We start from the raw sequence: 71,766 nt of genomic DNA, 5'->3' as shown, positions 1-71,766 counted from the left end.
TCCTTGCTGGGGATCCCTCACAGTTTTAATGCACAAGTTTAATCATGCTGGGCGTAAGCACGAGAGAAACAAAAAGTGATCGTAGGTATGTGTGGAAAACTGTGGCGACTCGAATTCTAGAATTTGTACTTCAAGGCTCACAACAGGGAGAAGCAGCTAAGGAAAGCATGGTAGAAACCAGCAGAACTTTCAGTGCTAAGAAGCACTGACCAAAATGAAACACAAAACTACGCATAATGAAGAATGCTTAAGTACTACAGAGTGGGTTGCATAATTCCTTGGGGTCACGGAGAAACGTGAAAAGAAACTTCTAGTCGCTACATTACCGGCCCCTGAACTAAATTGAGTTCACTAAGTAAATGTACTTAGTGTAAGTCCACTAGTATTCAAAGTTGCCCGCTGCCAGATGGCTGGCGCTGAAGCCACACCATAAGGAAGACGCTGGTACTGGTACAAACCGCGGGTTGTGTTAATGGTGAGGAATGGCCTGGAGTGCTCCTCAACCGTAACGTAAGCGTTACGCAGGTCAAGGACGCTGAACAATGTACCCCCACCAAGGCTGGCGTAAATATTATCAATGCGGGGAAGAGGGTACTCGTCTACTTTCAACTGTGGATTGATGGTCACCTTGAAATCACCACACACTCTTGCACTGCCCTCCTTCTTCACAGGAGTCACGATTGGAGCAGCCCACTCACTAGTAGCTACCTTCTTAATAACTCCTTCAGCTTCTAGCTCTCTCAATGCTTCATCCACTGCTGGTTTACGAGCTAACGCTAATGGGCGGTCTTTCCAGAATCGGGGCCGGGCACTCTCTTTAATTTGGATCCGTGCTTGGACCTTCAGAGAAAACTCTTGTTTGTTTACTCAAAACATCTTCCAAGGCTTGAATGGTGTCTGATGTTTCCAACTGAAGTAAGGTCGAGTCCAGATGGATAGACTCCAACCATTCTCTGCCAAAAAGGGTGGGCCCCTCATTCTTCACTACATATATTGGAAGTTCCTTAGATTGTCAGCAGCTCCATAGTCACTGGTCGACCTTCAAGGTAGATCTTAAACGAAATGGGCTTTCTGCTTTTACTGTCAGAAACATGGTACAGGTCCCCATATTCCCCATTGCTTTCTTCTGAGTCATCACCCTCCATGACATTTACCTCAGTCACCCCCTGGGTGGCCTGTATCTTCCTACATGCTCGCTGTGTGTGTCCAATTATGCCACAGTGAAAACAGCCTTCCTTCATGAAGGGACACTTTTGTGAGTTATGTGATCCCGAAGAGCGGTAATAAGGTTTAGACTTCTTAGTGTTCTTTCCTCGGGAACCCCCTGCCTTTGGTGGCGACTTGGATGAGGCTTGTTCTCCCCCAAGTTTGGCAGTGTCAAGTTTATTGACTGGGTTACCTGACCCTTGTTCTCCCTGAAGCACTTCAACATCTGTATTAGCTTCCTCTATAGCCAAACACTTTTCAAACCCAAGATCAAAAGAAAGGTCGGCGAAGTTTACTTTCAACAACTCAGTAATCATCTTCGAGTCACGGATACCTGAAACTAATCGGTCACGAAGGCGCTCGGTTTCCATGGCCTCTCCAAACTTGCATTCTGTGGCCAAGTGCTTCAGAGTTAGCATATATACGTCATTCGGCGATGGTCCGTAATTAATTGCAAATTTGTTACAGAGAAGACGTTTTTGTTTTGTGTTTTCCTGGGTAAGATATTTGAAATATTCTATCAACTGTACATAGGCTTCTACCAGCTGTCTTTATATTTAAATTCAGCTAATCTTTTTTTTGCTGTATAAATAACGTATTTATTATTGTTACTATTAATATTGTTATTATTATTATTGTTATTATTGTTGTTATTGTTATTGTTATTGTTATTGTCATTGTTATTATATTAAAGACGAACAGCGTAGCTTAGCCTTTGCTCCTGAATATAAATCATTCCTACTGAGCTTAATTGTCAAGCACCGTTCGGACCTCGCATTTTGATTCTCTCTGAGGACGATCAGCATATATACGTCATTCTTCGATGGTCTGAATTTGCAATAATTTTTTTTTTGAAAATTTAAGGTGGCTCTGAACCCCATGTGCAGAATTTTTTTAAACTTTGCCAAAAGTTGCGTCTTATCATGCTTATGAAAAGTTGATAATATAAAAAATTTCACCGTGCCGTTTTTGAATTAGAAGCCCCTAAAGCTGTAATTAAGGGTGTTTTTAGGAGGTCATACTGATGCTATGATAACCTATTGTGTCACGAAAATGATACCAACATGTTCACCAATGATTGAACAGTTTTTTGATACCATGATTGTAGCATCAACTGATAAAGAGTGGTTATAACGACCCATCCAAATCTAAGTGTTGGAAACTGTTTTGAGCCACCTTAAAAGAACGAAGTGTGGCATATAGGCGTTCTAATGGAACAAAAACGAGATTTACAAAGGAGGTAAAGGAAAATAAATGAAGTAATGCAAATTTAACATAAATGGACCAAATGTTATTCGAAGCACGGAAGTTCCGTAGTTCACAGAAAGTGAGGCTTCTATCAATCTGCAGAGGCCCTGAGACCGCCCCAACTAAGAGATCAATTATTGTCAGATGTATGATCAAGTATGTACTCCGGCGCTGTAGCTGACGCTGCTTCACAAATACAATAATGGTGATGATATTCAGGACAACTATGGCCAGACATTCAAGGATGATCACAGCGAGCCATGGAATGCAGTCTGAGTCAGGAAGCAGAGGGGGCATTCTATCGCTGTTGTTTAAAGAACCGTATTGATGGAGTCAGACAGAAATCACCTAGATATGAAGAGAGACTGTTAATATTTAGATAGAAAAACTGTAAAAGACATCACTGGATTACCTAACCAATATTCTATACACGTTATGCAAGATCCATTTGCTTTCGTCAAAACTTGAAAAAACCTCTGCCGTGTTTTGCAGGGTTTTAATAGGAAAGAGAAGTTCTTGAAAATCAACTTTTTCGGTTATTTAACTTTCTGAACACGAAAGAGACATTTTGAACGTATTGACTGTGTTTCTCAAAAGTAGTGCAGATTTATTGTTTTAGCTAGTTTTCCGGCATTTTCATATAGATCTGTTTGAAACCTTTTATTTAACAAATCTTGGATCTTCCATGAGCCTTTCGATTTTTTTGTTCGTTTGCAAATTGTAGGCTGATATTTTTCATGTCGTCAAAGAAGAAAACAAAAGGTCGTGTCTTTTTTCAAGTGCGAAGAAAACACCACGATGGAAAAAGTAGTCGAGATTAGAACGATGCGTCAGACGCGAGCGCCAAAGGGTCGCATTTTGAACAGGAGAAGATCTTTGCACCGATCCAAGTGAAAGTGAAGAGGAAAACAAAACCGCTAGTGCCAGCCGATCAAGGCTAAAGAAGGCTTGAAGTGAGTCTTGACGTGGTAACAACTCGATCAGTTCAGCTTTTTGATTCAGAGGTTGCTTGCGACAACACATTTTCTTTGTTTTAGATTTGGATTTCGGAACCCTAAACCTATTCAATACGAGATAGAACTGAAACCCAAAAGATACTTTCCGCCAGGAGCAACATTTACATTTTGCGAAGTGTTATCGGAGAGGAAAATGGCATCCATAAAAGTTGAAAATTTAATTTCTGTACGGCCTTTTTGGCTATGTTCTTCTGGAACACTTTCTTCTTCCATTTCTTTCAGAATGTCTTAAGTACAGTCACAAAAATCCCTGATCATTGACAAGTTTTTTTTGTAGCAGTCCAACTTTTTCAGTGGTGAAACGAAACCTCCCCCACAAGATCATTTTGAGGATCTGGATGATCTAAAAGTTTCTGTTTCAAGTATTCCTTAGCATTGACGATTCATTACGGTTGTAAAATTTGTTAAACAAGCCCTTTTTTTTCGTGAAATCTAACGCCCTTTTATTAATTTTTCTTCTTGAAATCACGATATCAAACACTCGGAAGATATGGCCCAGCAGAAACCGCGCCGAAATTAAGTGCCAATAGGTAATTTCAGAATCTCTTCTCAACATACCTCGTATAAACAAGAACATGTAATCGCGGTGCTCACTGTATTGATGTACCAGGTTTTCTAACGGTCATTTTTTAATGAACACGACAAAAAAATCAACAGATTTTGCTCTTTTTATAACGTACTGAACTACAAATGCCAGTATCAAAAAGTGACCATCTCCCAGTTGGCTTGATAGCTCAGTTGATAGAGTACTGCACTGGTACCGCAGAGGTCATGGGTTCGAATCCCGTTCAAGACTGAATTTTTTCCGGTTTTAATTGCACAAGTTGTCAAAAGTTGTGTGTATAAATGGGAAAACCAATCACGTCTTCATATCTTTCTCCGCAGTTCAAATATATGAGCTTTCATATATTCACTTGTATCAAAAGAACAGTTGAAACAACTCTCGATCTTACTTTAGTAGAAGCCCTCCCCTTGAATTTCTTGTTGGAGGATAAATAGACACTGTAACGAAAACAATATAATAAGGTAATTGATATAAAAGAGGAAGCAAATACTCAAGAAGTGATCCGTAATTTTATGTTGCAAATTTTGATTAACCTTCGATGCCCTCCAAAAGCTCTAAATTGGCGTAGAATCGATAAAATAATGTGGATAACTTATCCTCTAGTTATATTGCATCTATTTCTCATCTAAATATTTCTGTAGTGGTAAGATTGTAACTATGCATACAAAGAGAAATCACCCATGTATTGTTACGCTAAATGAAAGGTTATCCCTTTACAGTTCCATACTACTTTGCGCATGAAAAAAATTGTGAAACAAAAAAGAGCATTGATGTGTGCTTTCAGAAAATGCTGTCTTGTTTGTCAAATATTTCTTTCAACAAAATTAAAATGTTCAGTTCCCTGTTTACGTACCACCCAGCGAAAAGTAGACAAACTTAAATTTGCATACATGCCGAACACCACATGCCCGTTAGCATGATAATGTCCACAATGAAATTCTGACCTTGTTTCCGAGATAAGTGTAAATTTTGTGTTTGTCTTCCTTGAGGAAGACAGAAACTAGTTCAGCCAATTTCATTTTGTTGACTAGCCAAAGTGGCTGGTGGAAATTGAAAACCTACGAGCCAAAACTAAATTTCTACTAGTCTGTGGCTAGATGGATACCGTTAAAGTCAAGCCCTGCATCCAAAATGCACTATAGGGCCTGCTCAAATGAACAATTTATAAAGCAACATATGAAAAATAAAACAATTTTCTTTGAAAAGTGGCCATCCACAGGACAGCTGGCAGCCATCTGGCCAAAAGACTGCATGTCTTGCACCCCTTGTGCTTATACCACTCTCCCTGCGCATTATTTATCCAACGAATGCTCTTCTACCACTCCTGTCCATACTTTTCTCCCACATCTCTAGATCTTCTCATACATACATAACTGTATGTTGATTTGTTTGCCAGGTTGTTGCTTAATGTGTTTTTTTAAATCAGGTATCCTTACAAAGGGAACCGTTAGTACCGATCAGTTGATATCAAGTCACTCAAGGCAGTTAATATACAGTGTACCCCCGGGGGGGGGTACTTTGGGAATTTCTGGGTGGGGATGTGCCGCTGGGACCCTGGAACCCTTAGCCTATACCAGAGCTAGTTCAGCTGAATTTTGCTACCCTATACTAGAGTAATTTCCCCAAATCCCCCAATCTATCGACACTGTTGAGGCTGATTTGCATAAATTTAAACTTGCCGATTTGATTTTTTTATATTGTTGAGTGGCAATCCCTGGTTTCCTTAGTCTAGATAAAATCTTCAATCAACTAATCAGTTTTGTGAAAAATGATACCTTATTCTAGACCCAAATGCTCTGATTTACACACCCTATCCTAGAGTAAACTGCTTGAAAACCATACCCTTCACAGCGGCACATACCTATATAGCCCATATATGGCAGTGCCCCCCCCCCCCCCAGGAGTGTACCTAGTATTTTCTTTTAACATGCATCTATATTTGTACATGCTTTGATTAAAAGAAGAAAGCTTATTATAGTATTTAGGACAAATTCCCATTCTATTTGACAGAGCTGTATTCATTATTATACAATAATTACACATAGTTCATTACCTGAGTCAGAGCAAACTAAAAACTTGGTGAGGTTTTTTGCTGCAGTCACAGTATTGTACATGAAGCCAAGATTATCATCCCTTGAATTCAAGGGATGATAATCTTGGCGAAGCTGTCAAATAGTTATCACAATTAGAACTAGATTGGCAGCTAAATAGTGGGTCGCGTTGATAGCAGGTATCTGTCAGTAGTATAGACTTGATGTTGGCATCCCAAAAACTGTTGCAAGAAATTAAAGTTCCTTTTAAATTCATTGAAATAAATCAACTTTCAAGCCCACAAAATTGAACAAACATGAGTTTCAATATTTACAAAAACTCATTATTACAAGTCATGTTTAATTTAATAAATAAAAATAATATTTAACAGACCCATGGTAATTTACTACAAAAGAAAGAAGTGAAAATTTCAAAACTTGTTGCCAGTTGATCCACATCAAAATAGCAATGCTGAACAGTACAGTTTCCGGAACCTCTCTCAGATTTCAATGTTGAATTGAGCAACGTGATCAGTAACAAATCAAGGGTTTTACTCTATCAAGAATGAACATATGTTGGGACTTGAAAAAAGTGTTGTACAGTCGTCTTGGACAAGTAGATTTTCCTGCTGCGCAAGTAACTTTTCATTCCCACTTGCCTATAGGGAAGGGTCCAGGTATGTTGTCTGCCAATTAAACTTAAAAAAGTAAACTAAAACTTGTGCAAGGCAACCAAATTTTGCAAGCTGCTTGTCTGAAAGGCAAGCTGGAATTCATGCTTTTTTTGAAGCCCTGGTGAGAAGTGTGACCCAAGCAATATAATGATGTTGACTGGAAAGATATCAACCCTTCTCTAAGCAGAGATGATCTCTGTCTCAAGAGTGAAGGTCTGAGTTTGTGCTTGAATAGCTCTGTACATGCATATATATGCGTATTATGTATACCATATACTGATTATGTATATGCGGATTATGTAAACGGTAACCATGTTAATGTACAATGTAAAAGTCCTAAGCAACTTCAACAGTTAATACATGTATGAGCTGTCCTTCATATTGTTAGTGATGCTCACCTTAATGTATCAGACTTTTCAAATGCAGTTTCTACATTTGTCAAATTTATGCCAGTTGGTTTCCCCTTGAAGTTCCACGTGAAATCAAACACACGGTATTGATCATATGTTGTCTTCTTCACTTCATTAAATTGATCAACATATTTGGTCAAGAGGTCCTTTTCGTCTTCTCTGCCAACCGCTGCAAGATAGCTTCCTTTATTCAAGTAGAAGTCCCCTTGATCAAGAACAAAGGTACTGAAGTAATCCTTGATGGGTTGCTCATAAATTTTCTGGCTATTGGCATCAAGGTTAAAGTTTGATATACAATCCATAATAATGGCAGTCTTGACTGATCCATGTGGAATTACAGTGTTTATATTGCTGACAAAAGCTGTGCTTCCACAGCTCTTGTTACATACAGCATGCACTTGCTGCACATCAAAGGTTTCTGATCGATCAAATGCAACAAACAGAATGCTGTGGTTCTGCACACATATGTCCTTTCCTGCAGGTGATAAATGATAAAGTCATAATTATCCTGGAAAGTGAGTTGCAGACACATGATCATCATACAATGTATTAATGCTGTTCGTAGTAAAAATACGTTGTGTACAATACAGTGCAATACAAGCTTTATTCACAGAATTTTTAGTGGCCAGCTGACTAACAAACATGTACGTTTAGCTCAGTTGAGAATAATTCATTTCAATAGTTTAAATCCAGTTCATAGGTGTTGCGATCATTTAAAAAAGCGTTCATTTTGTTGTTGTAGTCACCACTATCTAATACAACAAAGCAATTTCCTTTGTCTGCTTTCATCAAAATCCTGGTGTCATCTGTTTTCAAATTACATCGTGCAACTTAACTGCCGAGCACGAAACAAGGAAAAGAGGCTGAACTTAATCATGTCACCGATGCTCTGCGTTCTAACAATTACCCCCAAAATGTCATCTCCAACATTCTAAAGAGGATATCTTCTACTCGGCGCACAATTTCCATCCCAGCCCCTCCCCCACCCCCCACCGTCTAACATGGCGGTCTAACATGGCGGTCTAAAAAGGCGGTCGCAAGGTTGTAACGCTAACTCGCCCCAATAAGACACCTGCACTGCAGGCTACTGAGGACCTTGTTTGTATGTTTTTCAAATGGGCCACACCCCCCGTTTCCTCTAGTTATGCAGTCCTCCCCTACATTAATGGAATTTCTCAGCCTCTGAATCGACTTCTTCAAAAACATGATATTCGAGTTGTCAGCAAGCCAGTCAAGACATTACAACAGGAGTTTCCTTCTCCTAAATCTCGACCTCCGATTGAACTTCAACCAAATGTGGTTTATAAAATATCTTGTGCCGACTGCCCATGGAGTTATGTAGGCGAGACTGGCAGATGCTTTGAAACGAGAAAAAAAGAACACTTGAGGAATGTGATGTCTTACGCAAGAGGTTCCAACATCGCTAAACACGCTTGGTCTTCAAATCACTCTATTGACTTTAAAAATTCCCAAGTGATTGACAAAGGTTCTTCACGTATTCGCAAGACGTTAGAACCATGGCACACCGCTTCGATAGATCATGCAGATAACAATTCTAGACCGCTCCCCAATCAGTACTCTATTCTTTTAAAAAAGAACAATTAGTTTATTAACACTTATATTTTTCCATTTTAATATACTCTTTTTATAGTTCCACCTATTTTTGTATATATTTGTAGTTGTTATCTTTTCCATTTTTTGTCCATCGAAGGCTGTAGTCTGGCAGCCGAAAGCTCTGAAAGTTTTAACTTTATATAGCCAGTGAACGTTTTTTATAAATTTTTAATATGTTTTGTCCTGGCTACGGTTCTTCTATTTTTAATTTAATTACACAAGTTGCCAAAAGTTGTGTGTATAAAGGGGAAAACCAATCACGTCTTCATATCTTTCTCCGCATCGCGCAGTTCAAATATATGAGCTTTCATATATTCACTTGTATAAAAAGAACAGTTGAAACAACTCTCAATCTTACCTTAGTAGAAGCCCTCCCCTTGAATTTCTTGTTGGAGGATAAATAGACACTGTGACGAAAATAATATAATAAGGTAATTGATATAAAAGAGGAAGCAAAAACTCAAGAAGTGATCCGTAATTTTATGTTGCAAATTTTGATTAACCTTCGATGCCCTCCAAAAGCTCTAAATTGGCGTAGAATCGATAAAATAATGTGGATAACTTATCCTCTAGATATATTGCATCAATTTCCAAGCTTTTTCAAAGAACATTGTAAAAACAAAGACCATAAAGCTCAACAACAAACAATAAAAGTTCTTTCCAAACTTCTACGAGAACAATTACCAGACCAAATATTGGGAAGATAACTTGAGAGTGAAAAAAAAGTTGAAACGTCCTCAACTTACCCCAGTTGTAAACAAGATGCTCTCTCTTACGAAGTTTTTTTGAAAAGTGATCTGACAATTTGTTTCTGTAGAGAGAAAGACGGGTTTAATAGTTTGAACGAAAATATAATTTTAAAAAGTAATACACCACTGTAATGATAAATATAGCTAAAAGCAAATAGATGGTTATTTATGAGAAAGTCTTTCGCTAAAAGTTTGTTTTTCCATTCAATAAAATTGCTTTTATCGGGATGTCTTGTAATCCATTTGTGAACAGCACGAGACAGGTTAAAAAAAAAGATAATAATAATGTGATTAACTAAGAAATAATTTAACAGCGAAAAAAGATTCCTGTTTTAGTAGGAACACGTTGCTTTTTTTCCTGATCCTGGATATATTTACAACGTTGAGATCACGCAACTATTGTTACATGTAAGCGCCTTAATAATAACGGTGGATGAAGAACATGTAGTGTGGGGTTCAAATTTACCTCGTTACCATAACGACTAATGCAATTTGGATTTGCAGCGCACGAAAAAAAAAGTTTGTTTCAATGACTGCGATTGTGAGGCTTTATAAAAGATTAATTGTCACTGAACATAAAAAGATAGTAAACTTTAGTGGTGAAACAGTGTTCTTTCAATCAAAAGAATGATATCTTGCTACAGTAGATGTTACCGAATGTCCACAAGATGACCTCAGCCTACCTTAATAGAAAACTTTAGACCCTGGTAAGTAGTCTCAGTGTAAATGAAAACCAGTCAAACTTCAAGGAGAAATATAATATTGGCCCACCGGAAAAATGACAAAAGTAATTGAAAACAAAGTGTTACAATTCTATGATCCTAAATAACTATTGACTTAATGTTGGTGTATTTCCATCTTGAACTGTCTAGAAAAGGTGCATTGCACCAAAACGTAACGAGACAATAATATCATGGCATCTAGATAGGCTTAATACCATTTTTAATTTGCTTCTTGATCTGAAAACAAAATAATTTTTATCTTTTCTGCAGAGTATTATTTGATGTCAACTAGAAACTCCATAAAAACGTTCAAAGAAATAACATTTAAACAGCAAATGTAACATTCACAGGGTGAAAACGTTTCCCGTGCAAAGCGATTTTCTGTTGGTGTTAAAACAGTACTTAAACTTAACGTTCTATAGATTTTTAATGAGAAACTACTTGGCAAGGCATTTTTTTTGTTTTTCTTCAAGAATGATATCATTTGTTTCGGCGATGACCGTCTAATGTTCGCATTCATTTGTGTCAAAGAAGGCAACAGCGTTTTTTCGGAAACTGCGCTAAGATTAGGTCTACTGAGATATTCGCTGTTAAGGTAGCAAACGTCTCTTCTCAATAATTCTCAACCTCGCCGAATTCCTTTTTTTACTGACATCTAAAATATCACGCCTGAAGTTAAGACTAACATTCGTCGCTGTTTGATCTTCTTAATGCTTTTCGTCTTCAAAAAACTATGAAGCGTTCGTTTCGGTTAAAACAATATTAGCCAAGAATGAAGCATATTTTTACTCTTTGAGTACTCCTCCCCACTAAATTAAATTCTTCTTTATTATTATCATTATTTCCTTTTTTATGACTGAATTGCACGAAAATTTACTGACTGACCGCCGTGAAGCTTTTGCCAAATGTAGACCGGTTTACTTTGCTCGTGCAAAACGGATGTCGGTGCGTAACTACTCTGCCGATGGATTATTTTATTAAAAAATAAAAACGAAAAATATTCAAAATTTCTTTTCCTTCAAGACTTCCTTTCAGCTGCCTTAGAAATGTTAAAGTCATTCAGGGACATCAAAGGCTCTAATTTTACTTAGGCGAATTACTAACTCTCTGTTCAGTGTCGGCTATTATATTGTGATGGCCCTCAATAAAAGCTTTTCACTGTTTTCCGGTAACTGTCTATCTTTTGGAAAACCTTGAGTCTACTGCATCGAAGACTATCTTTTGGACCCAAAACAAAACTGATGGCTGGTTAAAACTAAGTTTGCTTTAAAACATAGAAGTGACTGTATTCACCGAGAATAGTTTACAATATTCCCAAAACAGGCTATACCTACAATAGCAATTATCAGTAAAAATTCAGTGTGTCTTTAACCTACCTTGCCAATAGGAAACTTCAGTTCCTGGTGAGTGGGTCTTACAAGCAACTCAGCAATGGAAAACAGTCACCCTGCAAAGAGATCATTTGGTTGAGTATAAAAAATTGACTATTTTGCCTCCACTTATGTGATATTGAGAACTGGGAAGTTAAATAATTGTTAACTAAAAATTGACGCATTTTAATTTTAAGCAGGTGAGGACAATACAACTCTACTCTAAAATACTGCTACCCGATTGCACAACCTCAAGGCGTAACCCGGCTATTACGCGTTCAGTTCAGTATTTTTCTTGTTCTAACCTGAGAATATTGAAATGTAAAAACCTTCCGTTCTCTTCGGTAAGATAGCCAGATTTGAAGCGAATGAATAATTCTGTTTTAGAGACGCGCTATGTGCAAAAACCGAAACGTTCAAAACTCTTGCAAACGTTGAAAGATTAAAGGTTAAAGCGAATTCATTTTGTCTTCGGTTTTACCGCAGCACTCTGAGCTAAACGCCGGGCTTAACGCTTCATGCTGAATTGATGCGTATTCGCGACTGTAATTTATGGTTCAACATTGGAGCTTGACAACAAATCTCTTATAATCTGTGTCAAGACAAAAATACAGGTCTTTTTACGTAACTAACTGTGGATCATTGAATGTAGCTTACTTTTCTTCCAATAATACTCGACTCGTTAAATTTTCTCATTTCACCAGCCTCAGACTACATCACGCTTGATTTTAACATCGAATTTTACCTGGAATCTTTCTCTGCTTAATCTTCCTGAATGTTTGTCTTCGTTTAAAAGGCCCTTCCAACTGAAAGTTACTGACCTCGATAATTTTCTAACTGCTGCAACCCGGAATTTATACAATAGTTTAAGCCCACCTTTGTCGTCGTTTCTTTGGCCTACAATTGTTCTTGGCGGGATAGCTACAACTTTCTTGTTTTCGGCGGTAAAGTAAAATGTTGTGAAAGATTCCTTTATAATATTTAGGGCTACAGCCTAGGCGAATTTGATGTAAACCTGTATTTGAAACTTTAAAGTTTTGAATTTCTAATTATTGGAACGCTTGCAATACCATGCTCAATTTTGTAGCACCTTGAAAAAGTTCTATTAATCGAGAGGTTCAACTGTTTCTCTATTTTTGTGAAGAACTGCATAAAATATTTGCCCTTACCAACAGATCACAGTAGACTTGCCATTCGAATTCTGTTGTGTTTTCAGATATTGGACAGTTAAGCGAAACGTAAACTCAAAGTTTTCTTCAAAACAGTAAAATAACTCTAATGCAGAGGATACACGTTCCACTAAGTGTGATGTTTTTAACATGGGCCGCTTTTAATTCATAAGACTTTATTTTCACTGGTATATTGCCACTGTCTGCTTTAATAGTATTGAAAGAAGAGAGAAAGAGTGGAAACGAATTAACTCAAAAGTGGAAACAAGACTTTCTTTCGGTTTCTACTTTGAATTCAGTACGATGTTTCTAACAGCAACCATTCTAACTGACTGGGCCAAATGGTTTGACTGTCACGAAGTAATAAGAAGAATCAGCAAAAAAGTTTATAATGTCATGAAGCCTACCTTGTCAAGAAGGAACTTCTTAAGCCCTGGTCGACAATCGGCGTATGATAGTGCATGATAGTTAAATGATTTTCCCTGAAGTTTCACCGACTGTCATCAAATATCATCAAATATCATTTACTGTGAAGGAGGGAAGCGTAGGGGAAGTATTACCGAGTCTGTGATGTAGAACTGCAAGAGATTATCAAGGTAAGTGAGTGAATCCCCCATATAGGTCCTCTAACTAAGGTAATCCCTCTTAAGTTATTTTAAGACATTGTAGCCAGTTCTTCCGCGGATATTACCTCGCGCGCTACGTGGGTGTTCTCGTGGAGGATCTGTTTATGTTTCGTTTCGTTTCAAAGGAAAGGAAAACCTCCAACGCTGTGGGGATGTCTTCTTTGATATTTTGATTACAAGCAAAGGAGCTTTGGCTCTCGGTATGTTTTAATACATTTCGAAACTTTAATAGGAGTTTCAATAAGAGACGGCTGTCCCCTACGCAAACAATAACAACTGAATGAACGGCGGAGAAATGAGTAGACAAACGAGTGCAAAGCAAACAAACGCCCAAACACAAGCTTGGCAACCAAACAAACAGATGGTCGAAAGTGCATGTCTCAAGAAGTTCCAACGACTCCAACTAAAATAACTTGAGACGGTTTATTCCTTGACAGTTTACAAACCATTTGCTTGAAAAATATGAATACGAAATCTTTTATAACAAACAAAATTAAAATAATCGCTGAGGCGCCCGTGCCCTACTGCTACAGTTCATTCGCATGGGCGAATCGGCGAAATTAATTCACAACAGTGCAGGAAGACACTCGCTGCCCAAGTAGCAAAAGCAGTTTTAGCAGCAACGGCAACAACACCAAAGGCAAAATCGATTAAAAAACGACTTAATATTCCACCTACGAATCTCGCGAGAATTTAGATTCATTCAGCTTGTCTATACTGTCAGTACAAATATCCCAAACAGAATATGTAGGACAGCGTCAAAATTCGATATTCGATACAATGGACCTATATTATAGAATGAAAGTGATGAGAGATTTAAGATTCTCACTCCCTATTCATTCAAAAGAGAATTATCCTCGCATTTCAGTAATTTCTATTAAGTTTTACTACTAATTGCTATATTTTGGTGTTTTCGTTATTATTTTTTTTATTTTATTTACTTTTTATTGTATACATGTTTAAGAATTATTTGTTCTGTAATTTATTTCCTTAATCAAGTGTGTAAAATGTAAAATGTAAAATGCAAAATGTAAAATGTAAAATGCCTCTTTTCTGACCTTATATTTATTTTCAATTAATAAATGGCGGTCACCCAGTTAGTTTAGCTCTTTAGTTATCTTGGTTGACCAGCATCTGTAAGTATTTTTGATTTATTCATTGTTTAGTTAGTTAAATTTATAGTTCAAATAAACCTTGTTGTTGTGGTTAAAAATTGGCCGTCGTGTAGTTCACGTTCTCTCGAATATGCAGAATGTCGCTATTTCACGTTGCTGTTTTGTGACCTTTTGTAGACGACGGCAAAGAAATGAACAAAGAATTATAACGCACGCTTACACAGCTATTGTTTTAATTGCCATTTCCGCTAAAGTTTGCATAATTAAACTCCCTAAAACCGAATCAACGGCAAAATAATGAACAGCCAAACGAGCACAAAACAAACGAAAGCCCGGCCGAACAAAAAGACGGCTGAGAGTGCAAAAAACATCTCTGCTTTAAAACGAAATCAAAACTTATAAAATGGCGTTCCCGCCATTTCCGGCGTCTCAGGTTGTTTCGAGAAAGTTGCTTCGGCTGTCCAGGCATCGCGCGAGTAGCATCCTCGGAAGAACTGGGTACAATGTCTAAATATAACTTAAGAGGGATTACCTTAGTTAGAGGACCTATGTGGGGGATTCACTCTCTAACCTTGATAATCTCTTGGTGATGTTCATTCACAACGTGTTTATCTTCAAGAGGAAAGCTTAACGTGTCGAATGCGTCTAAAAAACCGCTCCGAATTTGTCCTAATCATATTTTAGCTTCAGCTGATAAACAGCGGCCATGCTGACAGTTCTATGGCATACACAAAGTGCGGTAAGCTTTCCTCTTGAAGATAAACACGTTGTGAATGAACATCACGTAATACGAAAAAGTCATAACCCCACACACAAAAAATGTCCTCACGTGGTGCATTTCGGTGTACCACGTGATTGGTTTGAAACAAACTCGCGACATCAAAGACGTTACTCTGAAGGCGGCAAAAAAAATCGTGGGTGTTGCGGTCTACTGGGAAGAGTAGTAATGGGCAACGAGCAACATGCAACGGGCAACTGGCAACGAAGAAAGAGTACGTAAAATCGCCAAAGTAGGGAATCTCTTATCCTGTGAATCCCAATTAGAGAGCTAACGTAGGACCTTACGTAAAATTCCGTTCATAAACCTTAGGCTCGTACAACTTCTAAGCGGTTTTGGGTGGCATACAAACGGAGAGCTTACATCCAGAGTGGGCTTACACCATTATGAAAAATTGCTTCTAAATGAGCTGATGAAAGATAACTGATAATCAAGATAATCATTCCATCAGGCTTATATTCTGTGCAAGAACTTTTGTTGACCAGACTGAAAACGCACTCCTCTTGATTATTAAACTTATTAAATGTTCTCACAGAAAATAATGTTTCTGGACTACAAGCGCTGAAATTCACGCATTCTTGGCACAAAGGCCTACTACCAAGCTTATTTCATGATTTCTTTCAATGCGCCAGTGAAGTACATGGATACTACACCAGATATGCATCTAGACAAAATCTATACATATCTAAAGTGCGTACCAATTCTGGTAAACAGACAATTGTTTATACAGCGACTATTCTCCGGGACAATATCCCTACTCATCCAAAAGATTTCAATACCCTCAACTTCTCGAAACATCTGAAACTTTATTTACTGTCTGAACAACATTCTGAAAACTAGTAATATTTCTATATGCTCCTTTTACCAATGTTATGTACATATCTCATTCTCTTAATAGTTTGCTTTTCTCTTAAATCTCCATAAAAACATAATACCTGGAGACTGCCTAAAAAACCACTGGTTAGTTCAGCCTCCAGACTCATAGTACACTTTTTTGCTTTGTCTTTAGATTTCATTGACATAAAACTGTAAATGTACGAGTAAATAATGTTGTTGTTGTTGGAATTTCCAACTAGAGATGTTTTCCATTTAGCGGTTTTAACCTCTTACTATACACGTACAGGTCAGGAAACAAATACGCGAACACAGTGGTCATTACATTAAGTCTCCTTGAAAGTTGAAGCCTGTTACTTTGCTCGTCAAATGCTGTTCACGTTGAATGCACGTCGAATAAGGCTGTTAATCAATTAAAACACCAAAAGAGTAATTATTTGTAGTGTATTGTTCCAAACTTTACCTGCTCCTTGACACGGATGATAAGAAAAGTAGAGGAAGACTTGTATCTAAGGGGAAGGGGAAGGGCGTATCACCAAGATCCAGCCAATTGCCGTTTTGACAGAAAAAAATACCCCTTTCGTATACCTTTCATTGAAAAAAATGTACCCCTTTCACGTACATACTTAAGAACACTGCATCCCTTTTCTAAACCCCTGAAATGAAGTTAATGAACAATACTGCAGGAGAACATCAAGCATTACCAGGAGAAATGTTAACCAAAAAACAGGTTTCATTTATTCAGTTCGATTCCTGTTCATGTTATATCTAAATGACAGAATTTCTTTCCGTTTCATATACCTCAACTTGGGAAATCCCTACCCTGTCATAAACCTGAAGACCTACAAGGGAACACCTTTCGGGCGGAACCTCCCAGTATGGGACGTCATAGGGAGAACCCCCCTCCGAGTAATGTTATTGTTTACATGTAGATCGGCCTGTAAGTAGGTTTTTTTTTAGACAGGGGGATCTTAAAACCCGATTTTTACACCTGTTTCTTATGCTTGTTTCTTGCTCTTCCAACTTCACCCGTACAAGGATTATTCACAATAGAACATAAATCCATTGTTGAGTATTTCGCTCATCATGCGTTTTCAACTTCTAGTGGATTTGAAATGTCGTCTATATTAGTGTAAAGAGGACTGAGTCACTAAAGGAGATGACTGTGGAGTTAAGGCGCGCGTCTGAATTGCAGTTGTTGTCGAAAAAATAAAAAAATTCGGTTCGCTAATAATTTTTAAATAAAAAATCCAAACAAAGAGAAAGTCAATTCGTAGCATCACAGATACTTTTATTTATCTTTATCGTAATCTAATATGTTATACAGCACTAAGTATGCTTTAAACATCTATCAAATTTTCATATTGTCATTTAAAATGTATTACAACATCATTCAACCTAGGACGCTTTTCCCTTCGAAAGTGGAAGGGCAGACCCTGGGGTTGGCCAGTACGTTCTGCTATCTCATTGGTCCCTTGATAAATGATAATATGAACCAAATAAAGTAATTCAGGAAGAATAAATTTCGATGGAGAAATTGTCGGCTACGTCAACCCCCAAACGATTTCCGCTCAAAATTCTTTGAGGAAATTTTATTCGTTTTATTTTATTTCTTTGTTTGTTTGTTTGCATTTACCATTTTTTTCTCCTTGGCTTTTCCCGCCCTTCCGAAACTTTAAAGGAAAAGGCGCCCTCGGAACGAGTTTGGAGTGTTCTATTTCCGAACGGGAAACTCCCTTGAAATAAAGGGCCTCTTAACGTTCTAATATGCATAAGCTGGTTATTTACATAAAGGATAAAGGTTAATCCGAGTAACTGCATTGTGACTAATTATAAAGACAGCAGATGCAAGGAAAATTAGCGATATTACATTTCGGAATTATTCTATACCATCTTCAGACTCAATTATACAAGATTCATCGCCTGGTAGATTTACTACCTGATTTAAATAAATCTTTTTCTGCCGAGTCATGTAGACTACTGACTAATTGACATTAAAATGTTGAGTGCTAGAAAATCGCAATACCATAATAACTGACTGACTGACCGACTAACTCACTAACTTACTAATTAATTGATCACTCAATTGATTGACAGTCAATCAATCATTGATTGTACAATATGCGAGGATATGTATTGGACAAATTTGAGGAGAACCGTGGAAAGTCCTGATCACCCTGTTATCATCAAATTACTTATTCTGAACCATGTTGGCTTCAGTTATTTTAAACTACCAGGTATATCATGACAAGCAACCAGATACTAATCACTTTAGATATAAAAAAAAATTGAAAATAATAATCATTTGATTCAGATGCCATATTGCTAGTACTAACTAATTCTAAAACTTAAAACCTGAACTTACAGCACTAATATTTCAACTAAAAATGTTTTCAATTTAGTCATCAAAATTTCACTTTTGTGATTTCAAGTGATATAATTCTACAAATATACTTATCTTATTGGTTGTAAAAACTGTGCAATAAAGAACTTTATACCATGTAAGAATTCTAATAAATACCTCTTTGTGTGAAAACCAAGTAAAGATGTAGCATGACACCCGGGCGAGGAGAGGGGTACCCCCTTATATGGGCTATACAGGTATGTGCGGCCCCAAAGGATATGGTTTTTCAGCAGTTTTGGTATCAGGGTATCGATTTTGGCCATTTTGAATAGGGTATGGTTTTTGCACTCTAGCCTTGATATCGGTATGTTTTTAAGATTAGAAGCTACTTTTTCATCATTATCGTTAAGACCATCACCAAAAGCCCATCACAAATTATGTTTACGGCAATTTAACATTGATCTGAACACCATTGCAGATTTTCGTCATAAACAGGGTAAGGGTTTTGGGAAGCCAGCCGCACACCCCCACCCAGTTTTTCTGGGAGTACCCCCTCCTGGTGTGATTCTTACCAATCAATTGCTATACTTTTTCTTGATTTAATGAGGCCTATTAGTAAAATAATATCATTACAACAACATACTCCGATTCATAAATTAGTTAATAGACACTTCCCGTTCAACCAAGAATTCTGGAACTTTTGAAACAAGGGCATGTGAAGGGTATGTAAATTTCCCTGAAATATTTCCAGAAAAGCCGAAAATTTCTAAAACTTGGGTACACGTATTTCTCTTTTCTGGAAATTCCAGAATATGCTTTTCCATTTGCCACTGGAAAGGTCTGGAAACTCAGACTAGCATGCTTGTAGGTCAAAAGGAAAGTGCCCAACAGTAACTGGTCTGAACCTTGAGTGATTTACACCCAGTGCTTGAATTTGCCAGTTGCACAAGTCAACAGTACATTTAGAAAGCTCCGTTTGTGACTTTTAGTCATATTAAAAATCTAGTTGCAAAATAAATGCCAATGCCAGAAATGGAAAATTTATTATTAAATTTATACAGATTTTAATTCAATGGCGGAGAAATGTCGGAAATGTCAAGCACGAAAAAAACAAAACTTCTGCTCGAAATCCAGTATTCCGGCTTAGCAGCAATTTTTTATTTGTTTTGCTTGTTTGTTTGTTTGTTTTTTCTTCCCGCCCCACCTGCTTTCAAAAGAAAAAGCGCTCCAGGGACTACTTGTTTGGAGTGTTACAACTATCTCCTAAAACTCTCTGCCCATAACAGGCCTCTTAATGTTGTAATATTTTTAAGCTTGTTATTCAGGTCCTGTTCAATAAAGCAATCGTCAAATTGACAAGGTAAGAAACTATGAGATGCTCTGTTGAGTGGAAGAATTGATAACTAATTTAAACTAATCGTTCCCTGCCGAGTTATTTAGAACATTTCTGCAATGCTATAACTTGACATCGCTAAAATGTTGAGCGCTGGAAAATCACAAACAAATTTGGACTTAAGGTGCTTTAATATGACCAGCTTAGATCCTTACTTAACTGTAGACATCTTGACAAAAATTCCAGTCGGATACTCCAAGGCCCCGTCCACATTACGCCGGAGGAATTTATTGAAAGGAGGTTTCAAACTGAAAATGCATTAAATATTTTCCCGTCCACATTACGCCGGAGGAACTTGAAAACGCAACAATAAGGAAAACTTCATCGTTTTCGAAAGGCTTTATTTTCAAAATGTTTCCGTCCACACTAAAACGCACAACAGGCGTTTTCAATTTCCTCCGGTTTAAAGAGCGTTTTCGAAATGTTCCGTTTTCGTGACGGATTAATGTGGACGGTAGGGCTAACCGTAGAAATTTAGCTGCGTTTTCAAATTCCTCAAGCGTGGTGTGGACACTCAGGTTGTACACAATAAAACATCTATTTAAAATTTGGGTAATATAATATTCCAGGTAACTGATTCAGGTAGACACGCTTTGTAGTACGCGTTATACCATGTTACATGTCGCGAAGAGGTAACTCTATAACTTGTCTTTGTTGCTGAGGTCGTTTGCAAAAGAGTGCAAGTAAAGCTGCTCTATATTCAGGCATGCGCATAACGTATATTATAGGATTCACAAGGGAGTTTGCAAAAAATAGAACGAGTATTGCACGATATAAATGAGAACGCACTGAAACTTGCAGCGGCAGTAATGATTTACTGCCGCCGTAAACAATAAGAGGCAAGTACAACAGCATAGATACAACAGTCACAATCAACAAAGTCACGGTCAGTTTTCTTTCTCTACTGACTGCGCCATGGTGTTGAGGCTGCGCTCCACAACGGACTTTAATAACAATGGACGTGTAAGAAATGCCAATGATCAACAGGCAAAAAAAGCAAACTGTAATCTTTCCATACTCATAATAATGTGCTTCTTTAAAATATACAAGAATTGAATTAGCAATTGCTAGCAATCCAGCTGTAATCCATATAACGGCAATTATTAATCCATATACCCATTTTCTAAGCACTCGATGTTTCAACGGATAGAATGTCGCGTGCACCCGCCCTAGAGCAATAATGGCGATGTTTATCATAGAACAAAGAGGGAAAAAAACCAAGAATACTAGTAGTATACAAATAACCCAATAACTGATTGCATGCCATTTAAATACGGAGCAAATTAATCCAAGATAATAGAATATATCAAACACAGCAAATCCTCCAGCCAACATATCTATGACTGCCAAATTTATCACCAAGTACGTGCTACGCTTTCGAAGATTACGGTTTCTTATGAAAACAATTATCGTACAGAGGTTAAGTGTTACTATAGCAACACACTCGGCTAAGCCTACAGCCATCCAGGGTATGCACTCAGATAAAGACGACATCTCAAAGCTCTGTCCTTTTCGTATTTCTGTTAGAAGTAATCACTCGTCTTCCTGTTTAATTAAAGAAGTGAATTATTATTGTCAGGTTCTTTCACTGCTTGTGTATGGCATGCAATTAACCGGGATGCAAAGAGCTATATCAATTTGTTTTTCAAACACCTGTACTGATATTTCTCGGCTTTCGAGGTGTTGAAAATCAGTTTTTACTATGTTGCTTACCATAACAGTGTCTGTCGTAGTTTTTGATGGGTTTGTTAATATGTATATTGTCAATAATTTGCTGTAAACCCGAAATATCGAAAGCTTATTAGTCTTAAAAGCGGGAAATTTGGTTCTTAAAAATCTAAACGGAAATATTTACAATATCTCATTCCACAAAAATGTAGAAATTGTGTAACGATTAGATAAAATTTGTTTTTTCTTTTAATCAAAAACAAAGCGTACATCTATTTTACGATGCAAGTTACAAAATTTACTGATTATAGAAGACTGTCAAATGTAGTTGAAAGAAATCTTTGCTATTGTAAACCAAATAAAGCGGTTATTGCACAGCTCAGAGAAGAAAAGCACTCTATTCTGTCTTTTCTTCTCTCCGCAACGTCGTTTGACTTTCCGCAGTCGGAACTATTTTTGCCCATTTTCCGCACGATCGGCTTTGAAGCGATCATAGTGTCTATAGTGCTGTTGTTTCTTTTAACTTTTTTAATATAGCTTCTTAAATCGAAGCAGAATCTATATATATATATAAAAAGTTAAGATGCTTCGAGCCAACAGGGATGCCACGCGCCAGAAGGATCCAAAAGGATTCGTAGTCCAAACCTCGAGTAATAAAATTTGTAGGCAATTGTGGAAAACGAGGACGGACAACTTCGAGCGAAAAAAATATATATATACAGTAAAAAATCTAAGAAATCTAAAAAAAGGTTTAAAAATTTAATAATTTAATAAAAATAATAATTAATATATATATATATATATATATTAAAAGTAACGATGCCGTAAGTTATCTTTTTCAGGATAAAATGCTTCTGTTTTGACTCCTGATAAATTTATAACATTGAGAATATAATGCTGCGTAACTTGATCTGAGAATTTAAACAATTAAAAGATCTGATAATTTTTTGCTGTAAAGAGGAAGATGGGTATAATAGTTTGAGGTGAAATATGTCTTAAAAACGTAATACACCTCTATAAGAGATAGACTGATATATGTCATTAAAGATTTGTTTATTATTCATCGTGGTGTAAGATAGAACAGATGAATTTTACTCGTTTGTCCCACGATGGAGTCACTTTGAGATGTTTCAACTGTTATACTGTTAGTTTTCATCAAGTGATGAGGTAGATTGTTGCGCGTCGCTATTTGTAGCACCTTAGTTAGCTGCTGTTGGTGCATTTCGATCCACATTATTATTCCGACTTTCTGACGCTGTTCCCTCATAAGTCCGCATCGTAACTGAACGGCCGCTGTGCTTTTTGATTGTTTGTATCCATGCTTCAGGAATTTCGATTCCACTACCTCTATCGATGTTATTTGCATGAAGTCTTATATGGATAGCTTCCTTGACCCTTCGTGTGTACCAGTGAGGGTCACGATCAATAAACTTGACTTTGTTCCAAATGGGTGAATGCCCCGTCTCGTTGGCGTGTTCTGAAATTGCGGAGGTTTGCGTACGATCAGCAAGCCTTATGTCTATGTCATGTTCTTTTATCCTCTCTCGCATAGCTCTCCCTGTTTCTCCGATATACACTTTGCTGCATGTGCAAGGAATCCTATAAACAACACCGTCAGTCTTGTTTTGTTGGTTCAAGGGCGTCCTTAAGTCGCACTAAGTAGGACCTAAGAGTTGTGTCAGATATAAAGACAGTGCGTACGCCTTGTTGTTGTAGGCAGCGGAGAAGAACCTCTGACACACCTTTGATATGGAGTAAACCGCAGTTGATTTAAATTCCTGCGTGGGTTCTTGCTTAGCTGTTGCTATTGTTGTTTTCGTGAGCTTCTGCACAAACGAGGAAGGGTATCCATTAGAAACAAGTACTGATGACAAGTGTTTCGTTTCTTCAGCGATAGCTGAAGGCTTCGTTATGAGGTGTCTAGCACGATTATGAAGGCACTTCACAATACCACGCTTCACTGACTGAGGATGGTGTGAGTCGTAGGCTAGGTATTGGTCAGTGTGTGTTGGTTTCCTGTACACAGTTGTTCGTGCCAAAACACAGGCACGTGACACGTTGCGTTACACGTGATCGACTGACCCTTGTATCGTTTTGAACGGTTGTGTCGCATTACGTTGTTGTCGTTCGTTGAGAATAAATCGCCTGAAAAGGTTTACCATTTTGTCGTCTTGAAACTACGTGAAATCGTCCTGAACACAGTGGTAGTATGCGTCTGCGTCTCTTGTAACTGACATGTCGAGAAACGGAATGTTGTTATCTCTCCCGATTTCTATGGTAAAGCGAATGGCTGGTTGTTGACTGTTCAGATGTTGTAGAAAGCCGTCCCGGGGGAGGTACTTTGGGAATTTCTGGGTGGTGATGTGCCGCTGGAACACTGGAACCCTTAGCTTATACTAGAGCTAGTTCAGCTGAATTTTGCTACCCTATACTAAAGTAAACTCCCCAGATCCCCCCCATCTATTGACACTGTTGAGGCTGATTTGCGTAAATTTAAACTTGCCGATTTGATTTTTTTATATTTTTGAGTGGCAATTCCTGGTTTCCTTAGTCTACATAAAATCTTCAACCAACTAGTCAGTTTTTTGAAAAATTATACCCTATTCTAGACCCAAACGCTCTGATTAATATATCTTATCCTAGAGTAAACTGCTTGAAAACCATACCCTCCACAGCGGCACATACCTATATAGCCCATATATGGCAGTGCCCCCCCCCCCCGGGAAAGCCGTCGACGTTGTTTCGATCTAAGATTGTAAAAGTGTCATCTACATATCGCTTCCAGGTCTTAGGTTTGCAATTCACAGTAGTTATCGCCTGTTCCTCAAATTCTTCCATGTAAAGGTTGGCTATAACCGCGGAGATAGGGCTCCCCATGGCTGCTCCGTCTTGCTGTTCACAAATCGATCCGTCATATTGGAAATATGTCGATCTCAAAACGAAATCTAAGAGGTCGGCAATTTGTGTAGGCGTAAGGTTCGTGCGGCCGGGAAGACCGGGATCATTTTCTAGTTTGCGTAATGCGACTTGAACGGCACCCTCGATTGGCATATTGGTAAAAAGTGATTCTACGTCAAGAGATACCATGACTTCGTTTTCTTGTATTCTTTTGTGGTTGATCGTGTTCACGAAGCGAGTAGAGTCAGTAACTGTGTAGGCTGATTTGCCTGTCAAAGGAGACAGGAAATCAGCTGGGTGAGCTTACAACTCGTAAACGAAGGATAAAATAGGTCTTAATGGTATGTTTGGCTTGTGAATCTTAGGTTGACCGTAAATCCTAGGTGGCTGTTTGTGCCTAGGGTTGATCTTGTTGCAGATGGTTTCTGACAGATGTCCACTTCATTTTAAGCTAAGTAGCTTATCAGTAAGATTCCGGCTAAGTCGGTCCGTCGGGTCTTCATTAAGAGTCGGTATGGGCCTGTTTCAATAAGTGTTATAATTTTCGAATGGTAGGTGTCAGTGTTTAAAACTACGCTAGCGCGACCTTTGCCCGCAGGTAGAATCATGATGGAGTCGTCTTGTTCCAAGTTCCTTAGGGCCTCTCTCATTTCCTTCGTGATGTTAGGATTGGACGATCTAGCCCGTTGAAGGATGTTATTGACCTTGTTGCCTTTTTCTGAGTCAGGAGTTCTTATGGCCGATTCGACTTTGAAGACTATTTCGGTGGCTTTCTCTAGTTATGAAAGCTCAGCATCGCTGAGGGGCCGTGATGATAAATGAATTATCCATTTATGGTCTTAATATTCGCTGTCAATTGAGGTAGCGCAACTCTCATCTATATAATTCTTAACCTGGCCGAATTCCTCTTTTTACTGAAATCTGAAGATATCACGGCCGAAGTTAAGACTAATTAAGCTAAACCAACTTCTTGATATTTTTCGTCTTCCGTTCGTTTGGGAACTCTCAAATCAATTGTTAAGACAATATTACCCAAATAACATCAGTAAAGATAGTGGAATCGAAATTCCTGAAGCATGGATACCTACAATCAAAAAAGCACAACAGCCGGTCAGAAACTGTGCGGACCTATGAGGGAACAGCATCACAAGTCGGAATAATAATGTGGTGCTTCAAATAGCGACACGCAGCAATCGAAGACTAGCAGTGTAGCAGTTGAAACGTCGCGATCAGCATCTCAAAGTGACTCCATCGTGAGACAAACGAGTAAAATTCATCTGTCCTAGACTGATATAGATAGAAATAAGTATTGATGAGCAAGTTTGTGTTAAGTTTAATTTTCCATTCAATACAAATTGCTTTTCTCGGGATGTCTTGTAATCCATTTGTGAACAGCTCTAGACAGGTAAAGAGCCTGAATAACGCAATTAACTTAGAAATGATTTAGGAATGGAAAAAAGTTTCCTTTTCTCGAAGGAAAACGTTCCTATCTTCTGATCCGAGATAAATTATAATTTCGAGAACACGTCATATTGTTGCACGTAGGCGCCTAAAATTTGTGCAACAATTTAAATGCAAGGGGGAGGTAAAACGTGTTGTATGGCGTTCAAATTTACCACATCATAACGTCTACATATGTAATTCGCGGCACACACACAAAAAATGATTTTCCATGCTATTAAACTGTTTTTATTGACAGTGGACATTTTGGCATAGACTTAAACCCACCTTAATAGGAAACTTTAGATCCTGGTAAGTAGTCTCAGTGTAAATGAAAACCAGTCAAACTTCAAGGAGAAATATGACATTGACCTGATGGAAAGTGACAAATGTAAGTGAAAACAATATGGCAAATGTTTATGATGCTAAATAACTGTTGATGCATTGTTTGACTGATGTATTTTCATCTTGAACTGGCCATCTAATGTTCGCATTCATTTGTCAAAGAAGCGAACAGCCTTTTTTGGAAATTGTGCTAGAGTTCGGTCTAAATATTCACTGTCAAGGTAGCGCAGTTGCTTTTCAATAATCCCCAACTTCGCCGAACTTCTCTTTTTTACTGTAATCTGAAAATATCACGCCCGAAGTTAAGACTAATTTTAAGATACGCCCACCAACGTTCGTCGCTGTATGCTTGATCTTCTTGATGCTTTTCGTTTTCAACAAATTATGAACCGTTCGTTTCTGAACTCTAAAATCAATTGTTAATTAAGACAATATTAGCTAAGAATGAAGCATACTTTCAATCTTTTAAAACTCGACTTAGCTAATTTAAATTCTCTTATTTTCTTTACTTTTGACTGAACTGCACGAACGAACGTTCGTTCGCTGATTGAGAGCCGTGAAGCTTTGGCCAAATGTAGACCGGTTTACTTCGCTCGGCAAAACGGATTTCCGTGCGTAACTATGGATTTTGTTAATAAACAAGGCAAATTATTCAAATTATTATTTTCCTTGAAGACTTCCTTTCAGCTGCTACAGAAATGAAAAGTTGTTAGGGATATCAAAGTCTCTAAGTTTTACTTGGTAGAAGTACTAATTGTCTGTGGAGTGTCTTTTAGTTATATTCTAAAGTATTAGCGCGATGCTTGTCTTTTCTGCTACTATATATTATACTATGGTGGCCCTGAATAATAGTTGTTTTCACTGTTATCCGGTAACTGTCTATCTTTCGAAAATGACAATATTAATCTGCGTCAAATGAAAATAAGCTCGAATGCGGAAAAACTCAAGTCTGCTGCCTCGAAGACTGTCTTTTGGACCCAAAATAAAAGTGATGGCTAGTTTAAACTACATTTGCTTTAAAACATAGAAATGACTGTATTCACCGAGAATTGTTTACAATATTTCCTTGGCTGACTTTGCACTTAAATGGAATGCAAGTTTTGAAGAGCTATCATTCTAGCATTGGGCTTTTTTTATTTTTCTTCACGTATTTTTTTCTTTTCTAAACAGGATATACCTACAGAAACAATAATCAGTCTTCAGCCTGCCCACTTCAGTTCCTGATGAGTGGGTTTTACAAGCAGCTCAGCAATGAAAAACAGTCACGTTTCTGAGGAAAATTTAAAAAATACCCGACCTGATAATATCTCAAAATACCCCAATAGTCACTTCAGGGGTTAACTAGTCAACACGCATTTCTTGCCTAATTTTTTCTGCTTTCTGACCTTTTTCCCTCAAAAAACCCCGCTCATATTGACAGTCACTGCACCAGTTTTTAATCCTCTTGTCATTCTATTGATTATTTGACAGGCAATTGACGCATCCAACTTGGAACACGCTAATTCTCAGGAAGAAGGAAGCGTAGGGGAAGTAGAATTGTTAGAATGCTGCGAGAACTCGATCTGATCACGTGTTCGATTAAACCGGCTTTCCCTCCCTTCCCCCTTGTTATTGTAAAGTGTACAGGCTCGCTTGGCCACCTTTTTCAGTCCATGGAAGTGACTGTCTGCCTCCCCTTTTCCCTAATCTCCCACTGGAGTTAAACTTTCGTTTTAATGATAATTCTAGTAACGGCAAAAAGCGTGCCACGAAGTTAAGTCTGAAAAAGGAATTAATTAGACTAGAAATAGATCTATATTGCATTGGTATCTCAATAGTCTGTTCACGTGGCTTGGAATTTTTACCGTAACTATATTTTCAAAAAGCTTTTCGCCGAAATTTGGTGTTTTTTAGGGCCTAAATTTCTGTTTTAGAACGATGTTGGATTTTACAGACACTTAGAGTCAAAAAATTCATTGTTCTTCAACAAATTTAGATTCTTTTCAAGATGTGTAAGTATAATTGCTAAGTCAAAATTCCTGGACAAACAAAGGGGGGTCCACCAACAACACACCCCATTCCCTCCGTTTCACACCCGAGATGGGGCAACTGAAAGGCCCAGCATAAAAAAGGATTAAAATCGCAGATTACTGAGGATGCTGCCAATAAAAGGACAACAAAAATTGCCTTGAGATGGACACCAACTGGGAGAGAAAGAGAAGCAGGCCAAAAACCACCTGGAGGAGGACAGTGTTGAAGGAGCTGGAAGAAATGGATCTAGATCTCATGGAACGAAGCAATAGCCAAAGCGCAGGCGGGGTTCAGTAGCGGTGTATGACTGCGGCCTTATGTCCCAGCCGGGGCGCAGAGGATAAGCGGGTTAAAAGTGAGCTTCGGTTTCTACCGATTGACTTCATACTTCATACATGGTCTGTCAATTAAAGAACTGGTTCATGCTAAGCGTGCGTATATCGGGTTATGGAAGTTTGGGGACAAGAGAGAAAGTGTTAAAGTTCAACGTGGCGCGGCCGAGAGCAGCTCTAGCTTCTTGAGTGCTCTCCAAACTTCCAAAGTGCGTCTATAACTCGATACACGCAAAGCTTACAGCTGCATAATCAAATTCTACTATAGTAAAGCGACAACAACTTGCCTATGTTAACGATTCTCTACGAGTCAGTTGCCGTGAGGATCTCGAGGAAATCGATTTGGAATGTCTGTGGCTTGAGACCTGTCTATACAAGTCGAAACGTCCCCTACTTATTGCTGGCATCTACCGTCCTCCTTCATATAAAGCGGCAGACGATAAAAGACTTGGAAAGAATTTTGAAGACGCACATCTGTTGAACAGAGAGATCATTATTTCAGGCGACTTTAATATTGATTTCTTGAGTACAGACAAATTTCAAAAACACCCGCTTGTCAAAGCAGTGCGTAATTTGAATATGTCCCAACTCGTCCATGGAATTACCAGGTCCTTGTCAAAAACCTGCCTTGACCACATTTGGAGCAGTCATCCTGAGCCCCTACACAATGTGAGGACTATGTCTTCTGGGATGTCCAATCACCTCCCAGTCACTGTTACAGGAAATTTATTCGCTCGAAGAACAATGATAATCAACACACCACAATAGCATATCGCGACATAAAAGAGTCTTAACAAAGAGCAATTTATTTCCTCGTTGCATGAGGCTCCCGGCGGACTGCGCCTTTGTGTTCAAGGATCTAATGATATAGTTGACGCCTGGTACAAAATATTCAATGGCATTATTGACGAGCACCTTCCTTTGAAACAAAAGAGAGTAAAGCGCAAAGCTCAGCCAAAATGGTTCAACGCTGAAATCCTAAAAGGGATAAAGGCTAGGGACAAATTTCTCAACAAAGCCAGAAAGAGCTAGGCAGAAAGTGACTGGAATGCATTTAAAAAAGCAAAAAACAGTGTGACTCAACTTATCAGGAGTACAAAAAAATCGTACTTCAAGGATAAAATTAACGAAAACAAGAACAACTCCAGAAAATTCTGGAACCTTATCAAGTGTCTATCAAATGATGACAAAAGCACTGAAAGTGGAATCAAAAATCTGACAGAAAACGAGGAAAATATCTTGGATAAACAAAGTATTGCCGAGATTCTAAATTTGGTTTTCGTTGATCAACCAAAGAAACTGGTTGCCGCACTAGGGCTTGATTCGCCAACTGGCCACTCAACAATAACGACTCACAGACAGGACATTGGATCATTTGACCTTCAGACAATAACGCAGAGGAGGGTGGTAGAGTTACTGCTTTCTATCCCAACCCATAAAGCCACCGAAGATGGTGGCATTAGTGCCAAATTACTCAGAATTGCTGCACCTGCAATATCACCATCGTTATCAAAGCTACTGAGTTTCTGCTTGTCTACAAAGACTTTTCCAGCTGCATGGAAGGTTGCAAAAGTCACCCCTGCATGTCTTCAAAGGAAATGGCAGTAGGAATGATAAGAACACCGACAGACCGATTTCTGTGCTTCCTATTCTCTCTAAAATACTAGAGAAACACATATGTGGTCTTTCATATATTCACTTGCAGGGAATCACTGTGTTGCGGAAAATTACACGCTCACTGCCTCTTGATCAAAGGAAACTTTATTATAACACCATGATTAAGCAGACAATGCTGCATGCCTCAACCGTGTGGACATCCTGCTCTGTAGAAAACAGTCAGAAAGTGTTTAGGCTACCGAAACGCGCCGCTCGTGTAATGCTGGGTGCCGACACAAAAGCAAACAGTGTGAAACTTTTTAAACAATTGGGTTGGGTTCCATTTTACCATGAAGCGAAAATAAATAAGTCAATATTGGCATCTAGACGGATTATAGGGGTAGGGGAGTGCCCATCTTATCTTACACAGATGCTTATTAGAAATACAGACGTGAACGGAAGAACAAGCAGGCATGGTCAATTACACGTCGTCTGCCCCCGATTCAAACGGGAGTCCGAGGGTGGAAGGTCTTTCTCAGTATCGACTAGCCGCCTCTGGAATATCATGCCCGCCCATTTCAAAAACCAACCTAACCTTACAAGCTTCAAAAAATCCATTTTTAAACATTTTATGGACATTTATAAGGAATTGGACCATTTTATCATGTAAATTTTTAATTTTTCAATTTTCTCGTATTAATTTTTAGACTTGATCCAATGCTTTGCTTTTTAATTTTTTAGTGCATCTCATATCTCAGTTTTTTTTATATAATCGTTGCATATTTGAGAATCAGTTTCTATAATTTTAATTTTTAACACGTCATCTTTTTTATTCTGTAAATATTTATATGAGGGCCACTGGTTTTTCAGTTATTACTGTTAATTTTGTGCTACCCTCAAGAAAAAAAGTTGATTATTATATTATCATTATTATATATTATTGTTATTATTCAGTCGAAAAGTTAAGAAAATCTCTAATCTTTCCAACCGCATTTTGTCTGTTGTTGAAACTGAAGGTAAAACGGTTCCAAATTCACTGATTACTACTCCAGGTTTTAACCGGTTACTTTTACTCTTGGTTAGAAAGGATTATAAGCTAGGGTGCAATTATTTATTTACAACGAATCCTAGCTTCAGAGCATTCAGAGATGCGGACACGATAAACCTGGATGAATACGATTTATTGTGTACAACGAGTTCCCGCCCAATGTGGTTGTCTCCTACACCAACAAATACCATTACACTACCACGGAAATTCACACACATGATAAATCTCATTACTTCCAACAAAAGTCGATAGTACTGTGGTTAGCATCTGTGGTTAGCTTTTGGGAAGGAGCAAGATAGAGTGACGACTGGTTGTTTCATCTATGTTAAGAATGCTGTTTTATTTTTAATTAGTTTCAATTTTGTTACAAACAAGACGTTTTTGCTTTGTGTTATCCTGGGTACGATATTTGAAATATTTTATCAACTGCATATAGGTTTATACCAGCTGTCTTTATATTTAAATTCGGCTGATCTATTTTTTGCAGTATAAATAATGTATTTATTATTATTATTATTATTATTAATGTAATTATTATCATTGTTATTACTGCTACTATCATTATTATTTATCATTATTATTATTAATAATGGTAATAGGACTGAGTGGAGTCCGATTTGTTAATCACGAGTATGATTACAGACTAAATTGGATGACACGATGTCCAATTAATCATAACAATTACAATCTCCCACAATTTGAAAAATAACTTTTAATAGTCATTTTTAAGTATCATAATCAAGAATTTGGGAATAGCTTGCAAAATGGCTGTCAAGTTTCTTTTAAATTAGTCACCGGAAACTAAGTCTCCACAATTTTACAAAGTCGTTCTCTTGAATTCGTTACTATAGTGACTGTAATCAATGCTGTGATTGGTGGATTTAGTGGAGAGGAATTAAAATAATTGGCTCATATAAGTGTCCGATTACAGGTGTCCGATTACAGCCGACTGTCCGATTACACTGCCGATTATAACTTTGCAGATAAATTAGAGCAGAATACACCAGTTTATGCACCAATCACGTTTGAGGAAATTGTAATTGTTATGGTTATTGTTATTGATATTGTTATTGTTATGGTTATGGTTATGGTTGTTGTTGTTGTCATTGTTATTGTTGTTGTTACTGTTATTGTTATTGTTATTGTCATTGTTACTATTATATTAAAGACGAACAGCGTAGCTTAGCCTTTGCTCTTGAATATAAATCATTCCTACTTGCCTTAATTGTCAAGCGCCGTTCGGACCTGGCATTTTGATTCTCTTTGAGAACGATCAGCATATATACGTTATTTTGCCTCCACTACACATCCGGACACACTAGACAGTGATTAAATTGGGTGCGTTGGCCAGCCAAGCCATCGTCCCGTTTATTCCATCTCAGCATATAATACAAGCTATGAATAAAAAGACAATTGCTAAGTGCACCAAAGCCGGACACGAAAACCCTAAAACCAGCAAGTGGAGAAAATTGGGAACGTGTGCCCCCGACCAAGGCAGTGGTGCAACCCTCGGGGTTTTAGGGTATCCTTGGTTAACATCAGTACTGTAGAATAATAAACCTAAGGCTTTATACAGCGATATAATAGCAATAAGAGAACTAAATAAACGTACAACAGTGGATTACAACTGATGATATTATTAAAAGAAAACCAAACTTAACCTAAACACGGCAAAGGCTGGCCATAGAAGGTCTCACCTCGCCAACTGTCACCGATTACAAACTCAAATCCCACTATACACTGCGCACCTCAAACCCGTACCCAGCCCTCTGGTCCGTGCCGGCAAAATAGTAATTTATGCTAATTTATGATCATCACAAATTACATATTTTGCCTCCACTACACATCCGGACACACTAGACAGTGATTAAATTGGGTGCGTTGGCCAGCCAAGCCAACATAGAGGTGAAAAGAAAGGGCTCGAGCTAAAGAGACAATGATTTTGACACTTCTAATCTACTTGCTAGAGAGTCTTTGACGTAAATGTTCTTGGCAGAGGTTGAAGCCCAACGGCCGTGACGTTGAAGATTCCTCTCAGGGACACCGGAGTTCGCAGCCAAAGTCGCCCCACCTGATCTGGCAGAGTGGGTACTAAATTTAGAAATATGTGGAACAATATCGCGAAAAGACTTCTTAAACGACTCTCTATAAGTCGAATAACATATAGGCTTATTGACTGACACAAGACGCTTGCGATTGCTAGACGATGATATAGGCCTGAAAAGGTACTCCTCAGAATCAAAAGAAAGGTTAGAACTTGACATATATAGCTTAAGAAGGGCCACAGGACAAATACTAGAACCAGCTGACTCAGCAATAACCACGGACTGACCCTCCCTTAATTGGTCGGCTTTACTTTTTTCGATAAAAATAGAAAGAAAACCATCATTAAACTTAACATCTTTGCTTCGAATAAGTGACAACTCGGAAAAACGAAAAAAGCCGGAAAAGCTAAAACAAACTAACTAAGTTACGCAACTGTAAGAGGTCATGCAAGTCAGTTTTTTCAGCTAATTTCCTGAGACGCTCCGCCTCAAGAGGTTCTTTTCTGTGGTTAGCCGGTGAGGACGCAGAACGAACGGCACCTTCTTTCACAGCCAGAACAGTGGGATGACTAGTAGGGGAACTCACGGCCGCCAGATCGTGCAGCCACTTGAAAGCATAGAAGGCGGAATTGATAGAAGAAACTGATCTGCTTGACTCCAGTAGACACTGTAGAAACAAGGCACAATGGAAGGGCTCTACCGGGAAGGGACTGGTACCCAGAACGGTAGTAGCAAATGATCTCCATCTGTTGAAAACCCTTGTATAACAAAGAGAAGTCCCGGAAGCCCTGGATGCAAGAGCTGTAAACTTCATATTCTCCGTCAACAAAGCAACCTCTCTTGTATCACATGTAGGGGAAGTCCAGAACTCTGTATCAAAAATATCTAGAGAAAAAACAAAAACCAAGTGATAATAAAGGAATACAAAGGACAAGGGGAAGCTCCCAGGGATAAAGACGAATGGGGCCTAAACCAACACAATGAGAGAATAAACAACAAATAAATACAGACAAGGAGCCTCAGAGAAAAAACAATGTTATATTTAAGTACGCTTATACAACGCAGAAACAAAACTGCAATAAACACAATCTATTCACCCCTCAAGGGCACTGTATAGAAATCTTCAACGTTAACAGTCTCAAATCAAAGGCCCCTCAAGGGCACTGTATACAAATATCACAGACCCCTCAAGGGTACGTCTCAAAGGGCCGCCTGCTTCAAGCAAGGCGCCTCAAAGCCAGAAAACAATGCGCTAACACTGTGGAACGCGAAATGCATTGCAAACTAACGCAGGACCTTGCCTGGGTGCAATACTAAAATTAATGCGCAAAGCTACCATTGAGAAATTTAGCGGGCCGGATCCGAAAATGGAATTCTTGGCTTTGCCTCTGATGAACAGATGGGGAAGATCAGGGAGGACCACCCAATCATGAACGAAACTGCTCCAGTGCACACCGTCGAAACAAATGCGCTGATCTCCAAAGGGGAACGATGAGAGTGCCGGACGCATTGCAGAGCTTCAAATGACTGACGACTTTGCATGTCAAACAGACAGGAGGACAAAGCCAGTTGTTGTCGTTGGACCAATCTTGGACGAAAGCGTTGACGCCAGACGAGCCGGGCTGATAATACCTAGAATTGAAAACCTGAAGCTTTGCATTGTAATGGCAGGCGAATCTGTCACAAGTGTGCGGACCCCAGAGCTCGTCGAGAGCATAAAAAACAGAATCGTTGATTGCATAATCATCGTAATCAACTAACTTGCTAATATCGTCGGCACAAGTGTTGAGGTCCCTGGGAATCCATTGCATGTCAATGCTAATACCGCCGATGAGACATTGTCGGTGAACGTCAAGAGCCAACTGTTGCAAAGCTGGAACTTTGGATCCGATGTTAACGATGCGAACAACATTTTGGTTGTCTGTATACCAGACAACAGTCTGCGCACCAAGAGAATCCTTGAACGCCTTCAAGGACAATGAAACAGCAAGAAGTTCGCGAAAAGTCGAACTTTGTGCACTCTCGTAATCGGACCAATTTTGGTGAAAAATTTTGTCCTCGAATTGTATGTAACTCCCGCAGGCTGAATTGGACGCATCAGAGTAAACGATTTTGGAAGGCTTGCACTTAATAGGCCACAAAGGAAGGCCGTTGATATCAGCGAGATTGTTTTTCCAAAAATTCAATTCGTGTAAACATTCAGGTGTCAAAGAAACAAGTGAATTCCAATCAGCAGTGGAGTTAATAACCAGAAAGGTCTTCCTGGTCGTAAGTCTAGTGACGTTCCCGACGCAGTTCCCGAGCGAGATAATTTTTCCACACACGCTTGCAAGCTTGCGAACCTGGTGCAAGGAGCGCTCCGAACATAAGAGAGATGATGAATCGTTAATAAGAGAATCAATTCTCTTGTCCGTGGCTTTGATAACGCACTGGGAAGTGTTAATAACAGTCCCAAGCCAGGTAATCACTTGAGTAGGATCCCAAACGGATTTCTCTTCGTTAGGTAGGAAACCAGACTTTAATAGGTCGGAATGAACAGCCAAACTAGAGATCTTCGCTTTGATACAGTCAGCGGCCGCCCCTAAACCATCGTCTAGGAAGAAAACTATAGACTTTCCCTCGGATCTCCATTTCTTGACTAACGGCTTGAGAAGCTTTGTAAATAAATAAGGAGCAGAACTAAGGCCAAATGGCAAAACTGAAAACTGAAAATATCTAGTATGACCGGACGAAAAGGTCCAAGAAAACGACAGATATTGCCTATGATCTGGAAAGATATCCACGTGATGGTAACCCGATTTTAAGTCAAAGGAGAACATGGAATCTCCGGGATTTAAAACTTCTCTGGCAACGGACAGGTCCTCGCATCGAAACTTAAACTTGAAAAGATATAGATTGACATGACGAAGATCCAAGATCAAGCGCTTTTTCCCTGACTTCTGAATAGACACAGATAATGGATTAATTATAGTAGGAGGTGTAAAAACTTCGGTGATACAATCCAAACTAATAAGCTCGTTAATAGCATTCTCAACAAAATCAGATTCCTGAATCGCTGAATTATTGTTCCGGGCAACAAAAGGTGCTGGTATTTGAAGAAGTGGCAACTTATATCCAAACTCAATAGTGTCAATTATGAAACGAGGTGCGTCAATATCTTTCCAAAACTGAAGCGATTTACGCAATCTTCCTTTAACCGAAACAGGTGCATCATCACATGCAATTTCACAGTTCAGCGATGGATCCTCTAGAAGAGATAGCTCACAATACGGCAATGGCAAAGCCTCAGACTCATGGTCTAGAAAATAAATAATACACGACGGGAAAAAACATAGTTTAATAAATGCAAATTAACTCTGAAAGCACTAAGCACGACTCGTATGAAAGATCCAGCGAAAAATAAGACAAACGGAAAACAACACAAAAGAAAACTAGAACCAACTACACCTTGATCCTGGGTATTGCTGTCTAGTCACTTTGCCTGTTGGTTGGCAGGATTGGAAGAGGAAAGAACATTCGGGCAGGAAGTTCGCTAATGTCCAGGTTTTCCACAGGAAAAGCAAAGTCCGGCAGATCTGCCAACGGAAAGCTGTTGATTGACCCGAGTAAAGGAATTAGGAATTTGGCCGACGGTGAGCTGCGAATTTCTTGAGACAGATATTCCAGATCGGCGCTGTAATCCCAGACCACGTGGAGCGAAGCGTTTCGAGGCTCTAGCCGCTCTCGCCTCAGCTCTATAGATTTTCTTCTCGTCTTCTTCGTCATCCGCCAAGTCGTGATGTTTATATTCCAAAACGGTTTTCCAACCGTACGGCGACTTATCAGCCAACAAAATTAATTTTTGCCGATCTTTAAGCAAAGACATACCCCGATCCAACGCTTCCTTGGTCCTCAGAAGGTCCTTACGCTCAAGGGCGACGCTAGCGTCTTCGACAGCTTCCATGACTGATTTGTTGGCATTAAATTGCTCCTCGTTACTCTTCTTCTTGAACGAAGGTGGAGCATCCCGCTTTAGCCTCTTGATCTCAGACATCTGCTCCGCGGCATTCGAATCATTAGATCTCTTTAGAACAGAAATTGAAGTGGAAACTAAATCCTTAATCTGGCCAAGCAGATCGCGATTGTTCTGGACAATGATCTCTTTAACTTTAGCTTCATGCATTGTAAAAACCAAACTTAACCTAAACACGGCAAAGGCTGGCCATAGAATGTCTCACCTCGCCAACTGTCACCGATTACAAACTCAAATCCCACTATACACTGCGCACCTCAAACCCGTACCCAGCCCTCTGGTCCGTGCCAGCAAAATAGTAATTTATGCTAATTTAAGATCATCACAAATTACATATTCGGCGATGGTCTGAATTTGCAATTATGTTCTCACTACCTACAACTCATTCGAAATAACCTGTAACTAAGTAAAGAAGAAGAGAAATTCTCTTTTCCTAGTCTGTGCTTTAATTTAGCATTGCAGTTATTACTTTGGTGATTTATAAACCTTTTTTTAACCTCTTAGGCTTTTAGTAAATGTTCTCAATCCTAGATTGTGTAGAGTGGTCCGTGGCTATTTGGAAGCTTTAGGAAACGACAACGATCACACCCACCCAGCCTCCCTAAGTTCCTCATATGAAAAAAAGACGCCAGATGCCAGGTTATATATGTCGCAAACGGTTGTTCGCTTTTCTTCTTAACATTCTCCTTTTGTAACGATTATGGCCTACTCTCCCTAGTTTTTTTCAATCGTTCATTTAGGCGTAGTAGTTACCTAATATTTCTGTTGGTTAAGCCGCGTAATAACTATAAGCACCAAACATATATGGAAGGGCCTCAAATAAGATAGTTGCAACTTTGAGAAGCGTCTTTTTTTTTTTTTTTTATAAAATTCGATTTTTAGGTGTAGATGTTCTCGGTTTGCACACCAACATAACATATCTGACATAAAACAAAACAACAGGATTCCGTTAACATAGATTTTAATTAATAAAGTATTGCTTACAAGCATGTCAGACCTCACCAAACATATAATGTATAATAAGGATAACTTACTTACTCACTAGTAATCTGGTTTACGGTCACTCAGTGGTTATAATGGTAATAATAGCACTATTATGTTCAAGGACAAATTACAATAAACCCTTCGTAGCCAAGAAGAGGTTATAATTATCAATGAACTAATCAGTTTTGCAGTACTTTACTGAACACAACAATTACAACTCTTTGCTAAATTGACTAAACCTTATTTACATTCCTCTAAAATAGTCAAATGTATTTGAATAGATCGAAAAGAGCAGAAATTCTTTTTTTTCTCAAGGTAATTTGTTTTTAAAAATTGAGATATCGGGATAGCAGGTGTGTGAGAATTGTTGTCACACAAGGAATACATCTACTTTTTTGCGGACTATGTTTTTCAAAACGTCTTACTGAAGATGAATCACGGATCATGTATGAGACCAAGATTCTGATTACACTGATAAACTTTAGCATCACTTTCTTTTCATTTTCCTCATGAATAATAATGCCTTTTAAGCAGAACTATATTAGTATTAGTATATCCAAAGAAATGTTCATGTTCCGATTACCGTGTTTTTTTGTTTTCGCTTTGTCTCTTACACTGCGAGACTGTCTGCTCTTCAAAACAGCAAATCGTTAACTTTCTGTACCTTTTGAAATTAAAAAGAAAAAAGAGTGAATCACCAGTGGTAATCAAATGAGTTTAATTCTTGTTCCAAGTAGCTGTTGAGCAACATGAAGTCTAAGCTGGCCTGAGGTTGCGAAGTTGCAAATCAGGTTGGATTGCACGGATGGAAGTCCTGCAGAATATTTGTGATACACCCGCTCTGAATCCTGGCAACCGCAGGGCGTAGATTATCGGATTTACTATCGAGTTGGTCAGAAATGTTAATAACACTGTCATTCTAATATGGAAGTATGACCTCCAGGAAAGCTTGAGGAGTGGCTGGTAACGGAGCATTTCTGTAAATGTAAATATTATCACTGGCAAATAACATAATAGAGACACAAGTGCAACAATGAGCGAGGTACCGGTCAGTTTTCGTTCTCTCAGGCTGGCTGCACCATGGTGATATGGATGACGACTGCATCGAACTTTGACAACAATTACAATATAACAAGCACAAATAAGAAAAACTGAAATTAGATAAAATGGAAGATACAAGGTGGAACTAATGTAAAAGTATGAGATTCCTTTTTCTTTTAACACAATTTCTGCTGATTCCCTGGCTGTAGTCGTTAACCAAATGACAGTGATTATTACTCCGTAAATCCATTTCTTAACAAAACAATGCTTAAAAGGACGAAGTGTGGCATGTAGGCGTTCTAATGAAACAAAAACGAGATTGACAAGGGAGGTAAAGGAAAATAAATGAAGTAATGCAAATTTAATATAAATGGACCAAATGTTATTCGAATCACGGAAGTTCCTTAGGTTACAGAAAGTGAGGTGTATATCAATCTGCAGAGGCCCTGAGACCGCCCCAACTAAGAGATCGACTATTGTGAGATGTATGATCAAGTATGTACTCCGGCGCTGTAGCTGACGCTGCTTCACAAATACAATAATGGTGATGATATTGAGGATAACTATGGCTAGACATTCAAGGATGAGCACAGCAAGCCATGGAGTGCAGTCTGAGTTAGGAAGCAGAGAGGACATTCTATCGCTGGTGTTTAAAGAACCGTTCTGATGGAGTCAGGCACAGATCACCTAAATATGAAGAGAATCTGTTAATATTTAGATAGAAAAACTGTGAAAGACATCCCTGGATTACCCAACCAATATTCTATACATGTTATACCAGTGCATTTGCTTTCGTCAAAATTTGAAAATACCTCTACCGTGTTTTGCAGGGTTTTAATAGGAAAGAGGAGTTCTTAAAAATCAACTTTTTCGGTTATTTAACTTATTCAACACGAAAGTGACATTTTGAACGTATTGACTGAGTTTCTCAAATGTAGTGCAGATTTATTGCTTTAGCTGGTTCTCCGACATTTTTCAGAATGATCTGTTTGAAACCTTTTATTTAGAAACTCTTGGATCTTCCGTGAGCATTTCGAGTTTTTTTCGTTTGTAAGTTGTAGGTTAATATTTTTCATGTCGTTAAAGAAGAAAAAAATCTGTCGTGTCCTTTTTCAAGTGCGAAGAACTTGGCACCATGATGGAAAAAATTAGTCGAGATTAGAACGATGCGTCAGACGCGAGCGCCAAAGGGTCGCATTTTGAACAGTAAACGTTCTTTGCACCGATTCAAGTGAAAGTCAGGAGGAAAACAAAACCGCTAGTGCCAGCCGATCAAGGCTATGAAGAGAGTCTTGACGTGGTAACAACTCGATCAGATTAGCTTTTTGATTTAGAGGTTGTTTGTGACAACACATTTTCTTTGTTATAAATTTGGACTTCGGCACCCTAACCCTACTCAATACGTGATAGAACTGAAACTCAAAAGATATTTCTCGCCAGAAGCAACATTTACATTTTGCGAAGTACTATCGGAGAGGAAAATGGCATCCATAAAAGTTGAAAATTTAATTTCTGTACGGCCTTTTTAGCTATATTCTTCTGGATCACTTTCTTCTTCCATTTCTTTCAGAATGTCTTTAGTACAGTCATAAAAATCCCTGATCATTAACAAGTTTTTTTTGTAGCAGTCCAATTTTTTCAGTGGTCAAACGAAACTTCCCCCACAAGATCATTTTGAGGATCTGGATGATCTAAAAGTTTCTGTTTCAAGTATGCCTTAGTATTGACGATTCATTACGGTTCTGAAATTTGTTAAACAAACCCTTTTTTTGTGAAATCTAACGCCCTTTTATTAGTTTTTTTTCTTGAAATCACGATATCAAAACCTCGGAAGATATGGCCAGGCAGAAACCGCGGCGAAATCAAGTACGAATAGATAATTTGAGAATCTCTTCTCAACATACCTTGTATAAACAAGATGTAGTCGCGGTGCTCACTGTATTGAACCTGGAGCCGTTGTACCAGGCTTTCTAATGACCATTTTTTAATGAATACGGCAAAAAATCAACAAATTTTGTTCTTTTTATAACGTACTGAACTACAAATGCCAGTATCAAAAAGTGACCAACTCCCAGTTGGCTTGATAGCTGAGTTGGTAGAGTGCTGCACTGGTATCGCAGAGGTCACGGGTTCGAATCCCATTCAAGCCTAAATTTTTTCAGGCTTTAATTACTCAAGTGGTCAAAAGTTCTGTATAAATGCGATAACCAATCACGTCTTCATATATTTCTCCGCAGTTCAAATATATGAGCTTTCATATATTCACTTGTATCAAAAGAACAGTTGAAACAACTCTCATACTCGCCTTAGTGGAAGTCCTCCCCTTGAATTTATCGTTGGAGGATAAATATATGCTGTAAAGAAAATAATATGATAAGATAATTGATATAAAAGAGAGAGCAAATGCGCAAGTAGTGATCCGCAAATTTTTGTTACAAATTTTGATTAACCTTTGATGCGCACCGAAAGACCTAAATTGGCGTAGAATGGGTATAACGTGTTCACTAGATAAATTGCATTTATTTTCAAGTTCTTTGATGAGCAAAGAGTGATTGTCATAGCATTGTAAAAACAAATATCATAAAGCTCAGCAGTAAACAATCTAAGTTCTTTCCAAACTTCTGTATTGGGAAGATAAGTGAAAAAAGCTATAGTTATAAACAATATACTGTCTCTCACTGCTGAATTTTTTTGTTAAAAGATCTGATATTTTTTTGTTGTAAAGCGAAAGACGGGCTTAATACTTTGAGCGAAAGTAATGCGCCTCCATAAAGAGATAGACTGATATAGATAGAAGCAAACACGCCGTTGTTGATGAGCAAATTTTTGTGTTAAGTTTAATTTTCCATTCAATACAAATTGCTTTCGTCAGGATGTCTTGTATTCCATTTGTGTCAGCACAAGACAGTTAAAGAACCCAAATATTCCATTAAGTTAGAATTAAATTACAAATGCAAAAAGTTTCCTTTTCTCGAAGGAAAACGTTCCTTTCTTGTGACCCGAGATAAATTTATAGCGTTGAGAACACATCATATTGTTGAATGTAAGCGCCTAAATATTTACGACAATGTTAGAGTAATGACAGGTGAAGATAAATCGTGTTGTATGGCGTTCAAATTTACCACATCATCATAACGTCTACATATGTAATGCGCGGCACACAAAAAAAGAAATTAACTTTCCGTGCTATTATTAAACTGTTCTAACTGACAGTGGACATTATCATCTATTTTGGCATAGACTTTAACCCACCTTAATAGGAAACTTTAGATCCTGGTAAGTATTCTCAGTGTAAATGAAAACCAGTCAAACTTCAAGGAGAAATATAATATTGACCTGATGGAAAATGACAAATGTAAGTGAAAACAATATGGCAAATGTTTATGATGCTAAATAACTGTTGACGCAGTGTTGACTGATGTATTTTCATCTTGATCTGGCCATCTAATGTTCGCATTCATTTGTGGCAAAGAAGGGAACAGCCTTTTTTGGAAATTGCGCTAGAGTTCGGTCTAAATATTCACTGTGAGTTAAGGTAGCGCAGTTTGCTTTTCAATCATCCTCAACATCGCCGAATTTCTCTTTTTACTGTAATCTGAAAATATCCCGCCCGAAGTTAAGACTACCTAAGCTACGCCCACCAGCGTTCGCGGCTGCTTGATCTTCTTGATGCTGTTCGTCTTCAACAAATTATGAACCGTTCGTTTCTGAACTCTAAAATCAATTGTTAAGAAAATATTAGCCAAGAATGAAGCATAATTTTACTTTTAAAACCCGACTTAGCTAATTTAAATTCTCTTATTTTCTTTATTTTGGAGTGAACTGCACGAACGAACGTTCGTTCGCTGATTGAGAGCCGTGAAGCTTTGGCCAAATGTAGACCGGTATACTTCGCTCGGCATCACAGATTTCGGTGCGTAACTATTAAATTATTCGAAATTCACTTTCCTTTAAGACTTCCTTTCAGCTGCTTCAGAAACAAAGAGTTGTTTAGGGATATCAAAGCCTCTAAATTTTACTTTGTCGAAGTACTAATTCTCTGTTGAATGTCTTTTAGTTATATTCTAAAGTGTTAGCGCGATGCTTGTCTTTTCTGCTACTATTATATTGTCGTGGCCCTGAATAAATATGTCTTATTAGATGTTTTGGTGTGTAGTATCGCTGTATATTTTTACGAGTTGTGCCGTATTTTGACGAGCCGGTAGGGCCAGTCAACAAACAACGAGTAAAAATATACAGCGATACTACACACCAAAACATGTAATAAGAGATTAATTATCCTACTAGCTGCTGTAGTAAATAAATTTACCAATGAAAGAGGGAGAGTGTGACAGTTTTGCGTGCGCGCGCCGACCTGTACAGCAAACAGGTTTTCTACTGTACAAATATGGCAAACAGGTTTTCTACTGTACAATATCGCTGTATATTTGTACTCTTATTTGGACGGTATTCGCTGTAGTTGCATAATAATAGTTGTTTTCACTGTTACCCGATCTACTTTCAAAATATTTATCTTTCAAAAATAACATAATATTAATCCGCGTCCAATGTAAATGAGCTCGCATACGGAAAACCTTACGTCTGCTGCCTCGAAGACTGTCTTTTGGACCCAAAATAAAATTGATGGCTAATTAAACATAACCAAAATTGCTTTAAAACATAGAAATGACTGTCTTCATCAAGAATTGTGTACAATGTTCCCTTAACACTTAAATATAATGATTTTGAAGAGCTATCATTATAGCACTCGGCATTTTTCTTTTTTCCTGATGTTTTTTCTTCACCAAACAGGATATACCTACAACAACAATTATCAGTAGAAATTCAGTGTGTCTTTAACCTGCGTTGCCAATATACGAAACTTCAGTTCCTGGTGAGTGGGTTTTACAAGCAGCTCAGCAATGAAAAACAGTCGCACTGCAGAAAGATCATTTGATTGAGTATAAGCTAGTATAAAAAACTGACAAGTTTGCCCCAACTTGTTCGTGAAGTTGGGTAGTGAGAAGTTTGATAAGTTGTGAACTGAATATTGACGTATTTAAATGCAAGCAAGTATATATAAGGACAATATATCTCTGCGGTCCAATCGAATACCATTAGAATTTTTGCAAGTTGTATAATTCACATTTGAAGCAACCTAATGCAAAATGTTAACCGTTCGTGTCAAATGTCTCTCAAATGTTGCAATAATTGATTGCGCTAAGAGAGCTGTTTATTTAGGGTGTATATTACCTAGGTACGAGTTTAGCGTTACAGTATTACGCAGGGCATGTAGGTAGCGGTGGTCTAGTAAAAGATGACAACACGGGCAATGGTTAACTATTCATTCTTTTCATTGCTTAATTTCATCTCTTCCTACACAACAAGATTGTATGCTCCCTGTGGTTCCGAGCCTTACGGAGCCTTACGTATTAGGATAGAAATTGTCCTACCCCTACCCCCTAAAATGGGATGACAGCATTGCGTGACGAACAAACAAGGAACCGCTGCAAGCAAGGATTCAAGCAGCAGCAGATCAAACGATGATCAAACGTGATATTTTGGTGTAGCGCAAAGCAAGCAACTATCTACAAATCACTTAGCCGTTTTTGACTTAGATGCAGTGGTGTTCATATGTGTCGAAAGAGGGTCATAGATTCATGGTATTTGACCATTAAATAAGTTGACAGTTGGCGATGTACAACGGACGTTGTGTAAACAAAAGCAAACTTCTGCTTTATGTGCGACGAATGGTGACAGAAACAAGTCAAGTCGGCTTTTGGACCTGCCTTTTACAGCAAATAAGCTTAGGACATTTCGAAATTATCAGCTCTGTGTCTATTTCAACTTAATATAGCTCAAGACATGTGGCGCGAGCTAAAATATATGTCTAACCCGTAATTGAAATTTGACGACGGATGGTCAAATATCTGCATTTTTAACGTACTTTGAAAAGCTCTCGCGCCGCTCATAATCATTTGCCCAAAGAATCTTTTACAGGAATCTGTAGACCATCCTTCTGCGATTTAACCACCAGAAGCTTAACCCATTTGAAGGTTTCGCACATGGTGAAAATCAATTATTTCTACGAAGTGCTTTTAAGTGAATGAAATACATGTCTTCGAAATTTAATTATTTTGCACCCAGCAAAAACCGCAGCATTCCCTAAAATCAACCCAGTACACATTTAGATATTGCACAAAAATATTTGAGTGTTTTAAAGACGGAAGAATGGTCTGGTTTTGTATGCGAGGCTCTCAAACTTGTTTAATAAAATGGTGCGTCAAATAACGATTTTAACGGAACTTAGTAATTTGCATATTTCTTTGAAACAAAAGGCTATTTTGCCAAAAAAAACTATCCAGTAGTTTTTGTCATTCCCTAGCCTATCTACCGTAAACATATGAGCGAAATCGAATTTTCGACCCTTGCCGAGTTATTTTCCATATTTATGGACAGGGACTCTTAAGTACAGTCATGAAAATCCCTGATCATTAACAAGTTTTTTGTAGCAATTCAATTTTTTCAGTGGTGAAACGAAACTTCCCCCACAAGATCATTTTGAGGATCTGGATGATCTAAAAGTTTCTGTTTCAAGTATGCCTTAGTATTGACGATTCATTACAGTTGTTAAAATTGTGAAACAAACCCTTTGTTTAAGTATTTTCGTGAAATTTAACGCCCTTTTATTAATTTTTCTTCTTGAAATCACGATATCAAAACCTCGGAAGATATGGCCAAGCAGAAACCGCGGCGAAATCAAGTACGAATAGATAATTTGAGAATCTCTTCTCAACATACCTTGTATAAACAAGAAGATGTAGTCGCGATGCTCACTGTATTGAACCTGGAGCCGTTGTATCAGGTTTTCTAACGGTCATTTTTTAATGAACGCGACAAAAAATCAACAGATGTTGTTCTCAGTTTTATAACGTACTGAACTACAAATGCCAGTATCAAAAAGTGACCAACTCCCAGTTGGCTTGATAGCTGAGTTGGTAGAGTGCTGCACTGGTATCGCAGAGGTCACGGGTTCGAATCCCATTCAAGCCTGAATTTTTTCAGGCTTTAATTACACAAGTGGTCAAAAGTTGTGTATAAATGCGATAACCAATCACGTCTTCATATATTTCTCCGCAGTTCAAATATATGAGCTTTCATATATTCAATTGTATCAAAAGAACAGTTGAAACAACTCTCATACTCGCCTTAGTAGAAGTCCTCCCCTTGAATTTATCGTTGGAGGATAAATATATGCTGTAAAGAAAATAATATGATAAGATAATTGATATAAAACAGGAAGCAAATGCGCAATTAGTGATCCGTAATTTTTTGTTGCAAACTTTGATTAACCTTGGATGTGCACCAAAAGACCTAAATTGGCGTGGAATGGGTATAACGTGTTCACTAGATAAATTACATTTATTTTCAAGCTCTTTGACGAGCAAAGAGTGATTGTCATAGCATTGTAAAACAAATATCATAAAGCAATCTAAACAATCTAAGTTCTTTCCAAACTTCTGTGTTGGGAAGATAAGTGAAAAAGCTATAGTTATAAACAATATACTCTCACTGCTTTATTTTTTTGTTAAAAGATCTGATATTTTTTTGTTGCGAAAGACGAGCTTAATACTTTGAGGGAAGTGAGTGAGTGAGAACTTTATTAAAGTGTCGAAAAAACCTTATAGCCTGGAAATAATACACCATACTAATTGGGGGACACTGCTAAAAAACTATACTAATACTAATATTAATACAATAAAAAAAATAAATGACTTGAAGGGCATTATGTGCAGCATAGGATGCAGCCCTTACAGCCGGTGTCCATGAAGCGAGTTACATCCCTTTTGCGAATATAGTTTGTAAAAGCCTGCAGTGACCTGGCTGATCTGTCAGCCATAGACAGTTTGCCCCACAATTTGGGTCCTACTTAACGCACAGAGTGCTTCCCATAAGTAACAGTTGTATCTAGGAGTAGAAAAATCTGATTGTCTCAGGTTGTATGCAGAAATATGCTCGTTAAAAATGTTACAGATGCTATTGTTTAACTTTATACATGAGAATACAGATGTCTTGTAAACGCCTTTTCGCTAGAGTTGGCAACTTGGCTCTCTCCAGTAGCTGAGTATAGCTAGCATGCTTGTCCTTGTAAACGGCCCTCAAGCCCCTTTCCTGTAGTCGTTCAAGTTTACGTGCATCGCTAGCTCTGCGGAAGTGCCACACTAGGTGACAATAAGTAAGGTACGGTAGTACAGCTGACTTGTATCACTGAAGTTTGGCCTTAGTGGGGAATTCCTTAGTCGCATTAGTACGCAGATTCTCTGACTTGCCTTTATGCAGGCTGAGCTAACGTGTTCCGAAAAATTCAGTTTGGAGTCAATAATTACCCTTAAAAGTATAAGAGTATCTGCGGTCTTAATTTTCTGATTGTCAGTATAGATCACTGTACTAGTGCCTGAATCAGTTGTCTTGTTGCAGCCGATGTTGAACGTCTGATATTTCTTCAGGTTTCCGGCCAGCAAGTTGGACTCGTACCACTTTGTTGCCTGATCCGCACTTTCCCTAAGCTTGGATGTAACCTCCACTAGATCATGACCACTGTGGTAGATTTGGTGATCGTCAGCGTACATAGATGGTCTGGTTGCTTTGCACAAGGGGAGGTCGTTCTGAAAGGGAAGGGCTCTACCCTGTCCCCAGCCTCTGTTCACAATCCTGTACGAACTGACTTGGTTGCCCATTTTGATATGATTGTATCTGTCACTAAGGTAGCTTTTCAGGAGTTGTTTAAGTCCGTCCTTGAAACCGTATGCTTTAAGCTTACTCAACAGCAGTGGTGGGTGCAGAGAGTCAAACGCCTTTGACATGTCAGTGGAAAGAATGTTCACAACAAGACTCTCGTCCTTTGCCTTCTTCCATGCCTTAACCAGGGTAATCAAGGTAGTTTCACAACTGTAATGTTTACGATAAGCAATCGAGTTTTCATACATGCCTGAGTCAAAACCTGCGGCTATCTGTTGACCCACCAGTTTTTCCAGAACTTTGTTTAGACATGGGAGGATGGTAATTGGCCTGTAGTTCTCTTTAGAAAGCTTGTCCTCTTTTTTGTACACCGGGGTCCAGTCCCCCTTCTTCCAAGCACTGGGCCACACGCTAGTACTTAGAGACGAGTTGAAAAGGGTCGTGACTGGTTTGGACAACTGTTGCGCTCCTATTTTCAGGGCTTTAGATGGAATACCGCCACTGCCAGTAGCTTTGTTTATGTTCAGCGATTCAAGAACAGCGAGAACCTGCCCTTGCGTAACAGGTTTGATTTCGATGGTCTGCGTCGAGTTCCCGTACTCCCGTTGGATCTTTTGAACGCTAGGGTGATCTTTGAAATCTTCCATTGAATTACGCTCAACTGCCGCACCTCCTATTCCTTCTGCTAACGTAGCAAAATGCTCTACTAGTACTTCCGCAACTTGCTTTTGGTCTTTTATCACATTTCCATTCACATTTAAATGAATATCTTCTCTTTCTGTGCAGCCCTTTGTACTTCAGAAAGGTTTGAAAGTCTTGAAAAACGCCTTTGGGTTGTTTTTCAAGTCCTCTGTCTTTTTCCTCCAATATTCCTTTATCGCTGTCCTTCTCTGTTTAGTTGCCTCGTTGCTAGACTTTCGTCTGAGCTCCCAGTTGTCCGGTGTCTTGTTTTTTAAATACCTTGCCGTGGCCTTTGGTTTGGTCCTGATTGCTTTTTTCCATTCGGATGTCATGAATGGAACGTCCTTATCACGCACTCTCATTCTTTTCACAGGTGCCACTTCATCCAGTATGTCATTAATTAGCAGATTACAGACATGTACTTGATCGTCAACTTCGTCAAACAATTGCCCTATGTGCCAAGGTGACGAGGACAAAAGCTGCTGGTAAACATCAGAGTTAAAGTTCTTGTAACTTCTGAAAGTGATAAATTTAGGTTTGTTAGGATTTATTTTCTGCTTTAGGACTCCATAAATGAGGCAGTGATCAGTCAGGCAGGGATAGTAGTTGCCTGAACACCGAAAAACTTCAGGTCTGTTGCTGAGTAACACATCAGTAAGACTCTTCGTTATTGTTGTTCCGCGCTTTTCGATCCTTGTTGGCTTAGTAATTAGGCACTGAAAACCTTGTTCGACTTCTAAATCCAGTTGTAATTTGCCCTCAGGTTTGTCAGGCCAAATTCTGTCCAGATTCAGGTCGCCAATAGCTACGACAAAGTTGCTTTGTAAACTTGCCCAATTGCAAACTTCACTGAGTTCATTTTCAAGTAACAGTTGGTATTCACCGCATAAAGCCCTCGGGGGACGATAAATACCGATAATTACCATACTGCCTGTTTCTGTCTTAACCTCAAAAGCAATGATTTCCAATGTCTTGAAATTCTTGTCGAGCTTAAGCCGTTTCGTACTGAGTGATGTTGATATTAGAGCCATAATTCCACCACCGCCTCTCTTCCTGTCATTACGATAAAGGGAATAATCCGGTATTGTAAACTGAGCATTCGGGCAGCTTGCATCAATCTTTGTTTCGCTGATAAACATTATGTGAGCGCAAATTGTCTTGATAGTACTCCTGAGTTCTTCGAATTTATTTTGAATGCTGTTAATGTTCAGATGGGCAATTAAAAGATCCTTACCGTGATATCTCCTTAAAAGTTCCAGCTGAGCGTTATCCGCAATGATTTCCTCGTCTTCAGACAGCGGCTGTTCGGCAGCATTGTCTTGTACTAATCTCTCTTGATCACTTTCCGGTGGATTGGTTTCCATTATACTGGATAATGCCTCTCCTTCCGAGTCTACTACGAAGAAAGAATCACTTAATGGCGGAAGAGCACAAGCGGAGCAGCACCATTCAATGTCAGGCCTTTCTAGATAGTATTGAAAGATAGGACGAGACATTGGTAGGCATTTGGCGTGCGACCATTTGTTACAGGTGATACACAAAATGGCGTCCTGGTTGTTTCTTATTGCTTTCTGACATTCCCCACAAGGATATTTCGGTGAAGTTTTCGTCCCTTTAGGTCCAGGATTAGTCGCTATATCGCCACAAGACAGCAAGTGTCTGCCCAAGTTAAAACTGCTTGTCCCTTTGGCCATGTATTGCACTCTACTTGACAGAAAACATTTGCCACGATGTTTAAACCGGCAATTTGGATAAACAGTCGGGTTCCAGGCTAATCCCCGCACAAAGGGCAGTGTCGAGCCCTCCAACAGGGCGGTAGGAACTTCTTCCTTCCTTGTGAGGGCATTATCTCGAAAAACAGGTAGAACAGTAGCTAAATTTAATAAAAGTTTTAGCGAGCATGCTATGGTACGTCCGGCCGTCATAAGTAAGGCACCTCCATAAAGAGATAGACTGATATAGATAGAAGCAAACACGCAGTTATTGATGAGCAAGTTTTTGTGTTCAGTTTAATTTTCCATTCAATACAAGTTGCTTTCGTCGGGATGTCTTGTATTCCATTTGTGCCAGCACAAGACAAGTAAAGAACCCAAATATTCCATTAAGTTAGAAATAAATTAAAAATGTAAAAGTTTTCCTTTTCTCGAAGGAAAACGTTCCTTTCTTGTGATCCGAGATAAATTTATAACGTTGAGAACACATCATATTGTTGAATGTAAGCGCCTAAATATCTTACGACAATGTTAGAGCAATGACAGGTGAAGATAAAACGTGTTGTATGGCGTTCAAATTTATCACATCATCACAACGTCTACATATGCAATGCGCGGCACACGAAAAAAGAAATTAACTTTCCATGCTATTATTAAACTGCTTTAACTGACAGTAGACATTATCATCTATTTTGGCATAGACTTCAACCAACCTTGATAGGAAACTGTAGATCCTGGTAAGTAGTCTCAGTGTAAATGAAAACCAGTCAAACTTCAAGGAGAAATATAATATTGACCTGATGGAAAAATGACAAATGTAAGCGAAAACAATATGGCAAATGTTTATGATGCGAAATAACTGTTGACGCAGTGTTGACTGATGTATTTTCATCTTTATCTGGCCATCTAATGTTCGCATTCATTTGTGGCAAAAGAAGGGAACAGCCTTTTTTGGAAATTGCGCCAGAGTTCGGTTTAAATGTTCACTGTCAAGGTAGCGCGGTTTGCTTTTCAATAATCCTCAACATCGCCGAATTTCTCTTTTTATCCCGCCCGAAGTTAAGACTAATTAAGCTACGCCCACCAGCGTTCGTCGCTGCTTGATCTTGTTGATGCTTTTCCTCTTCAACAAATTATGAACCGTTCGTTTCTGAACTCTAAAATCAATTGTTAATTAAGAAAATATTAGCCAAGAATGAAGCATACTTTTACTTTTAAAACTCGATCTTGCTAATTTAAATTCTCTTATTTTCGTTATTTTATTGAACTGCACGAACGAACGTTCGTTCGCTGATTGAGAGCCATGAAGCTTTGGCCAAATGTAGACGGGTTTACTTCGCTCGGCAAAACGGATTTCGGTGCGTAACTATTCTACCGATGGATTATGTCAATAAACAAGGCAAATTATTCGAAATTTATTTTCCTTTAAGACTTCCTTTCATCTGCTTCAGAAATAAAAAGGTGTAAGGGATATTAATTAAAGCCTCTAAATTTTACTTGGTCGAAGTTCTAATTCTCTGTTGAGTGTCTTTTAGTTATATTCTAAAGTATTAGCGCGATGCTTGTCTTTTCTGCTACTATTATATTATGTGATAAAAATTTGTTATCACTGTTATCCTGTAACTGTCTACTTTCAATGACATAATATTAATCTGCCTCAAATGTAAATGAGCTCGTATACGGAAAACCTTAAGTCTGCTGCCTCGAAGATTGTCATGGACCCAAAGTAAAATTGATGGCTAATTAAACACAACGAAAATCGCTTTAAAACATAGAAGGGACTGTATTCACCAAGAATTGTGCACAATATTCCCTTAGCACTTAAATAAAATGATTTTGAAGAGCTATCACTATAGCTCTGGGCATTTTTCTTTTTTCTCGATGTTTTTTCTTCACCAAAGATGTGTGTCTTTAACCTGCCTTGCCAATACCAGACTTCAGTTCCTGGTGAGTGGGTTTTACAAGCAGCTCAGCAATGAAAAACAGTCACACTGCAAAAAGATCATTTGGTTGAGTATAAAAAATTGACAAGTTTGCCCAACTTGTTTTCAATGTTGAGTAGTGACAAGTTTGATAATTTGTGAACTGAATATTGAAGTATTTAAATTACGACTACCTGACGACTGCACAACTTGAAGATATAACTCGGCCATTACTCGTTAAGTTCAGCACGGTATTTTTCTTAAAAATATTGAAGGACCGTAGCCAGGGTTGAGCATAATAAAAATTTAAAAACGATCTCTGGCTAAAAATGTTTATAGAAATACGAGTTTTGGATTGTTAGATCTACAGTCTTCGACGGGTAAAGATGAATGACGAAATATGAATATAAATGAGTAAAAACAAAAAGAATGGACTATGTAAATTAATTATGAATGTGTGTAAAAAGAATGTTGTATTGCCCAGGGGCAGGAATTGTTGACGGCATTTGGAGTCACCATAGTATGCCACGATTTTAATGTTTTCCTTATTCGGAAACTGCCTTTGTCAATTAAGGAGGCGTTGTTAAAGTCAATAGAATGTTCATGGAACCACGCATGGTTCGCAATTTTGTAGATCTAACAGTCGAAAGCTCGTATATCTATAAACATTTTTAGCCAGAGATCGTTTTTAAATTTTTGGTATTTTTCTTGTTCTAACCCGAGAATAATTCTGTTTTAGATTTCGCGCTATTTGAAAAACCAAGCTGCCACCAGGTATAGCCTGCTTTGCTCACCTCGTCATCTAGCGTCCTCCTCCAGCTGTTTCTGGGACGGCCTCGGCTCCTCTTCCCCTGTGGGTTCCATCTCAGTGCCTGCTTGGTCACATTGCAGTTAGTTTTCCTGAGGGTGTGCCCAATCCAACCCCACTTTCGCCTTCTTATCTGAATCTTGATCCTTTCCTGCTCAGTTGTTGTCCATAGTTCGTCATTTGTTACGATCTCTGGCCAGTGGATGCCCATTATGGATCTCAGGCATTTGTTGACAAAGGTCTGCAGTTTGGTGGAGTTTTCTTTTGTTACTCTCCACGTTTCAGAGCCGTAAAGAAGGACCGACTTTACGTTGGTGTTAAATATCCGTAGTTTGGCCTTTCTGGAAATCACTTTTGATCTCCAAACAGGTGTCAAGATGGCGAATGCAGTTCTTGCCTTTCCGATCCTCACTCGTACGTCCTGATCAGATCCACCGTCCTTGCTGATGTTACTTCCAAAGTGCGCAAAGTCCTCCACCTCGTCGATTTCATCCCCATCTAATTCTATCCTGTCTGTATTCCTGGTTTTAACCCTCATCACCTTCGTCTTGGATTTGCTGATCCTAAGGCCCGTCTGCATTGAGATTTTTGCCAGTCTTGTTAGCTTGGATTGCATGCTCCTGTGGTTATGTGAGAGAAGGGCGATGTCGTCGGCGAATTCCAGATCTTCTAGCCGAGTCGTGAGTGTCCACTATATGCCATCCTGATGTTTTCCTGTCGTCCTCCGCATTATCCAGTCGATGACAAGCAGGAACAAGAAGGGCGACAGCAAGCAACCCTGGCGCACTCCAGTGAGCTTCTCAAACAGTTCTGAAAGAACTCCGTTGTGGATGACTCTACAGGTGCACTTCTCATAGGTCTTCCGTTTAAGAGTGATGTATTTCTCTGGGATGCCATAGTGGCGTAGCAGCTTCCACAACACTTCCCTAGCAACGCTGTCGAATGCCTTCTCATAGTCCACAAAGGTCGCATAAACAGGAGAGTTCCACTCTAACGACTGCTCCAGGATGATCCTCAGGGTGGCAATTTGATCTGCGCATGACCTATCTTTCCTGAACCCAGCCTGTTCTTCCCTCAATCGTTTGTCCACTTCTACTTTCAACCTCTCCAGAATTATCCTATTCAGTATTTTTCCCGCCGTTGGCAGCAGCATAATGCCTCTCCAGTTCTTATATTCCTTCAGATCTCCCTTCTTTGGAAGTTTGATTAGGTAGCCTTCTTTCCAATCGTCTGGGATCTCGTTCATTTCCCAGATCTTGCCAAACAGCTCATATAGCATCTTGGTCGAGGTGTTTAAATCTGCCTTGATGGCTTCTGATGGTATGCCATCGGGACCAGCTGCTTTTCTATTTTTCAGTTGTCTGATGGCTCTCTTGATCTCTGCTTTACTTGGCTTATTCTCGCTGACCTGCAAAGGTGTGTCGGCTGGTTGTATGTTGGGCATCTCGCTTGGCGGAGGTCTATTGAGTAATTCTTTGAAATGATGTGCCCACCTTTTTCGCTGTTCTTCCTGGCCAGTGAGCAACTCTCCGCTCTTATCTCTGACAGGTCTGTCTGGGATCTTTCTATCACCTGCCAGTTTCCTTGTGATGGAATATAGCTCTTTTGCATCGCCTCTGCCTGATGCCTCCTCTGCATGTCGCGCGAGGTCTTCCACAAAGTTTCTTCGGTCGTTTCTGATGCTACGTTTAACTTCCTTGTTGACTTCCGGGTATCTGATGCGAGCTTCTGCCTTCTTAGCTCGTGTTCTGCAGTGATTCAACATCTCCTTCACCTTCTTCCTGGCTTCTATCTTCTTCGGGGTGTCTAGTCTCAAAAAGGTCTTATGCTGTTTGCGCTCTCTTCCCAGCGTTTCCTCACACATCTCCTTCCATGCATTTTTCATGCCCTGCCACATTTCGTTGACTGTACTGTGGTTCTCTCTTTCCTCCCGATGCTCTTCATTTTCTTGCAGGCTTTCCAAAACTTGGTACTCGTTGGAGATGGTGAGTTGGAATCTGTTCGTTGTCTCATCGTCCTTCAGCATCCTGATGTTGTACTTGTGGCTTATTTTCTGCATGCCAGTGTTATAGCTCTTCAGCTTCAAACGGCATTTGCCTACAAGAAGTTGGTGGTCTGAAGCAACATCGGCCCCTCTCTTTGCTCTAACATCGAGCAATGACCTTCTGAACTTGGATGATATGCAGATATGGTCAATCTGGTTCAAGTTGCCTTGTGTACCCTCTTGTGCGGAAAAACGCTTCCGCCGATGACAAGCTTGTTGAAGGAGCAAAAGTAAGCAAACAGCTCTCCGTTCTCATTCATTTCACCGAGACCTTGTTTTCCCATAACTGTCTCAGAATTGTGTTGTTACTCCCCATCTTAGCGTTTAAAATCCCCGAGCAACAATATCAGGTCCTTTCTAGCTATTCTGTCTATGACAGCTTGCAGCCTCTCATAGAAGTCAGTCTTTGCTTCATCATCAGCTTCGTTTGTCGGTGCGTAGCACTGAATGAAGGTTGCTTTTCCGATCTTAGTATGAAACCTTGCTGTTATTATCCTGGATGATACTGGGTTCCATCCTATGAGGGACTTCGCAGCTTGTGGAGCCAGCATAAATCCAACACCCTCTGTGTGGGGGGGGGGGGGGGGGAATTTGGCATCCTCGTGACCTGAGTAAAGGACAGCCTGCCCTGTTGACAGCCTTATGCAGCCTGACAAAACTCTCGAAACTCTTACAACAATTAAAATGTTAAATGTTAGAGGGAATTCATTTCGTTTCATGTTGAATTAATGCGTATTTGCGACTGTACTTTATGGTTCAACATTAGAGCGCGACAACGAATCTCTTATAATCTGTGTCAAGAACAGAAATACTTACAAGTCTTTTTACATATCTAACTGTGGATCATTGAATGTAGCTTACTTTTCTTCTCAATGATGCTAACTCGTTAAATTCTCTCATTTGATCAGTCGCATGGAACTTCACAAAAATTCTTTCTCTGCTTGATCTTCCTGAATCTTTGTCTTCGTTTAAATTGACCTTTCATGTGGAAGTTACAGACCTCGATAACTTGTCTGCCGATATAACAGTAAGTTTAGCCCAGGGGACATTCAGACGAACGACCAAGCCACTGGTTCAAATTGAAATACTTTCGTTCCTCTTTTTAGCCCTATCAAAAAGTATTTGGTATTTTCGAAATGTTACAGCCTGGAGTTTCACAATAGTTTTCGCTTTTAAGTCGTAAGACTATTTTTACAGGTTTATTGCTAGAGTCTGCTTAATTTAATAGTAATGATAGGAAAAAGAAAGAGTGGGAACAAATTAACTCAAAAGTCAGTGCAAAACGTTCCCTAGGTTTCTAATTAACAATTAGATTATTCGCTCTCGACTTGTTCTGTTTTACTTTTCGGTCGAGATAGACTGGCGAATTCCTCGCAAGCGTGTGGGAAGAGGAGGGAAGCTTTGAAGTCCTGAAACGCTGCTGTATCTAATTATATCCAGCTAGTTCTTTTACTGTGTTATTGAAAAGCTGTTAAGCTTCACCATGTGTGAAATTTAAAGTGGAGTAATGCACAGCCCTTGTAAAAGAAGCAGCGGAACACAACTTGGTCAGTGATATGTATAAGCTTAAGCTTAAAGCGGGACATAACTAAATTCGACACTGTCTTACTTCACTCAAACTGGAGCAGCTTACGACGAAAATACTTAAGCAAAATTCCAACAGACATAAACGCTTTGAGTTCTGGGCCAAAAGCATGAAAAATTTCGGGAATTTGGGACGCCAATTCCCCCGCGCTGCAACCGCAAAAATCCTCGCAGCATGTACGCGCGTTTGCCGCAGGCGATGGCGCAATTTGTTCTAAAAATAGAAAAATTGTCCCATATCATAGCGACAGCCCCAATACCAGAAATGGTGCGCGCTTACGGTCTCCGTCCCCGATTATGGCTCCTGACAGTAACCATATTTTCAAAAACCTTTTCTCTGAAATTTGGTGTTTTCAGAGTTTAACTTTCTGTTTTAGAACGATGTTAGATTTGTATAAATATTTTAAGTCCAACAATTCACAGTTCTTGTAGAGCTATATTTTCCCGATTTTCAGAGCAATATTGCAGCTTTTGTTATGAGAAAACTCGCCATTACACAGACATTTCTTTATTATTTGGAAAATTATAGAAAAAAGCCCAACGGTAGCCTCTTTTCAGCTGGCTACTGGAAATCTTAAAGTTTGTTCTTCTTTGTACTTTGCCGATCCTTTGTACACCTGAGCGTGTGCAACGCTGTTTCACTAACTTCCATTTAGAAAACAAGTAGTTCGTTATCGGGTCATTTGAGTTTCTTTTTATTATTAAAATCTACCTTCCGCTCCCTCGGAAACTAGCCAGCTGAATTACTTTTCACTAATGGAGTTTTAATGCTTTCTATTCATAGGATAATTTTCCCTTGCTGTCGGTAACACCAATTCAGAAATTCAAATTTAAGTATCTCACTTTTAATTTCCTAAGTTTATTCTATCTTAATCTCAGCCTGTGTAATTTTAATCCTAGCACTCTATTTTTAGTTTTGGAAAGCCTCGTGGTGTTGATTAGAATTCGCTATCTTAATTAAGTACTTTCCGCTCGTATTGTATATTTGAAGTTACATTAGCATATTCTAAACACTCGTCGTGTAAAGGATGATATATAAGCAAGTGCGTTTGTAAAGCTTTTTCGATTACATCGGTTACATTGTTACGATTACATCGATTACTCCGACCAGTATGTCAGTTTCACCCTCAACGTTAGAGTGCAGAATAAACTACTGTTGGACCAAGTTATGTCTCTTCCTTGACGTCCGTAGTGAAGACCATTGAAGTAGATCCTCGTGTACCAGGAAATCGTGACGAATTTCCGTTCCCGCAGCCAAGCAGTGCTCTCCAGAGTTAGATTCCCCCAGTTGTCAGTTCAAGTGTCCATTCAGTCCGAAATTTACAGTGTTGCAGGAAAAACTTATCGTCACAATAGCTTACCGAGAAAACTTATCGTCACACTTTTCAGGTGCATCTTTATAGAGGATATTACATGCCCGCGCGTGGATACGATTTTTATCTTCGAATGTTCAACACGATATTTCACGAGTGAACGCAACGAACGAGTGAGATATTGAGTTCAACACGAGAAGCGGACATGTAATATTCTCTTTATCATATAAACATACTTTTTGACGATTTTCCAAAGATTTCCGAAGATTTTCAAAAATTGTTCTGAGGGCCAGACGAACGTTTTCCGAACATTTTCCGAACTTTCCGAACACTTTCCGAATATTACCGAAGATTGCCGAAGATTGCCGAAGAAGATCCGAAGATGTTTCGATCATATATCAACAAATTTAAGTGTAGTTAAAGGGACAAAAGAAAAATTTTATCAAAAAGCAGTGATATCTTCACAGTGTGAGAGAAAAAAGATGTTTTATTTGTGAAGAGCATAAGATTTAAGTAAGTATAAAAGGTTAGCTGATATTTGGTTCGGTATTTTAAGCAGAAAGCCGGTTTCTACTGATTGAATGCATACTTCATACGTGGTCTGTCAGTTAAACAATTGTTTCATGCTTAGTGTGTGTATATCGTGTTATGGATATACCCGGGAAGTTTGGAAAACACGAGAGAAGCGTAAGAGTTGCACTCACCCGCGCTTCGACCAACTCTAGCTTCTTGAGTGTTCTCCAAACTTCCCAAGTACATGTATCACTCGATATTGGCACAGCTAAAAGCAGGAACCAATTCTTTAATAACATGGCGACGACAACTTGGGCGCTAAAACAAGTTTTATTTTTGATTGATTATAAAGTTCTCCTTTTAAGCACGGTGAAGTAAACAAGGTCATTACGATCCTAACACGCCACAATCAGTTGAACAACAGTTGAACAACAGTTGAACGAAAACGCTTAATCTGGTTTCTAAAATTGTGAATAAAATAATGGTGTCTAGATAAGTTTAATACCATTTTTACTTTGCTTCTTAAAGTGAAGACAAAAGAACTTCTATCTTTTCTGCAGAGTATTATTTAATGCCAAATAGAAACTCCATAAAAACGTTGGAAGACAAAACATTCAAAGAGCGAATGTAACAATCACAGAGTGAAAACACTTCCCGCACAAAATAGTATTTAAACTTAACGTTCTATAGATTTTTAATGAGAAACCTCTTGGCAAGGCATTTGCTGTTTTTCTTCAAGAATGATATCATTTGTTTCGGCAATGACCATCTAAATGTTCGCATTCATTTGTGTCGAAGAAAGAAACAGCCTTTTTTTGGAAATTGCGCTAGAGTTTGGTCTAAATATTCACTGTCAAGGTAGCGCAACTCTCTTTTTAACAATTCTCAACCTCGCGGAATTCCTCTTTTTACTGAAAACCTGAAGATATCCCGCCCGAAGTTAAGACTAATTAAGCTACGCCCACCAACGCTCACCACTGCTTGATCTTCTTGATACTTTTCGTGTTCAAAAAAGTTAAGAACCGATCGTTTCGGAACTCTCAAATCAATTGTTAAGACAATATCAGGCTAGAATGAAGCATACTTTTACTCTTTGAATACTCGACCTCACTAAATTAAATTCTTCATTATTATTTACATTATTTTCTTTATTTGTGACGGAACTGTAAGAACGTTCGCTGACGGACCGCCGTGAAGCTTTGGCCAAATGTAGACCGGTTTACTTTGCTCGTGCAAAACCGATTTCGGTTTTTATTTTAAAACAAAAACGCAAATTATTCGAAATTTATTTTCCTTTAAGTCTTGCTTTCAACTGCCTTAGAAATCAAAAGTTTACTTAGGGATATCAAATCCTCCAATTTTACCTAGTCGAAGTACTAATTCTCTAATTCAGTGTCCTATTTTCTACAACACTAGAGCGATACTTGTCTTTTCTACTACTATTGTATTATGGTGGACCTCAATAATTCAACAGTTAAACGAGACCTACCTGTAAGGTGAAGTTTGATTGGAATTCATTGGTCGGGAGTGTAGGAGATACCTGAGAGAGCGCGCGAACCTGGGAGATCAATTTTCAAATTGGCGTGTAGTCACACAAAATGAATGAAGGTTGGATAGTACAGTAAATAGAATGGTGTATAATAGGGTGGGCAGGTAACTCCTACACTCCCGACCAATGACTCGTAGAATTCCAATCAAACTTCACCTTACAGGTAAGTCTCGTTTAACTGTTAAATTCTACTTCATCATTGGTCATTGGTCGTTTCGGAGTCACGTGAGAGTTTAAAGCCTTTGTGACTAGGAGCCACACATAAGAAAAAGAAACAACAGTCAGTTGACAAAACTGAAGCAATTTCTATTGCTGTACAATAAGCACATAACAAGACCTTAAGAGTCCCTGTCCATAAAAATGGAAAATAACTCGGCAAGGATCGAAAATTCGATTTCGCTCATATTTTTATGGTAGATAGGCTAGGGCATGACAAAAACTACGGGATAGTTTTTTTGGCAAAATATCCTTTTATTTCAGAGAAATATGCAAATTACCAAATACCGTTAAAATCGTCATTTGACGCACCATTTTATTAAACAAGTTTGAGAGCCTCGCATGCAAAACCACATCATTCTTCCGTCTTCAAAACACTCAAATATTTTTGTGCAATGTTTAAATGTGTACTGGGTTGAGTTTAGGGAATATTGCGTTGTCTTTTTGGGTGCACAATAATTAAATTTCGAAGACATGTATTTCATTCACTTAAAAGTACCTCGTGAATATAATTAATTTTCACCATGTGCGAAACCTTCAAATGGACCAAGCTTCTGGTGGTTGAATTGCACAAGGATGGTCTACAGATTCCTGTAACTATTTCTTTGGGCAAATGATTGTGAGCGACGCGAGAGCTTTTCAAAGTACGTCAAAAATGCAAATATTTGACCATCCGTCGTCAAATTTCAATTTACGGGTTAGACGTATATTTTAGCATGCGCCACATGACTTGACCTATGTTAAGTTGAAATAGACACAGAGCTGATAATTTCGAAATGTTCTAACCTCATTTGCTGTAAAAGGCGGTCCAAAGCCGATTTGACGTGTTTCTAGTCGATCTCTCACCATTCGTCACACATAAAGCATATGTTCGCTTTTGTTTACACAAGGTTAACGTCCGATGTACATCGCCTACTGTCAACCTATTATTGGTCGAATACTATGAATCTGTGACCATCTTTCTGCGCATATGAACATCACTGCATCAAAGTCTAAAACGGCTGAGACATTTGTAGATAGTTGCTCGCTTTGTGCTGCGCCAAAATATTGCGTTTGATCGATTGCTGACCATTGCTGATAAGCGTGTCGGCGCAGCACAATCTTAGAGCCGTTATTGTTCGTCACGCAGTGCTGTCACGGCATATGCTGCACATTTTGATCTATTTTGTATAGAGTACTCTCAGCATAAGTGAAACAATTTAATCATTGTTCTTCTGTTTTTTCATATATATAATAATATATGTGTATATTTATATAATCATATTCTATAGTGTACGTGGCCGCGGTCCATATCACGTTTGTTGTACGTTCTGATGTTTCAGACAACGGCTGATAAAGCTAGTACCTGTGCTCACTAGAATTTTAAGAAAATCGCCATATCCCATAAAAGTTATAGATTAATGAAGCAAGAACTAGCTGAAATGAAAATAGGAAATCACAACGTGTCTAATTCGTGAGAAAAACAGACTAAATTTAATTAGTAATTACGTAAGTAAATAGCAGTGGCCATGCCATTTTGTTTGGCGTATCAGTTGTTTGCTTAGTGGCGAGGCATTGGTATGTAACAGAAAATAGAGAACTGTTGTCAATACAGTCCAAAATTATCGTCAGTAAAATATTGTAAATAAAACACCTATTGACCGGTTACCTCCGCGGCCATCATTTGGTCATTCCAAAAAGGGTTTCATTATTGTCTTTACCCCTATTAAGCGGCCACCCAAAATTTAACAACTTTGTTTTGGAAAGGGCGATGGCAGATAAGAGTCTGAAATTGAAGGTGCATGACGAGTGATAATTCAAACACACGTCTATCATGATTGTATTGAATTGACTCCATGTTCACCAAGAAATTTATAGCCCGATAGTGAAAAATTAAATATTCAAGGTACACCAACCTCTATTTAAGCGGCTAGCCCCATTAAGCGGTCGCCACCCATTTCCCGGAGGGTAGCCCACTGTATTACATATAAACCAAAAATAATTGCATAGCGCGAAAAGACCTAGGTATGAGTTTAGCGTTACAGTATTACGCAGGGGCATGTAGGTAGCGGTGGTCGAGTAAAAGATAACAACACGGACAATGGTAAATTATTTATTCTTTTCATTTCTTAATTTAATCTCTTCGTACTCAACACGATTGCGTGCTCCCAGTGATTCCAAGCCTTACGGAGCCTTACGTATCAGGATAGAAATTGTCCCACCCCTACCCCCTAAAATGGGATGACAGAATTGCGTGACGAACAAGGAACCGCTGCAAGCAAGGATTCAAGCCATCAAACCATGATGATCAAACGTAATATTTTGGTGTAGTGCAAAGCAAGCAACTATCTACAAATGACTTAGCCGTTTTTTGACTTAGATGCAGTGGTGATCATATGTGTCGAACGAGGGTCACAGTTTCATGGTATTCGACCGTTAAATAAGTTGACAGTTGGCGATGTACATCGGACATTATGTAAACAAAAGCAAACTTCTGCTTTATGTGCGACGAATGGTGAGAGATCGACTAGAAACCTGGACCTGCCTTTTACAGCAAATGAGGTTAGAACATTTCGAAATTATCAGCTCTGTGTCTATTTCAACTTAACACAGGTCAAGTCATGTGGCGCATGCTAAAATATACGTCTAACCCGTAAATTGAAATTTGACGACGGATAGCCCATTTTACGGATATTGGACGCCATATTGAATAAATCTATTTCGCAAAGGACTATGGGTTGAAAAGGGGGCATCATTTCCAAGATGGCGTCGCTTGATCGGGAAGATGCGGAAAATGACGAAGATAATTTTAAAAGCTGGGGAGTAGAAAAGTTGATATCATACTTGTTAGAAAGAGAAGTCCCAGTAGGCAACACAAATAAACAGGGATTAATAATCCTTGCTGTTTTCGCGCGTAAATTGGGGCTTAAAGTAGTCAAGAGTGTTCGAGAAAGTCAAAGAGAAGTGGAGAGTGAACGCTTATCGAAGTCTAGAGGGACGGAGAATCATTCTTCCCGACCCAGATGCATTAATCAAAGGATGGGAGGATGGTGTTTTCAGCTACCCTGAGCTATCACAGATCAACGAGGAAAAATATTGGGATGAAATTGAGTTAAGTAGTCTTTACAATTTAGCAGCTTTTAGATACAAATACTGTTTATGAATGAATTCAATGCCGATCTCATTGACCAACCATTTGCGGATCTCGAAATTTTCGTTTGAGCAGAAAGGATGTGGTTGCGCGAGTTTCTAGCATTCACCAGTTCATTTTGTACAGCTCCTGCAGAACAGACAATGTACATATATATGGCATTACTACTGCCATATGGTTAAATAGGTCAAACATGTCTAGGGGTAACTCCGATCTTAAGGTGTCAAAGTCCGTCACTCTACCAATCACCCGCTCAATATGAATTCGAGCATTTGCCACCTGCTTGATGCGAGCATCTTCTTCCAAGGAAAACTGCTTCTTTTTCTTCATAAAAGGGGGGATAGTGAGGTTTACTTGATAAGGAAGCAGAAGTTCTTGTATATTGAAGCCTCTATCTGCAAGATCAGTATCTCCTGGTTCAAATTTGGATAGGATCCCACTTTTTTTGACAAGTCTTTTATCACTCATTGCGCCTCCTGCACCACATGAAACAAAAGAAACAGTTCCCACTGGTGTACAGGCAACTAGTAGCTTAGCAGTAGGCCTTCCCTTGTGAAATGAATAAATCTGTCCATTAGCTAGGGCTAATAAAGGTCTCTGAATGGGCACTTCGGTACAGTCAATGATGGCTATGACATTCTTATATTTTTTAAAACAGTCGGGTAGTAATTCTGTGCTTGCTGTCGTGTTGGCCAGTAGATGAGAGGCTTGAGTTCCAACGACAGAAGAGGAAGCATGTAGACAGAACAACTGTCACAAGGCTTGATGACACTCCAAACAAATGACCAAGGAATTGGCTATTTAAACTAAGTCGCAGCTTCATCAGTGTTAATAGGAGCTCATTTTCAGGTGACAAAACCCTTTCTGGACATGCAGCGGTAGTGATAGTAAGACTTTATTTAAGTGTTAAGGTGTTTAGCTTTTGACAAACTAATTGGGGACACTGATAAAATCTTAAGTGGATACATGAGGATTAGGATGTTTACACATACACAAGTAGAAAAATCTAAAAGGTAAAAAATCCTCAAATATATTAGAGCTAATTATTACACGTTGAGGGCACTAACAGGATCTTAAGTGGATGCACAAATACAGGTAAAAAAAATGAAAATCTTAAAATATCTTAAAACCAATTTATCTGGCTTCTTGCTTCTGCCCATCTGATACCTCTTGAGTTTGTGTGAATCTGGTCCCTTGTAATATTGCAAGAAGGGCACTTTTTCTTTTACTTGATTGTAAATCCATTCGAATAAATCATCATTGTCTATTCCCGGCAGTGTATAATTTCATTAGTGAATCAATGTTTTATTTTGTCTACAGAACAATTGCCTGTCTTGGTGCTTTCAGTGATTACTTGGTTTGCTTCAGTTAGAGACTTCTGAAGCTGTTCATTTTCATTTTTGAGCCTTTCATTTTCCTCAAGTATGTTCATAATTTCCTTTCTACAATTCAAGCATAATCTAGTTTGACAACCAAATTCTTCCATACAAGTTCCACTTTGCTCATCCATGGAGTATGTGTGATCATTTTCCAAGGCTTTTGAAATCGATGACAGAGACTCAGCTAATTCCTTTCTACTGTCAGTGTCTTCAGGCTTTTTAGATTTGGTACTACTTGTCTGAGAATCTGTTGCTTTTCTTTTAATGGCACCTGTTCGAGTGGTTATAAATACATCACTCTGCTCATCAACCTCATTCCAGGACTCGATAATTCTTGAAACATTATGATTATGAGTCTCTTTATCTGTACCATATCCCCGTAGTCAGAGCTCAGGATGTGGGTGCTCTCCCATTGGTTTACCGAGTACAAAATGATTACTGCAGACCCTTGTATTTGCTGTGACTCGAAAGTCTTTGCGGTTGATAAGTCGTTCCCATAATTTAAAGTACTTTGGCTGCGGCTTATGCACTTAATACATTGAACATGTGGTTTTACAACACACCTGCAATAATAACAAGCGTTAGCATCAGCCGTCAGAAGTTTTATATATTTCATTTAATATTGAACAAACTCTTACGCTTAGATATGATCAGTTTAAAAACGAATGAATGAACCAAACTAATGGTAAGCTTAAAACCAGCACACCATAGATCTTAGCAGCTTTGGTTGTTGAACTTGTAGACTTCCAGAAATTCAACATAAGTTATTGAAAATCGCAAACGAAAATTATTACCTTTCTGGCTTTCTCCGATCATCGAACAGCCAAACACGGCGCAATGGTCACCTCCACCCATATATATTTCGCGATACCGTCGAACTCGACAATACTGAATAAAATCTCCGCAATCTCCAGAAGTTCACATTACCACGAGCGAGCATGAAAGCCAATGCCCCCTTTTCGACCCATAGTCCTTTGCGGAATAAAATTATTCAATATGGCGTCCAATATCCGTAAAATGGGCTATGGTCAAATATTTGCATTTTTGACGTACTTTGAAAAGCTCTCGCGTCGCTCACAATCATTTGCCCAAAGAAATAGTTACAGGAATCTGTAGACCATCCTTGTGCAATTCAACCACCAGAAGCTTGGTCCATTTGAAGGTTTCGCACATGGTGAAAATTAATTATATTCACGAGGTACTTTTAAGTGAATGAAATACATGTCTTCGAAATTTAATTATTGTGCACCCAAAAAGACAACGCAATATTCCCTAAACTCAACCCAGTACACATTTAAACATTGCACAAAAATATTTGAGTGTTTTGAAGACGGAAGAATGATGTGGTTTTGCATGCGAGGCTCTCAAACTTGTTTAATGAAATGGTGCGTCAAATGACGATTTTAACGGTATTTGGTAATTTGCATATTTCTTTGAAATAAAAGGATATTTTGCCAAAAAAACTATCCCGTAGTTTTTGTCATGCCCTAGCCTATCTACCATAAGAATATGAGCGAAATCGAATTTTCGATCCTTGCCGAGTTATTTTCCATTTTTATGGACAGGGACTCTTAAGAGCTTCTGCCTGAGAGCCGGGGCAGACTTGGAAATGAAGGTCGGCCGATTTCGCTTAAAATTGGTACACAAAGTCGTTATGTGGACCTATGCAATATGCCAAATTTTCAGGTTCAACGACCTTCTTTTAGCCGAGTTCTGGATATCAGCCCCTCAGGGGTCCCCAGAGGCAGATTTTTAGTGTAATTTTGGCCACTTTTCAATCTCTCGTTTAGCAACGTACAATTAATTTCAGACAAAACCAAAACCATAATTGTAATGCCCTATCCTTAGGCTTTTATGGGTAAAAGCATTAGCTCAAGGGAATTTTTTGTTAGCCTGTGGCTGTGATCACGACTTGGTCCTATTTGAAGCATAGGGGAAGCAACCGGAAATGGCCTGTTTTTCAGACCGCATATTTTCCATGCCCATGTTTCATATCGTGAAGTCTTAGTATCCCTGCAAAGTTCAGCCCTTAGTTTAGTAATACCAGGAAAAAAATACTAAGGTGGAGGCTTTTTTACTACGAGACACTTTCAAAGAAATTACCTACTACGCACCTCCTGTCAAACTCTTAATTACTTTTTAGGAGAGATTTTTAGACACAAGCTGCACAATTAACAAACAATCAATGATCCCAAAGTAAATTATTTAAAGGAAATATATATTTTCAAACCATAAACTAGAAATTAATTTTCCTACTGACGGATTTGAAACTAAATTTTATTTACCATTTGTACGCTGTACCCAGGGGACTGGAAGGTGAGGGGAATCTTTATACGTCGATAACAAGAAAAGTAATCAAAATACAATGAAACAAGTTGTTTACTGAGTGTATAAGTTAGGTGGCAAAAGCTCAGAAAAAAAGCCTCATTGATGGCGCTCTGCCTTGTTTCCGTGGCAACCTTGCTTTGTCAGGCTTAATTACCCTAAGTTTGACTTTTCTCATCTAATTCTCTGTTTTTTATTGACGTTTTCAAGGTTTCTTGGGAAAATCATAGTTTTTTTGCACCTTTTAATTCCTTTAGTGCCCTTTCTCTTCTCTTTTAATTTTGTTATACCTGGCAAAAACGATATTTTGATTTCATGGAATAGTCATAAAATCCAGACCGGTGGATTCAATATCACGGATGTTTTGAAAGTTATGACATTCTAACGTCACGTGCCTTCATAGCTGACTATTCACAATGGTTAGAATTTTAAGCCGTGAGTTTTTTTCTCCTTTCCCCGGTCAGAAGATCACAAATACCCTGTGCGACTAGTGGTACCCAAATTTCCGACTTAATTGTGACGCACCCAGAGATGCTTTCCTTCAAGCTTCCGTCCTAGCTCCTCTTTGGTATCGATTCTAAATAAGAATACCAGCGTTACGATAGAGATTGAAAGTAAGTAAGCCTCGTGATATAATAGAGGGCCAAATTACTTCCTATTTTTGCCAGGAGATTACATTGTTTGAGCATGATACACGAAGCGTCTCCGCTGTGATTTAATATTGGGCATGTGAAACTACTTAATTCATCTCCAAGCCCTTTCGACTTTTCAAGTGAAACAACATCCAATATGGCGTCGAAAATGTTAGAAATTGATTTGTGGGTGGGTAGACAATTTAAGTTAGAGATACTTTGTTTAAGTGTGTATGCAGATGATGATGGAACAACGATCCTTGAACCAATTGCAATGGAACGAATTAAAGACATTAAAGCGTGTAAAAAATCTTTGAACGTGCAAAATAAATTTATGTCTAATGAACATGCATGCAGTCACTCTACCCTTGGATACTTATGGATGCAATAGCTATTGCAATGCCGAGCGCCTGAAATATGCTGTCTGAAACGTCAGCAGTAACCTTCTTTGATTTCTTCAATTTCTTTATTCTCCTTGATGGAAAGGGTGCTGACATGGCCCACTTTGGTCACGCAAACGGGTGAATTTTCGGCGGTGACGTGGGCAATCTTCTTTAATTCACACTTTAACTTCCATTCAGGGAAATTGTCAACTCTATAGGACGTGGCCAGTTTATTAGTACCAGTGCCCACTTTAATTTGACCAGCAGGTGGGTAACATCTCGATCTAACGTCGCTAATGGGAGAGTCACAGCAGGCTCTGATGTCTTGTTATCTCATGCCCCGCATATGTCATCTTCTTTCCAAACAGGACACTGTATATCATGTTTTCAGTTTTCCAGGAGACTAAATTGTAATAGCCAGACTTTTTCGCTCCTCTGCCTTTCAAGCACACTCAAATGATAGTTTCTTTCCTTTCAAATAGACAATCCAGCCGGCAAGATGTCCACGTGCTGGCCATATATTCATTTCACCTTTGCATTTTATCAATTTACGACAGATTGAAGTAAACATGTAACGTAGTAACGCGTTCAGATTCTATACAAAACTGGCAACTGCCTAGCACATAGTACGGTAGCGGCCTAATGGTTAGCGGGCTGGACTCCGGATCGAGCGCTCCTGGTTACTAGGGCGTTGTCATGTCGTCTTGGAAAAGGCAATTTTCTTTCACAGTGTCTCTCTCCACCCAGATGTATAAATGAAAGCCGGTGATTATCATCCTGTCCAGGGAAGAAGAGCAATAACCAATTTAAGCTCCAGCAGGCATGACGCACTGGACTTTGTGACGACTTACCATACTATCTACACCAAGCATACTGGTCGTCCTTGGGATTATCGCTTCTTATTATTGAAATCGGAGTTAAGCGCCAGCAATCCTACCACTAGGGTGCTATAAGCAGTAGTCTTTGAAGGAAAATCCACTTCTCCCCTGCCCTATTTTTGGATATTTGCAGTACACCGACTTAGTCTGGATCTGTGCGCACTGAGAAAGCAACAAAAGGAAAATCCCGATGGAGAAAGGGAAAGTGTGCCAATGAGTAATTTTCTGGTAATTTAGTCAGACATTCAGCGGCTTGGCGGGGAAAACGGACCATCTTGGACTTCCTCAATTTATAATACCTAGGCCGTTTACAGCGGGGGTCTGGGTATAAATAAATATTCTGTAACATATCCATTCGTTCTTCAGGTTCTCATGCAAGTTCTATACTTAATCATTCTATGTAGTATCAAGGAGACAAATCTAGACGAGAAAAAACTGAACTTCAAGACAATCATAGCCAGCAAACTTCAGATAAGTTGGCGTGTCATGAACTCGTTACCTACGGTATGAATCAACCTGAATTTTCATCACTCGCAACGACGCACTCACGATTATAAGAAAGGGGCATGTCTCTAAATCTGTAGCCAGGGAAGCATTCATAGTGCGTGAATTTATCCAGACACCTTGCATATAGACTGGAATAGTGAGACTGCATTTAATTTTACAATCAGTTTTCAATATATTCGAAATTTAAGTAGTGTCATGAGAGACGTTGTCATTGCATTTAGAATGACTGATATGATAAGTTGTTTTTCTTCAGAAAAGAAGTCCAGCGACTCCATTATCCGTAATTTTCAAGACTTCTTCCGCAAAATTTATGACCGCTGCCAGACCAAAATCTGATCTGCCCTAAAAAAAATCACATAAAAATATCTGATTAACGGTAAGTCTTTTCGGTTAAAATTAACTTCATGATCAGAGTCTCTAATTCACGAATTAGAAGAAAAGAAAGGTATTAATCGAAATCAAATGGCTCATTTTTACAGACACGCTTTGTTGAAACTTCAACCGGAAGTGGCCTGGTTAGTCATTTTCTCGTAAGTTTTTTCTTAGTAAAAAAGCCTCAACCTCAGTATTTTTTTTTTTGGTGTTACTAAACTAAGGGCTGAACTTTGCAGGGATACTAAGACTTCACGATATAAAACGTGGGCATGGAAAGTATGCGGTTTGAAAAACAGGCCATTTCCGGTTGCTTCCCCTATGCTTCAAATAGGACCAAGTCGTGATCACAGCCACAGGCTAACAAAAAATTCCCTTGAGCTAATGCTTTTACCCATGAAAGCCTAAGGATAGGGCATTATAATTATGGTTTTGGTTTTGTCTGAAATTAATTGTACGTTGCTAAACGAGAGATTGAAAAGTGGCCAAAATTACACTAAAAATCTGCCTCTGGGGACCCCTGAGGGGCTGATATCCAGAACTCGGCTAAAAGAAGGTCGTTGAACCTGAAACTTTGGCATATTACATAAGTCCACATAACAACTCTGTGTACCAATTTTAAGCGAAATCGGCAGACCTTCATTTCCAAGTCTGCCCCGGTCTCTCAGCCAGAAGCTCTTAAGGGGTACAAGATCTCAAAAGCTCATTTCCAAAGTTATTTTGGCTGACAACAAGCAAGTTGTAAAATTTCTGGAAGGTATCATAATTTGACCATCCAGCACTCCTCATAATAGTATCCAGAGGTATCTGTACTGCCTTAGCAGAGGTAGAAGCTGGCCTGGTGCTATGAGCACTAAACAGACTAGTGCTAATGCCAGATTTGCTTAGTACGTGTTTAATCCAGTTGCTAACTGTATCTGCCGAGACTGGCTTATTTGGTTTCTTGTAACTTAAAAGCAGCTGAGATGCACCCTGTCTAAAGGCACTGGTCCTCTTAACATATTCTAGCGTGTAACTAACAACACACAGACGAGGATCTGGTTGATAAGCAACAAACTCCAGGCTGGAAATGTGCCTGCCATGCCTGGAAGTCTTTAACAATGTTTTGACAACAAAAACACATTTATCAGGGCTTAATTTAATATCTGACACACTCAGAGAGCGCATTGTTTAGCGTCTCTGTCCTGAAAAAAGAGCCAATAACATAACCAACTTATGAGTTAAATCTTTCAATGTAAGAGATTCTGGAGGATGTAAAGTTTGCAAATAACTAAACACTTGCTTGACGTCCCATGTCTCAGAATATTTAGGAAGAGCAGGTCTGGATTCAAAAACCCCTTTGATGAATCTGCTCACTAAAGGATGACTTCCAAAGCTCTTACAACCATCAATCAGGAGGCAGGTTGACAAAGCCATCTAGCAGTGTTAATGGCACTGTATCCTACACCAGTATGGTACAACTCAGCTGGGAAATTCACCCCCGTTTCTACAGAAGCTGAAAAGGGATCCATTTTCCTTTTACTGCAGTACCGCTTCCATCTCTTAATGTAGGGTTCATAGTGCTTTTTTGTACTGTTTCGCCGCGAGTCCATGACCAGGGCTGTAGCCTGCTCTGATAGTCCCTGACTTTCGAGCAGTACTAGCTTTGGGTGTAATGGGTGAACTAAGTCTGGTTGACTTGGCTGAACTATCAGCTCCTTTTTCCGAGGCAGTTCCAGAGGATTTTCAATTGCCATTCTCATGAGTGTCGGCAACCATGGCTGAGTTGGCCACTTGGGTACTAGTATGAGTCCTGTGGCCTCCTTCTCCTGAATTTTC

At 38.9% G+C, this 71,766-nt stretch overlaps 6 protein-coding genes and 2 pseudogenes across 6 annotated transcripts; all 8 read right to left on the bottom strand.

Annotated features, from left to right (window-relative positions):
• Positions 1-6,162: 6,162 nt before the first annotated feature.
• LOC145501826 (uncharacterized) lies at positions 6,163-7,639 on the bottom strand. Its single transcript, XM_081481214.1, has 2 exons — positions 7,138-7,639; positions 6,163-6,307 (listed from the first exon to the last, which is right to left on the bottom strand). The coding sequence occupies exons 1-2, from the start codon at positions 7,449-7,451 to the stop codon at positions 6,163-6,165; spliced, it is 459 nt and encodes a 152-aa protein (XP_081337340.1). The 5' UTR covers positions 7,452-7,639.
• Positions 7,640-20,478: 12,839 nt separating this feature from the next.
• LOC145500696 (uncharacterized) lies at positions 20,479-21,357 on the bottom strand. Its single transcript, XM_081480219.1, has one exon. The coding sequence runs from the start codon at positions 21,355-21,357 to the stop codon at positions 20,479-20,481; it is 879 nt and encodes a 292-aa protein (XP_081336345.1).
• Positions 21,358-23,186: 1,829 nt separating this feature from the next.
• LOC145501824 (uncharacterized) lies at positions 23,187-25,574 on the bottom strand (annotated as a pseudogene).
• Positions 25,575-32,080: 6,506 nt separating this feature from the next.
• Positions 32,081-34,069, bottom strand: LOC145501823 (uncharacterized). The gene is made up of 2 exons (XM_081481212.1): positions 33,675-34,069; positions 32,081-33,640 (listed from the first exon to the last, which is right to left on the bottom strand). Exons 1-2 carry the CDS (start codon positions 34,057-34,059, stop codon positions 33,126-33,128), a joined length of 900 nt encoding a protein of 299 aa, XP_081337338.1. The 5' UTR covers positions 34,060-34,069; the 3' UTR covers positions 32,081-33,125.
• Positions 34,070-34,672: 603 nt separating this feature from the next.
• Positions 34,673-37,407, bottom strand: LOC145501822 (uncharacterized). The gene is made up of 2 exons (XM_081481211.1): positions 36,933-37,407; positions 34,673-36,543 (listed from the first exon to the last, which is right to left on the bottom strand). The coding sequence occupies exons 1-2, from the start codon at positions 37,405-37,407 to the stop codon at positions 34,673-34,675; spliced, it is 2,346 nt and encodes a 781-aa protein (XP_081337337.1).
• A 1,590-nt stretch (positions 37,408-38,997) lies between these two features.
• LOC145500693 (somatostatin receptor type 2-like) lies at positions 38,998-40,146 on the bottom strand. Its single transcript, XM_081480217.1, has one exon. It carries the CDS (start codon positions 39,916-39,918, stop codon positions 38,998-39,000), a length of 921 nt encoding a protein of 306 aa, XP_081336343.1. The 5' UTR covers positions 39,919-40,146.
• Positions 40,147-47,715: 7,569 nt separating this feature from the next.
• Positions 47,716-50,707, bottom strand: LOC145500680 (uncharacterized). The gene has a single exon (XM_081480205.1). It carries the CDS (start codon positions 50,604-50,606, stop codon positions 48,798-48,800), a length of 1,809 nt encoding a protein of 602 aa, XP_081336331.1. The 5' UTR covers positions 50,607-50,707; the 3' UTR covers positions 47,716-48,797.
• Positions 50,708-64,746: 14,039 nt separating this feature from the next.
• On the bottom strand, positions 64,747-65,873 carry LOC145500699 (uncharacterized; annotated as a pseudogene).
• Between the last annotated feature and the right edge of the window lie 5,893 nt (positions 65,874-71,766).

This window comes from Orbicella franksi, chromosome 10 (genome assembly GCF_964199315.1).
Source record: "Orbicella franksi chromosome 10, jaOrbFran1.1, whole genome shotgun sequence".
NCBI classification, from domain to species: Eukaryota; Metazoa; Cnidaria; class Anthozoa; order Scleractinia; family Merulinidae; genus Orbicella; species Orbicella franksi.
This window is presented reverse-complemented; position numbering and strand designations above follow the sequence as displayed.

Excerpts from the sequence above, each read along its gene's own strand:
- LOC145501826 (XM_081481214.1), bottom strand. The coding sequence starts at position 7,451 with ATGGATTGTATATCAAACTTTAACCTTGATGCCAATAGCCAGAAAATT. Across the intron at positions 6,308-7,137 it reads GAAAAGTCTGATACATTAAG|TTTTTGGGATGCCAACATCA; the intron begins GTGAGCATCACT and ends TTCTTGCAACAG.
- LOC145500696 (XM_081480219.1), bottom strand. The coding sequence starts at position 21,357 with ATGTCGTCTTTATCTGAGTGCATACCCTGGATGGCTGTAGGCTTAGCC.
- LOC145501823 (XM_081481212.1), bottom strand. The coding sequence starts at position 34,059 with ATGAAGTTTACAGCTCTTGCATCCAGGGCTTCCGGGACTTCTCTTTGT. Across the intron at positions 33,641-33,674 it reads GCATGACCTCTTACAGTTGC|TTTTTCGTTTTTCCGAGTTG; the intron begins GTAACTTAGTTA and ends GCTTTTCCGGCT.
- LOC145501822 (XM_081481211.1), bottom strand. The coding sequence starts at position 37,407 with ATGCATGAAGCTAAAGTTAAAGAGATCATTGTCCAGAACAATCGCGAT. Across the intron at positions 36,544-36,932 it reads GAAACGCTTCGCTCCACGTG|ACCATGAGTCTGAGGCTTTG; the intron begins GTCTGGGATTAC and ends TTTATTTTCTAG.
- LOC145500693 (XM_081480217.1), bottom strand. The coding sequence starts at position 39,918 with ATGTCCTCTCTGCTTCCTAACTCAGACTGCACTCCATGGCTTGCTGTG.
- LOC145500680 (XM_081480205.1), bottom strand. The coding sequence starts at position 50,606 with ATGACGGCCGGACGTACCATAGCATGCTCGCTAAAACTTTTATTAAAT.